At 42.9% G+C, this 54,250-nt stretch overlaps 2 protein-coding genes across 5 annotated transcripts; both read right to left on the minus strand.

Annotated features, from left to right (window-relative positions):
- Window positions 1–1,665: 1,665 nt before the first annotated feature.
- kif2c (kinesin family member 2C) lies at window positions 1,666–9,111 on the minus strand. 4 transcript variants are annotated; one of them, XM_058630789.1, is made up of 23 exons: window positions 8,999–9,111; window positions 8,733–8,810; window positions 8,547–8,641; window positions 8,001–8,105; window positions 7,668–7,716; window positions 7,548–7,583; window positions 6,905–7,027; window positions 6,518–6,640; window positions 6,226–6,323; window positions 6,005–6,097; window positions 5,862–5,916; window positions 5,488–5,650; window positions 5,085–5,175; window positions 4,928–4,991; window positions 4,730–4,821; window positions 4,492–4,634; window positions 3,393–3,606; window positions 3,103–3,213; window positions 2,946–3,013; window positions 2,751–2,829; window positions 2,586–2,666; window positions 2,373–2,466; window positions 1,666–1,995 (listed from the first exon to the last, which is right to left on the minus strand). In XM_058630789.1, exons 2-23 carry the CDS (start codon window positions 8,791–8,793, stop codon window positions 1,934–1,936), a joined length of 2,100 nt encoding a protein of 699 aa, XP_058486772.1. In that variant the 5' UTR covers window positions 8,794–8,810; window positions 8,999–9,111; the 3' UTR covers window positions 1,666–1,933. The 4 variants fall into 4 exon arrangements, with proteins under 4 accessions (XP_058486772.1, XP_058485990.1, XP_058487614.1 ...); XM_058630007.1 differs by lacking the exon at window positions 8,999–9,111 and having other exon boundaries at window positions 8,733–8,979; XM_058631631.1 differs by lacking the exons at window positions 7,548–7,583; window positions 8,999–9,111 and having other exon boundaries at window positions 8,733–8,978.
- Window positions 9,112–21,562: 12,451 nt separating this feature from the next.
- ptch2 (patched 2) lies at window positions 21,563–49,154 on the minus strand. The gene is made up of 23 exons (XM_058631525.1): window positions 48,521–49,154; window positions 46,938–47,130; window positions 38,467–38,656; window positions 38,300–38,369; window positions 38,114–38,205; window positions 35,735–35,843; window positions 35,515–35,601; window positions 35,282–35,403; window positions 34,196–34,343; window positions 33,161–33,292; window positions 32,910–33,065; window positions 32,694–32,786; window positions 32,474–32,599; window positions 31,211–31,592; window positions 30,596–31,117; window positions 29,935–30,077; window positions 29,619–29,799; window positions 29,254–29,534; window positions 27,798–27,935; window positions 27,176–27,318; window positions 24,199–24,604; window positions 23,531–24,080; window positions 21,563–23,384 (listed from the first exon to the last, which is right to left on the minus strand). Exons 1-23 carry the CDS (start codon window positions 48,665–48,667, stop codon window positions 23,350–23,352), a joined length of 4,446 nt encoding a protein of 1,481 aa, XP_058487508.1. The 5' UTR covers window positions 48,668–49,154; the 3' UTR covers window positions 21,563–23,349.
- Window positions 49,155–54,250: the final 5,096 nt, after the last annotated feature.

Consider the following 54,250-nt stretch of genomic DNA (forward strand, 5'->3'; position numbering starts at 1 on the left):
AGTGACATTAATTATTCACAAATTTCACAGAAAGTACATTTCTGTGTTCATAAAAGTCAACACGAGTATTTATTCTTCTCTTTTCCTGTCGCACACCGGGATAAAAGTCTCTTGTCAACAAGTGTCTATGAGATACGCGTGTGTAAATAAAGTTTCAATAAAAGAAGACGTTATCACGTTAGTAAACGTCATCACGTTAGTAAACGTCATCACGTTTCAGACGCAGTCTCTTGAGAGCCAATCAGAGTGTCGTGTAGTTTGAAGGGGCGTTTCGTTGAGTGAAGGGGCGTTTCGTTGAGTGAAGGGGCGTTTCGTTGAGTAAAGGGGCGTTTCGTTGAGTGGTCTGCGGGTCTGCAGCTGGACCTACTTGGAGCGGTGGTGGGTTTATCGGTTAATCTGTACTTGCCTGTGGTTGGTCCTTCGTTTTGCTCTTTGTCTAATCTTAGACTGTGAACACAACTGGCACCACTTTTATCGCCACCTATTGGTCTGACTGTTCAACTGCAATGGTTGTTAATCAGAAAACTGAATTCTGATGGCGTATCAAAACAGAGTTAATTAATTTATTACTGTATTCATTTAGAATACGATTATTGCACATTGAAGAACATCAACGTGTAAATTTGACAGATTGTTGCCAGCGGCTAATTTACATGCTCTTTCAAGCCAGGTTGATATGAGGAGAGGAGCCCACTGGTGGGGGATAGGAGGTATTGCAGGTGGGCCTCAGACTGGACTATAATAATTTTTCTATTTACCAAATAATTTGTTCTGTGGGTGTTAAAATGAATGTTAAAATCTATTAAAATATGTCTACTTCAACACATTGTCTCAATTAATTGTCACATTTCAAAACAGGTTACCAGTTTATCTGCAGCATGATATCCAATTGCTTTTCTCATCATTTTTAATAATTTCTACTGGTTTTAAAGTGTATAGGCAATGAATGTATGTTCATTTTTTAAATAAAATTTTGGGCTTCTCAGTTTTATGCCCTTATTTTTTTTTTGCTTTCGGTTTCTCCCTCGTCTCCGTCACCATACTGGATGATCTGCATTTTTGATTTGGCAGATTTTTTACGTCGGATATCCTTTCAGATGCAACCCTCCCATTTATCTGGGCACTGTGAGTACACTGGATGCCATGGCTGGGGTCAATTCAGTGTCAAATTAACAATGAGCAGTGGAGATTGGGTGTACAAGGTAACAAGGTATACAAATATCAATACTGAGATTATAATTGTACATTGAAAATTTCCATGTGTTTTCCTACATTTATAATGAAGAAAAAGTTGTATTATTATATGGCTTAAGTTGAGGGCATGCAGTATGGAGGACCACAAGAGTCACAAGTAGTAACATCTTTAATTAATAATTACTTTTACAGTAATAATATACATTAATACATTGATTTAGTCATTTAGTCAGTATTTCAATGTTTTATATTTTGATGGACAATTAAGAGAAACTGAAAGATTTATAAATAACAAATCAATTCAAATTACAAAAGAATCAAATAAAACCTTGTATATTGTTTAAAAATACATGATTATAGTGCAAGATATTATATATGTTTTGTATCATTTTAAAACTAACATTTGGAAGTACAGAATTAATGTGTTTTTGTAGACTACATATTAGACAAAAACTATTATCCAGATGATGGTAAAGTGTTTCAGCAAGGCCTTTAATATGTCACAGACACTCAGGTTGGCTTTGTAAAAGTGACAAATCCGAAACAACCAATCAGAAAGAAAGATGATCAGTTAAACTGGAACCTCATCCACACAAACTACACAACATGTAGTATTTAACAAATTAGTGTTTGAATATATTTTATTTAATACAGTGGTCAATACAATAAAACTGATGAAGAAAACAAAAATGCGTTAAACAAACTTTGCTCGTCTTGATGGGTTTATATGGGGCACATCTCAGTGTTTCAGCCTCGCCTTTCTCTCCTGATCCACAGCAGACTGCAAAGCTACGACACCGTCTGTGAATGACACATAAAACAGAGTTAATGCATGTAAAGCAAATGCATCCACCCACTGGCTCTTTATGAAAAGTAGCTTAGTTTGTCCTAATGCTGGCCGACAAGATTTATTTTGTCTCCTCTGAGTCAGCGTGTAGTTCACTACAGTAAAGTGTAGAATATGGTTTGCTGTAGTAAATATATTTTCATAACTTTTTAAGTGAAAACTCCAGTAGGACAATATAATATGGTTAAGTCTTATTACAAAATACAATACTTTACATGGCAGTTACCCATTTAGACTCTTGTTGTAATGAGTTCAATATCAGAAAATACATATTACTGGCCATGTAAACATGTAATATATAACAACCCAAAACTCAGTGATGTGTACAAACCGAATAATTTCTGTGAATGATCCACCAGGTCGGGAAGTCCTGTCTCAATGTTGTATGAGGTTTGCTCCATTGCCTTAATGAGATCTTTTGCCCTCTAAAAAAATAAAAATAAAAATAAAAATAAGAATGTATTGTTAAATGTTAAAAGACATTTCTTTAAAACACCATCATGAGAACTTGTATGCAATAAAGACAAGATAAAAGAAAAACTACCTGGAGCTCTGCATAAACTTTCTCCTCCAGATTTGACACTTGGGAAATGGCTTCATAAACACCACCATCAACAACAGACTCCTACAACATAGAAAGGATGAGCATCAACATTTAGCAAGTTGAACACAGAACATCAATACCAGTTTTGATCTTAAATAAGCTGACCTCATCCGAGGAGCTACTTAAGGGCTCTTGCACTTTAGCTGCGTCACCGGCTTTGGAGTTCCCGTTCAGTTCCTTCACTCTGCAGGGGAGAAAGGTATTTTGAGCTTCATTTCCCCAGATATTAGACTCTTTCTCAAAATCTAATAGTTATTTCTGTAACAGTAATAAAAAAGAAATGAATAGTCAAATGTATACCGGTCAGCATAACGTAGGGTGTTCATTGTGTATTCACAGGAGCCCATGCCTGGAGACACCATGGCAATCTATAGTTTAAGAAAAATACATCAAAACAATATGACTTTTTTGTGCTGTTTTGGTGAGTATTTGCATCATCCACTGTAATGTGATGTACCATGCAGGTCCTGGACTTTTCTCCAATGAAGGAATCCCTGAGAACCTTGGTCAAAGTGCTCATCCGGAAAGGGATGTGATCGCTGTTTTTCCCCAGAGATCGAATGCACTCCTACAGGACACACACACACGCATCTTTTTAAGTACTGTGCTCGGCATTTCATCCTTATTTTTGGTTACAGTTTGACATTTTTCTGAAGAGTGCGAGAGGGACAAGGACTTCTAATGTTACAGCCACAGAACAGACTTCTCTTTCTGGTGTGTACATGCTCACATCATTCAGCAGTTTACCTTGAGCGCCAGCAGGCTGCGGTTGATCTCTGCCGTCTCAACCAAAGTGCTGCGGTCGTTGCTGCTGACATCCGTGCCACGCTCGTTGCCGGCCAAATCCACCAATGAGAATTTCCCGTACAGAGTGGTAGCACGGTCATTGCGTCGTAGCACGATCTGGAGGATGGCGTGAGAGCGGGATGAGTTGGCATTGGCTGAGGTCTGACCTGATGTCCTGAAAAAAACATTGAAAAGGGAAGCAGTCAGTGTTAATGGTCTATATTTTTAGGGGATGTATTTTATGTTATAGTATGGTAACTACTTGACTCAGATTTGAAGGTGATATATGCAATAACTGTATTATATTAAGACATAAAATGACTATGATGCTTCAGAGAGCCACTATATTCACAATAGGGATGAGAATTAATCACGATAATGTAGCAACCAAGTAAAGTAACCAAAAAGTACAAGAAAAATTACAATAATCCCATTGGAATAAAATAAAACTCACCATAGGACTGATAATCATTTTGTTTAAGTCAGAGACTATAACACCGTGGTAATTTTTTTTAAGCCGAAAAACTCCCACAGCTGATTTGATGCGCTTTGTTGGAGGGAATAACTCTTCCTCTGCCATACTTTAACAATGGGGAACGGCTCTATTCTGCAACTTGCACGGAACAAAACAAAGCAACACAAGCGGTAACACGCGGTTGTTGTGTAACTTTGTTTTCGTTCCATTTGAGCTTCGCTGAACTACCTAGTTCCAGTAGGCATATACTTTTCTGAGCAAACGTTACGATTAATATACTGTAGCGTTTAATACCGTGATTATATATCAAATAATTGTGACATCCCTAATTCACAATCATGTGAGAATTCCCTGGTGTCGCTCTCACGCAGACACACTTTTGCATTCAACCTCAGTGGGACAGTTACGTATATGTGCATGAATAGTGTTACACAAGGGTAAGAGGAATGCATTTGTTCATATTTTACATGAATAACCTTGAAAATACTGATGTGAACTCGTTAAAAGCATTTTTAAAAAAGGGAGAAGCTGAAAGAAGATATTTTCATTTTAGGTTGAGTACATATATTCTTCTTGCATAAGTACCTGCATGCACTGCCCGTCTGTATCATCCGTATGACGTCTTCTGCTGAGGTCACATAGACCTCCTCAAGGCCCACCACCTGGATCTCCTGTCGGTCATCCTCCAGAACACGCAGCTTGGACTTCTTGTTTAACAGGTCATACACCTAAGTCAAAAAGTAAATTTCGATTATAAACAAATAACATAAATGAGCCGTTTTCACATTAAATTTGCTCTCGGAGGAAGTCAAATTTTTCTTACTTTGCCGTTGTATATTTCAAAAAAGCTGACGTAAGCAGAGAGGTCCAGGTTAGTATACCGTCTGTGGTCAAGGTAGGTGAAAACATCGTGGGCTAAAAGGGAAAGAGTTTGGTAAGTTAAAATATAACACATATCCCTAATTAGGGAGACTATTACAAGTGACAAGTGTCAAGATCAGTAATAATAGTAAGTACCTACCTGCCAATGCATAGATCCCTTTGGCACTGTTCTGCTGCTTCCCTGTAAAATCACCTCCCATTGTCTAGAGAAGATACCAAACAAGGAAAATGGCATTGGCAACAAAATGAATACATTTTTCTCATCTAAACAAAGGTTAAATCAAGCAGAGACTTACGTGAGTTTTACCACTTCCTGTCTGGCCATAAGCAAAACATGTTGCCATGCATCCATCGAAAACGGACTGCACAAGGGGTTTGGCAGTGTACCTAAAAGGGGTAAAAAAAGAAGAAGAAAGAAAATTGATCAGAATCAAAGAATAATAAAGAAATTCCACCCAAAAAAAACAAGCATGCTGACGATATTTGACAAAATTAGGCTATACAATCTTAGTTGGATTTAGGAGTACCAACAATATCCAAATGATCATTTTAAGTCATGATTATAATAACGCTTTTAAATCAAGCTCTCTAATAGGGAAATGTGGCTAGGGTCACACTTTCTCATCTAATGCAGTTAAAAACCTATTAGATCTAAATTGTCCCATTTCCCAAATGCAAAAAGACAAATGAGGTTATTACTTGTAGACCAGGTCATTGGTGGTGGTCTCATCGAAAGAGTAGTCAAAGTGAAAGACTTGGTTCTCCAAGTACTTGGTGAGGTCCACCTTCTGTTTTGGCTCATGTACCAGCAGTGTGCCTTTCCCAGGTACAGACACCACATCGATCTCCTTCTTATTCATTTCTGGAATACACAGGCAGGTCAAAGTCTACAAAACAGCATAGCACAGCATATTTGACCTTTTTGGGAAAGACTGTTCTAATAATTAATTGTCTATCTTTAATGACACAGCCTACACAAGGCCCGAGATTACATCAAGCCTACAGAGAAAGCATGGGATATGCAGTAAATTTTAAGAAATTTGTGTACAATACATGCTCCATGTTTACCTTACCTTGCTTGTTAAGAGGCCGCTTGCGAACACACACACAAATCCTGTGAGCTTCAATCTGTAAAAACACAGGCTGTGCTGTAAGTACAGGCTTTAAATAGCACACCAGCATACATCCTCATACGCGCCACAAAGTCAAAATGTACCCGTTCTGTAGTTGATATCGGGGTGATTTCCAGAGTCTCTCTGAAATCTTGGATCATTTCGTAGAACTTTTGGTTTGGACGAGCCTCACCGAACTTAAAATTAAAACAAAAACAATGTCAGTGAAACATAACAGAATGAACTCACAAAATTCAAATAAGTTAAAAACAATTTCCATTTTGATAAATACTGTAATAGAATGAATATCTTTCATTATTATTACCTTTCCTCTCTTGGTCTGCATTTCAGGAGGCTTTATCACACAAGACTGCCTTTTGTTGCCTTTGTTTAGCTCTTGAGTAGAAACAGATTTCCTCCTGCCTGAAATGCATGAAGATAAAACCAATTTTATTGATTTTATAATCATCTTATTGCCTCCATTATTATACCCTACAATACAACTCAAATTGCAGTACAGGAGTGGGGCAGATACAGATAAATTATCAAGGACCTCACTCTCTGTAGAAGGTATATAGCTTTATGCATGTTATATTAGCGTATAATGCACGACTGACCTTTGACTGTAGGAGGAGGAGCCATCCGCTCAGGTTCGTCGTTTTCCTTTATGGCCTCACGGACTAAAGCCAGCGACTGTGCTACCTTGGTCTCGTTCCGTTTACGCTGCTGATTAGAATTCACTACGTAAAACAGAAAAAAATGCATTGGAGTTTATGTAGATGATAAATATCACAAAACAAAGACAGCACTAAACATAAAGTTGCACATTTCAGACAATACCTGAAAATCTACTCAAAACACGTTGCTTACACCTTGCAGTAACACTGGACTGTCTACATTGCAGATATACTGTACATAATATACATCATAGGCAAGACATGCTTTGAAATGTTAATGATAAAAGGACACTTTTCGTCACAATTCATGTTTGTTGGAGAACCAACCAGAGTTTGTGAGGACTGATGGTGTGGGGGGCTCAGAGTGGACGGTCGCTAGGCTTTCTTGAGAAGCCACGACTGGTGCTGGCACCTGAAACATACACGTCTGCCTGGCTTGAGACCTGACAACTGAAAACAAGACAATTCCACGTCAAACAGCGGCAACAAAATCAGTGCTAATTTCTAAAAGCAGGTATTATTTAGCATTAGGTTAAAAACCCTGCACAAAAACATAACAAACAGTTGAAGAGAGCGTGGTGTGACAAAAAGTGAAAGGTTCTAATAAAAATCAGTGTAAATTGACAAACACTTTGGAACAAATGCAGTACCCTTGTTAACAGTGATGACACAGAGCACTCCTTTTATTCCTCCATGTCCAGTGCATGATTGTTTATTCAGCCCACAGACATTAGTGCAACACAGACAGAAACAGACAGTGCCATCATGTGCCCAGAATCAGTAGATTTCCATCCCTGTGCCATTAATCGAAGAAATAGGGAAGAGCATAATGTGCAACCATTGGTCTGAGCAGAGTTCAGCTTTTCCCAGGATTGTGAATTTATGGACTTACTCGTCAATCCCTTTATTAAAAGGAATGATTTGAAAATACTAATTTGCACAGAGAGAGGAGCATGCATGTCTTGCCAACCTGACTCTTCAGCCTTGGTGACAGCTGGAGCAGAGGCTTTTGAAAGAAAACAGGCTTTTAAGTATCAGAATACTGATCATGGAAGTCTTGCATACGAAACAGCCATATTCATTTACATACAGGAGGGAGGGGCAGGGATCCTGGATGAGCGCAGTCGACCTTCATACTTCTGTAGAAGAGACATGACACAATGCACCATGGTGTTATCATGCAGCAGGTATTGATTATTAAAAGCCACTCTACAGCTTTAACCCTTCTCTATTAATAGCTAACATAAGTTGTATCCATGTTTCTGGAACAAGATGTTGAATAAAATGACATTTTTCTTTCATGCATGCTTGCTGTATCAAAGCAAAATGTAAGCTATAACATTCAGTCACTTTGTGAATTATTGAGAGACGGGGTTACTTTCATTTTATTTCATATTCCCTGCTATGTGGGAAAATAAGTTACCTTTTCTGCAGGGGCAGGGACAGGGGTCTCAGCAGCTTTGTTGGTGGCAGTGTTTACATGATCCACAAGCTCTGGATTGAGTGCACACAACTCAGTCAATTCAACCTAAAATCCAAGAACACCACTTAGATTAGACGCCAGGGTGCTTCAAACACACATTACATTCAATAGACAAGACACACTTACCAGCCACATTGTGAGGTCTACTGTTCAACTGCTTGGTGACATTAATATCAAATCAGCCAATCATATGGCAGCAACATAATGCATTTAGGCATGTAAACATGGTCAGGATCTCGAACCAAGCATCTCAAAGTATTTTAAGAAATTGCTAACTGGCAGGCATTTTTACACAGCCATCTCATACATAGAAAAGTCTGGAAAAGATCAAATAACCAGTGAGGGCTGCAACAGCAGAAGACCACACCAGGCAGGTGCAACTCCTGACACTTTAGTCAGGCTTATCTGTACCGAATAAAGTGGGCAGTGATTGTATTTCCCTTCCTTTAGGTTTCGTGTTTTTCATTTCTTAATGAAGTCACTGACCTCCTTCCCACGGCAGATATTCCTCTCGTGCCACTCCACCATAACCGTGGACTTGCCGCTGTCAACCGCTTTAACGGTCGCGAGATGCACTCGACCTGTTTCACACACGCAAACAAATGTCACGTCACTACTTAACAACAAAGCTATACTTAGCTTCCGTGTGTTAGCGTAAAAACACAAGCTCACCGTCGCTCCGGCTGATTTGTACAGAAAGTCCAACAAGAAGTCTGGACAGGGTGGTCTCCATTTTCACTTTGGTCGTTGCTGTAATGAAAATCCAGGTATCATTAACGTTTTCTTAGCGAGCTGACTCGCGCTCCACCCAACGAGTGTGCTCGCTTTTAACACCACCCTTTACTTTATTAACTTAAACAAAGAGTATTTAAGCGTTCATCTATATATCTCCGATTTAAATAAAAATAAAAATAAAAGACGCAGTCAATGTGACTTACCAAAATCAACACAAACGCCGCCCAATATTTAAACCTGCACCATTTCCGGGCGTTTAAGATTCTGATTGGACGTCGTGATGACATCCTCTGCGCATGTCTTCTTCTACGGCGTGGTCACAGGAAACGCAATCTGACGTTATACTGCCACCGCCCGAATCATTGAGGAATTACTGCATAAAAAAATTAAAATAATAATAATTAAAAACACCAGATGCACCCGTTATCATCGTGAAGTTACTTATTTAATTTACAAAAAGAGGATGAAACATGTTATGAGCACAATATCTGTTGCACTGTTTACTTACACTGCTTGTTAATTTCTAAAGAAGATGATGATGAAGGATTGTCCTTGAAAAACAGAAGAATCAGAAAGACAGGTTTTCCCAAAAGGTGACTACACCTGTGATATTACACTGAGCTACAGTATGCAGCTATCAAAAGTGTAATTACCCTCTGTAAATAGAATGCCTTGAGCACTAACAGTGCATACAGTCCATGGATGTAGGTGGAATCTGCATTACAAAACCCTTTTTGAATTTATTTCAGTACAATCAAAGTCACTATTAAATATGTTTTCCATAGGAATCCAGACATTTCTAAACATCACTCTCATCACAAAATCACTGCTGACTAATATTAAGGATTTGGAGATGGATGATATGCTGTTTTATGAGAGAAATGTGTCAAATATTGGGTCATTTTATATGTTTGGACTGTAATTTATTTAGCAAATAATTGCGTCAGATTTTACTTTTACTCTGCACCAAAAGAAATGTATTATTGTAAATAATGGCACATTTCAATATAAAGTTCAGCAGTGACAAGAAAGTATTTATCCAGTGTCCATGACTACATTTCTAACTTCAGACAATGGGAGCGCTGTTTCCCTCTTCTAGTCTAAAGCTGTGCGTCAAATTCTGCTTAATGCTGATCCATTTAGCCTACAGCATTTCATCCATTTTGTCCACAGGAATCCCGTGTTTGTCCACATGCTCCCTCTCCCCCCTCACCCCCTGCAAACCAGGCACAACAATTTAGTCCCCCATGACATCAACATTCAGGGACAGCTGGAGAATGACCCATAATGCAGTTCAGCCTTGCCCTCAGCGTGGGAGGCTTCTCAGTTTCCCTCTTTTCTTTTTTGCCCCATAGCTTCCCCACTCCCTCGTATTCCACACCCTCTTTGTCTCCAAGCCATCTAACTACACACAAGCTGGACTCATGTATACACATTCCCCACAAGCGAACGCTGATACGTGACAAATCAAGGGTCTAATAAACAGCTTGTGCCGGACAATCCCCCCCACCCCCCACCACCACCACCAAAGGATGAAAAATAAACAGATTCTCGTCAGTTGGCCCGGCCAGACCATTTGGTGGGTCTGTCTGTCGATGACTGGGTGGCCCAAGGCTGCTCGGTGTGAGGCCTGGGATGGAGCCACAACTGTTTCCTGTGAGCAGCCCAACCCCCAGAACCTCTCCATAACTGGCTTAGTGGGTGGTATTCCCCTCCTCCTGCCTTTCCTCTCTTCCCCCAAACTCCTTCACTCTTCTTGCCTCCGCCTGAAACACTCCTCTCCCCTTCATTGCTTTTCTACTCCAGGCACACCTCGCTTCCAGTCGGTCAGTCCAGCCATTCCCACAGCCTCAGTCCTTTCTCTGTGGCTGTGAGAGGACAGGATGAGTTAAAACAAGTTTTTAAACTTTTGTCCCGCTGCATTAAAAAAAAAGAAGAAGTTCTTTGTCCATGTGCTGACTTCATGTTTTCGTGCACATGTGTCTGCTCACTGATGGATGTCATCAGCTGTCATCACTTACTTGACTGACTGTAAAACACTGTTATGAAGCGGTAATCTCTGCCCGAGAACATGGACAGAAAACATTTGATCTGATCGTTAGGATACACAAGATATAACATATTTAACATACACATTTTCTTCCCTTTAACAAAATCACAATGAAATCTATTTTAATTTTCAATTCAATTCATTTCTGTTTTGAATTATAGACTACATGGCAAAAGAGGAAGCAGTGGGTAAAGCATCTATCCTTTAATGCTGCCAAGACACTTTGAACCTCTGTTAATTATGTATATACATATATATATATATATATATATATATACACACACTACAACCTATTATATAATATGTGTTAGAGCAGTAACTGCTGCTTCATCCCCTCATTTATTTCGATATAGATCATTTGTTAAGAGTTTGCAATCATTACTCCAACAGTGGGGAATTGTGCAGTTGATGTCAGCTTGAGAGAAAACCACTTCAAAGTTGCTGCGTCTCTCGAATGGGTTTTCCCTCACCCACATTATGTGCAAGCAAATATACAAACATCTCTCTAACATATTTGTTTGCTCATGCAAAAAAAAAGGGGGGAGGTCAATGAAGTTTGCTGTTTTTAATCCAGACGTGCACTCGTCATGGTCTCTCTGTGCAGACAATTGAGTCACGGTAGAGACACAGAAGCAGCTTGATGGGCTGGTTTCTCTGTCTGGAGAGTTGGTAATGATGCTGCTGGTTGATTTTTACAAAGGAAGGGGGGGGGGGGGGGGGGGGGGGGTGTATCTGTTGGCCCTGAACCTGTTTAACTGCTCTGTTTTTTTCCATCTGTCCAAAAGCATATTTTCTCAGTGTAAAGAAAATTGGCAGAGGCCATGGCTCTATTCCCCTATACAGACTAAATAAACACACATGGATACAGTACGTGAGCTGAGCACACTCACAAACCACCCAGGAAGGTTGACACACTACGAGTGCGGCAACGAGAGGAACAATGTAGATGAAAAGCTGAGACAAACATGTCTCTCCTGTGACTTTCTTTGAGTTGTAATTAGAGTTAATAAATACGTTTTTTTAATTTATATTTTTTGGTATACAATAGTGTTATTATTTACAGGTCTAAAAAAGAGGATCATACATAATATATTGGGAAAAGGCTCATCATCTCAACTGCAGGAGCAAAACAGCCACTACTCACAGTGATACTGTAATAAATATCAATATAAATCAATTGATTGGGAAGATTACAACATATATGTTGTAGAGCTAGGAAGATACATTTTTTTAGTGTACACATACTTGTAATGAAACCCCATTCTTTACCACTGTCTGTGTTGCACTATATTATATGACCAGGAGAGGGCAATATAGCTACAAAGGGAACAACCACTTAAAACAGGACTTGGACACTAATAAGACAACTTGACATGAGTCAGTATTAGCAGAAACTTTCTCTTTGAAGCAAACTTTTCTATAGTGGCAACCAATAGATGGTCTGGTTTGATTTATTGTTATGTAAGTGAACATAGTGTGTGTTCGTCTTAGTTACAGCAGGGAATTTAAACTTCTTTAGCCAACGAGCCAAACTGAGCAAATGCTGAGTGAGCCTGAAACGTTTCCTCATTAATGCATATTAGTATTCTTGGCATGCGGGGAGCCACTAAAACATGCCAGCAGTGACCCATTTTGGTTCCCGCTCCATCATTTAAGAAAAGCTGCCATATAGACCAATCTGTCCTCTTCAAAAACAGCATTTCAAGCAGTGAAATGGGTCAGTAAGCAGTTTATTCACCTCTGAGCTCTGCCACATGTGCCAACAGCCACCTTTGCCCAGCTGGCAAATTGTATTTGTTTCTCCAGCTATAATTTTGTTTATTTATTTGGCCACTGCAGTAAAGAGTGGTCAGAGAAGTACACACAGCTGCAGTTACACTACGGGAAAGGCTCGTCTGTCCACAGGCCGAGTACATCTGCAGTACTACATCCCTCCACTAATAGCAATTAACTGTGTCGGACTATTTTAATGGTTGAGATTAATAGTATCACTTCACAGAGACAAAGGACACTGTTTTTGATGTGTCATACAGTCTTGTTTAAAGTATAAGTACAAGTATAGTACAACTTGGTGGAAGTTGAAGTCACTTTTTATGATATTACTTCCGTAAAAGTCTGAAAGTGTGTGACATTTACCGTATCAAAAGTAATTTTCTGATACAAAATGTACTTAAGTTTTAAGCACTAAAAGTAATAGGGTGGTAGTGCGAGTTGTCTTTCAACTGGAAGGTTGTGAGTTCAATTCCTGGCTCTGCTAGTCTAAATGTGTCCATGAGCAAGACACATGTTGAAGTGTGTGAATGGCTGAATGGCAAAACTGTAGTGTAAAGCAGCTCATTAAGACTAGAAAAGCTCTATAAATATAGACCATTACCAACTCTTCTTCTGATTTGATTTGGTATTAACAAGTAACAAAGATAGTTAGAGGAAATGTAGTGGGGTAAAAGTAAATATAAATAATGGAGTAAAGTACAAATACGTGAATGTTGTACAAAAGTAATTGTACTTTTTTACATTACAACACTGGTTTCACATCAGGTTCAAGTTAAATATTCAATTAAACCATAATCAAGGATCATTCTACATCAAAAAAAATCTCATCTGCATTTTGTGTAACATTGTTGCGCCTCCACACTGACCCTGTGTCTGTGTAACCATTTATATCACCATTGGTGGTAAGTTATTATTGAACTTTCTCATACGGTGTAGGTGGCTTTGAATATCCACGTGTCTGTGTGTGGTCCTTTGGAAATGTAAATGTGACTGTTTGTTTAACAAAGTTAACACAGACTCTATGAACACATCACATTGAATAAGTCACAACATTTGAATGTCAGTGTGGTCCCAGTGTTGGCAGGACTGTTTCACCCTGAGGTGATAGCTATAAGCATCATTATATCACCATAGAGAGAGCAGAGAAGGCTACTAATCTGCAAAAACATGTAGACGGCAAATTAACTTCATTTAAATCTAAAGTACATCTGAAAAACCCCCATCTGAAACAAAGTTTAACCCATGACTGTGAACTTAGCCCATAAATTCTATTCTTGAACTCAATCAGATTCTTTGTACGAGGCCATAAAGATTGAGATACAGCAGGCCTTCACGCAGGCTCTTAAAGGCAACACCAATCAAAACCACAGACCGTTAATAGCATAGAAATGTGTCAGTGTGCTTTTGAAATTAATCCTTCAAACCCACAAGTGTTTCTCCTTTTTACAGGACTCAACAGAGAAGGCATATGTCTGCTTGCAGAATGCAGGGTACAACATGTGGACTCAAAGATCTCAAAGAAAAACTATACCTACACTCAAAGTTTTATAGCCTGCCCCAAAAAACCACAGCAATGGGAAACACTGCAAAAAAAAAAATCCTACTTATCGAGTTGTTTTAGTCTATTATGGAGCAGCAAATAATATTATTAACATACTTTCTCATGCAAAGAAAATAGACCTCTCCATAAACTGACTAATTTAGCTTGAATTAGTTTAGCCTGCACTGATAATTAACTGTGTAATTTTACTTTGCACATTTTCTGATAAAAAGCCTTTGGTTCCTTTAAAGGAAATGTGTTTGTTAGAGCCATTTGTAAAATGCTTAATTGAAGCAAACAATAACTGCCATCAGCTCTGGTTTCTGACTGGTTAAATGGTGAAATGATAATAATATGCTCTACTAATCTACTATCATATGTTTTTCCACTTTGAAATAAAAAAAGTATTGGCTGTTATATCGTTATGTAGGTTTTTTTTTGTTTGTTTTGTTTTGTTTTGCAAAGAACTTGCTTATTTCAACCAATTGAATAACTCTTACCTTCCCCTCCCCCTCCAAGTGTTCAGTAAAATATATGATGGCCTTCAAGTACACGTAAAAACATAAAGTACCCTTTAAAGAGCCATTCTGGGCTACTGCAGAAATGTCACGTAAGGAATACAGAAGGGGCTCATTCTAATCATATAAAAATGATGATAAAACACAATAATTATGATCATTAATGGATCCCATCCCACCCTTAATCCTAATGGAGGTAGCAACAGCCAGAAAAATAGGACCATGACCATGATTGTTAAAAAAAAACCCCAAAAAAACCTTTTACCTATCAATTAAATTTTTATAAACAAAAATCACAGAAAAAAAGGAACCACAGAAGTGGCCACACTGTGAGTTCTGAAGTGCGGTAAAGAAACACCACAGCAAACACTTTGCCTTTTCATCACAGAATGCCACCGTCATTAAAGACAAGTGATTGCAAGTATCGTGCACACATCCCCACATTTACCTCACAGCTACGTGGTCGCTCCAGTACAGTAGACCTACATGTATAGACGGGTATATGCATTGCTTTATGAAAAGTTGAACGTTTTAGATAACATTTCCCACATCACGAATGACATCCCACCCTCATAATACACTGTGATTCGCTACCGAGATTGTCGCTCTATCGTCAGTGTGCCACAAATGTTTTCAATACCATTGTTTGCTTTTTCCATTGCACAGACATAATTTGGCAGAACCTGAGACAAACAATATAGAAAAAAAAGAAAGAAAGAAAAAAGCCACACTCGTGGATGTTGTCAATTATAGTTTATCCTCTGGTTTGCCTAACTTGCTGTATAGAGAAATGCTCTGGCTTATTGCTCCAACCCTCCCCTCCTCTTCGTCCTCCTCCTCCTCCTTCTCTTCACCACATGAAATGGCTGTCTGTGCCAGCCTGGTGCTGAACCTTCATTAGCTTTTACTACCGCACTTGGATGTGTTTAGCTTTGCTCTCTTTCTTTCATTCTGTGTGTGTGTGTGTGTGTGTGTGTGTGTGTCTCTCTCTCTCTCTCTCCGTGTGTGTGTGTGTGTGTGTGTACGTCTCACCCTCAGTAAGTGTCTGTGTCTGCATATGCTTAATTGCCAACCCCCGCCCTCTCTTTGGAGCACCCCTCAATGCCATGCCACCATATCATTACACTGTGGCTGCAATTTAAACTTCAGTCACACACACACACACACACCAAAAGACTGGCTGACTACACAGAGGAGACAGTGGGGTACTGTCGAGCTGCTGCAGCCCATTTATCCTCTGATAGATTGGAGTTTCCCCCCATTGAAATGCACATGTACAAAGAGAGTGATGTCGAGAGAAAAAAAAAAAAAGAACATGAAAATACATAGTGAAAAAAAAAAGAAATGAAATACCAGAGAGCAACTTTGCATCACAACTGATCCACAACTACGTCTGGTGTTCAAACTGTTATTGTTTGAACTAAACAAACCACTTATAAACACAAGGCCCCAGCCTTACGAGGCTCATATTTAGACCCTTCTGTAAACAGCGAAGCACAGAATGAATCAATTAAAAGAGCATTACGCTGGTTCCTGTTTATTTAAAACATGTTTACACTATACGGGCCCTCCCGCCTGTCTGCATGATTGCCTGGAACTTCGTATTCCTCCCCCTCCTGCCACCTCTCAATAAGCCAGGTCACAGCCAAGGTATATCAAACACACACACACAGAGCATAGATTACAAACACATTTGTTACGTTAAGGAATGTTTGCAGTAAATATTGATCTCGTTCTTCCTGTGTTTCTACATGTGATGATTAGACAAAATCAGTCGGCGTAACAATCTGCAGCAGCGGTTAATCACGGCGCAGGAACAAATACATGAGGAATACACAACGGAAACCAAATTATTGCACTTCATAAATGTGTCAAAAAAAAAAAATAGTTGATGGAAAGAGTTTGTAACCGTGCCACAACAATATTAAAAAGTGTGGTCATGAAGCTGGGATTAAGTGAGGGCGTGTCACAACCATTAGCTGTAGTGAGAGGTCAATGACAGAAAGACTGGGTGAGCAACCAGAACAGTCACAGTCTTTGACTCAAACAAAACAATGTTTTGGTATTGTTGATCCATAATTCAGTTATCACCTTTTAGCATAAAGTAAAGTCTTTTTACAGCCACACAATTACATCGAAAAGGTTAAATTGAAAGGGTTACACCAGTCAGATTACAGGGCAGTTTAGAGAGTGACAGGAGACTAGCTGAGAGAATAAGGAAGGGCTCTTTTTGGTTGTTGTATGAATTCCTAACAACTGCCTATGCTGTCATGTGTGTGTAAAATGTGCATCAGTATCAGAAGAGAGTTTCAGAAATGAAGACATTGTAATGAGTCAGGGAAGGACCCAAACGCAGTACACGGAGGCAGGCAGACAGTTGGTAATGACGTTTATTTAACCCAGAAAGTCTTTCACCAGGGAGATGACAGGTCCAGAGCAGTAGTGATGTGACGTTCCGTCTCGAGGCTTCGAAGCGTGTGCCGAGTAGGGGAGGGGGCGTTTCCGCGATGCGCGTATCGAGGCTTGCTTCATTTAGGGGAGGAGCCAAAAATGATGACGTCCGAAGCCTCGCTGCCCGGCTGTACCACGTGATTACTTCGTGAAGTGGTTCAGATTTAGCGCGAGGTTTTACAGCTATATAGACCCCTATATAGGCTCCATTCAAAATGTGGGTTTTTGAAGGAGAGTTGCGGTCAGTTGAGAGTTTGGATAGTTTGGAGAGTTTGGATACTAGAGTTTGGACAGCGTTTATATAGTTTGGAGATAGTTTGGAGAGTTTGGATACTAGAGTTTGGACAGCGTTTATATAGTTTGGAGATAGTTTGGAGAGTTTAGGGAGAGATAGAGATTTAGGAGAGGGAGGAGAGTAGGATAGGTGATATAGGATGGAGCCAGCGAGGCTCATCATTGTCCAAGTTTCACAAGCATAATCTGTGCCCTTTTCCTAGTTCCACAAGCACTTTCACTGTCCTCTGCCTGATTACACCCATGCCATTTTCAGAAAAACATTGCACAACCTGCCATATTATGATATTACCATTTTGGGAAGACTTACACACACAGAATACATTCAAAAAATTTATTAAACACATATGTACAGAAATGATTTGGTCATACATTTTTTGTAATTCATAGTCATTTCTAACAGACACAAAAATTCAATTCATCACACATTATGTGGTTCAGATACAGCTGCCTGTGATTATACACTTGGCCAGTAGGTGGTTTCGTGTGCACATGAAGCTTCGAGAAATGAACCCTTTCTCGAACCAATTGGCTCAAGTGGTTCAATGCCTCATGAGGCTTCATCTCACCATCACTACAGAGCAGGAACAAGCAGGCAGAAGTCAGGCAGGGAGCAGGCAGAATCCGTTGTCGAGGGCAGAAGGCAGAGTAGATCACCAGGGTAGAGACAGAGCAGGCAGGTCGGGGACAGGCAGGGTCAGTACCGGGGAATCAGTCAGAAAAATACAGGAGAGACTAGTACTGTCTCTCTGTACTGGCGACATAGAACATTCTGGCAGTGACTGCATGGTGGAGAGGAGTATATATAGTGGGCTGATTAGTGATCTGGTGCAGCTGCTGTGAACAGGTGAGTGGAGTTGAGCTGATGAGGAGGGAGTGTCTGAAGGTGATGAGAAGGAGGGGCTGGTGGGCTGGGGTGAAATGAGATGACTGAGAGAGAAGATCATGAATACTGCTTACTGCAGCTTTAATTCATCCTTTAGCAGTTTTTTTTTTAAACTTTATTAATCCCCTTAGGGAAATTATGAATGAATGAATGAATGAATGAATGAAAGCCACAACTACAAAAAAATAAAACTATAGTAAACTATCAGCACTATCTGTCATTTTTTTGGGTAGCTGTAAGAGAGTTAAACAGTTGAAACATTAAGCATTAATTGTGGAAGTGAAGAGACACAATCCCAATTGCCCCGGATTTATGTGGTGGTATGTCACCCTGAACGTCTGCTTTCTTACTGGCTTTACAAGTAATTCCCCCATTCTTCTCTTCTCTGCTGTGTTTAGCGTAAAAAGTACAAACACATACACCACCCCCTGCTTCACACATACAAACACAGGTCCATGCAGCTATACTTCTTGGGACACTATGTTGACTTCCATTCATTAATGCCTAACCTTTACCTCACCCTATGCATTCCCTAGCCCCTTACCCTAACCCTAATGTAGACCCAATTCTAAACCTAACCCTAAAACCAAGTCTTAACCATCAAAAAGCCCCTTTAAGGGGTGACAGAACATGAGAAGCAGCCAAAATAAAATGTCCTCACTCCCTAAGTTTTTTTTTGGTCCTCACAAAGATACCCATACAAATACACACACACGTTTTTTAACTAATCAGCCCTATTGAATTCCAGCAACAATAGCCGCTCATCCTTGGGCCACCCAAGCAGTGCACAAACACACACACACACACACACCACCAGCTTCACCAGATCACGAGTTCCCTCTTTTGTTCCTTCGTTGTGTTTTCTTTTCCTCCATTGATCTCACCTTCTCACACAGGTCAGGAGTTGGCGCTGGGGGATCGTGTTATCTGGACAATCAGCTGGTATCTGAACACACACACACACACACCCTTATCATTGTTCTTGACTCTGCCATGTATGCATGTGTTAATCATTGATTTTTGTTTGTTGGTTTGATTGTTTCACAACCTCAAAGCGACAGAGACGTTGAAGAATCTGTCGTCGAAAAGGATCAGGAAATGTCAAACGCAATCACATGGAAACAAGCACCGTATCTCACAGCTGTTTCTTAAAATCTTAAAACACACTGAATCAAATCACTACTTTTATTTCTTGGCTATAGTGTATAGTGAAGTCATCGTTGCGCTGCATGAGACAGAATAAGAGCAGAGGAGAGCTATGAATGCCATGATACCCAAATATATACATATATACATATATATATATATATATATATATATATATACATATATATTTTTTTATATATATTTTTATATATACGTGTATATATATATTTTTATATATATATATAAATATATAAATCGGGAAAAGGTTTTGTGAAATGGGAAACTGTTTCATTTATGAAATAAGGTGATCACTGTGAGAAATGTAAAAATGTAGACAGCGTATTACACGTGCTTGTGATGTGAAATGTCTCATACTCACTCAGTATCTAAATAATCAGAGTCATTTATTGTGTGTTTCCTGAATGGAAAATACACGTTCCTTATTGGTAACTTCTCAAGTGCTTCTTTGCTCATCGCTGCAATTATCAGACTGAGCAGTTGTTTACCTGATTCCTACTAAATGCATGCTGGGAGAGGCTCCACTCCTGCTAGGCAGCGTGTTTTCATGGTCTTGTCAGTGAGCTGAAACATTAAATACAACATGTGCTCCTAGAATGACAAACACTCTGGGGCAAATTTGTTCTCATTTATCTCCAACTTTGAAATGAAGTCAATCTGGCCAGCATTGTTTATTGGCCTTTGCATGCATGTGTGTGCATGTGTGTGCATGTGTGTGCATGTGTGTGTGTGTGTGTGTGTGACTGTATATGAAGTTTGGTTTAGAAGTGGACTAGCATGACAGTAACTTCAAAAGGCTGAGGTATCAGATTCAGACGTGGACTGCTTTGCTTGAGCTGACAAACGAGGAGCCGTTGTGTGGAAAGCGTAGGAATTTACAGGCATCTACCTTTCATCTACACAGGTGGGCCTTTGTATGTGTGTGTGTGTGTGCGTGCATGGTTGTATACTTGTCGCCTGGGTTCTGAAGAATGTGCAATGCTTATCAGTATATTGTATGAGTGTGCGTACATGCGTGCGTGTGTGCGTGCGCACCCACACGAGCACAGTGGCAGAAATTTAGACAGACAAGTCACAACAGTGATCCGGAGAGCCAGTGATCCCAGGCACTTTCCAGGTGCTGCACGGCTCCAGTTCAGTGCTTCTTGACATTAAATCATTGTTCATGAAGTGGAAATGTTTTAACAAAAGCGCAGAGTCAACCGCACACCACTGTAAAAACACATTCTCACAAACAGTCACTGATGTGACAACACTAACCATTCTATCGTGTATCCATGTTTGTTTGTTGTGTGGATTAAGAGCTGTTGTTGACTTTGTGTTATTGCACAATGGAACGAACACGAACAGGGAGCTTTTACAGCAACTCCCCATGAGCCTAAACAACAACTTCCATCAGTTGTTGTTCAGGCCTCGTTTAGCCTTTTGTGAAGTATTATAAAATCAATCATTAGTATTGTTATTATTGTTGTTCTTCAAGGTTGAGTGTGTTTGAGTGGCTGTCAAGTGAATAACAGGAAAACTGACTATTTCATTTCAATCATTCATAATAAATCTGTGAAGTTCAAAGGTCAAGGCAAACATAGAAGTATGCTGATGAGTTTGTCATGCTGTTTGATGACCGAGCAGTCCATCTCAAGAGCTAACGAAACACCAAACACAGTATTTTGGCTTATTTGTGACACTTGTTGAAACTCGGCAGAATTGCACACTATCACGCACACGCACACAAAAGACTGGCAGAAACCACAGAGACACTTTTTCATTCAATTTATTTTGTTAGTTAAATTTCTATAGCAGGTGAGGGAACATAACGGTCACACAAGGGTTTTTCTTGAGCATAGATTTTCAGAAGTCACAGTGTTTTAGACGTGGACAAGAACATCAAACAATGACAATGAAGGAGGACGGGCCGACAGAGGAAACTTAAAAAACAAGGTGTAACAGTGACACATTCCTTCACACCTTCTCCTTCACGGTCCTCCAACCCTTTCCCACCTTTTTTTCCATGAAGAAAAAGAAATGGCCTCTGCACTGAAGTGTTTTCCACCTCCTCCCTCCCTCCCTCCCTCCCTCCCATCGTCTTCCCCCAACCAAAAAATTTCAAACAAAACAAAAACAAACTCGGCAACAAATAGATATATTTATATATAATATATATTTACTCTTTAAAAATATAACTTCAGTCTAAATACTAACATCTGTACAAACTACAAAAATAAAATTTTAATATAAATAATTTATATGGCATGACATTAACATTTCTTTTAAATCAACTACAAACTAATGCAGGATCCCCCCCCTCAACTCCTCCACTCCACTGTCTGACAGACACCTCCTGGCTGTCTATGGTCTGATGGAACGGTAAATGGTGCTTTGTCCGTTATGCTTAATTATTCACAACTGCACAGTAGCTGCTTGACTCTTCTCTCTCTTCCATATTTACAGAAGAAAACAAAGCTGCCTCACAAAAAAGAAAAAAAAAATGATTGGCAAAGTTTTTCCCTGCAATTAAACCTGGCAGTGATGAGACCAATACTGAACAACAACAGAAACTTAAATTAAAGATGATTGTAAAAAATAACGTGGCATATATGAGGTTTTGTAATGACAAAAAAAAAGAGAGCGAGGCATCAGAAAGTGAGTTGGAGCAGGCCAAAGCATTAGAATGACCGTGTTTGCAAAGGGCTACAAAAAAACATGCGGCCCCACAGCACCCAAGTGAAAAGAGAAAGCAGAAAACAAAATTAAATAAAAATCACTCCCTTTGCATTGGATTTTAGAATTCCCTTTCAAACACACAATTCAAGGAAATGAACGAACACCTCTCGCACAAAGGTGAACTTCAACCACTGGAGAGCTTACGAAAAACTGCAATATGAGGAAAATAAATCTTATCACAGCTCCTTCAAGTAGTTCAAAACTGCAGAAAACATTAAGGCAAAGATTCACCGTTGACTATGACAAACGTGATCCCGCGTGATCACATTCAAATGATCCTCAAATACGACACATCAGCCTACTGCTGCTTCTTGGGAACATTATACTGAGATCTGTGGTGAAGGCACAATGGTTATCAGCTGTGCAATTCTCTGTTCTTATTACAATGTAATAAAAACACCTACACCTACGAATGAGAGTGTGAGCGTGTGTCAGATGGGGAATATCTCATTTTATAGCATTGGGTGTGAGGGTCTAAGGATAGAGAGAGTAAGAGACTGTAAAGCCCTTTGAGGCAAACTGTGTTTGTGATGTTGGGCTGTATAAATAAAACGGACTTGACTTGGCAATAATGTGTACAAAATAACTACGTATACTGACTTAAGCAAGAGGGAGAAGAAGGGGGTACTGCATTTTAAGGCAAAAATCACTTTTTCTGAAGTGTAGCAGCAAAAAAAAAAAAAAACCCCACCAACAAACAAAACAAATAGAAATAAAACACTGACCATGTGTTCAATAACCTAATATCTTATTAACATCTCACTTTCTGTGGATACTTTTTACATATAGCACATTCCTTATTCTATACACTGTGGGAGGGGGAAATCAACTGCCCCACAAAGAAAAATAATTTTTTACATCTGATGTTTTACACAAGAGTATACCCAAGTTATACAGTACTCTTTTAAATAGCTTCCCTCTTCTTTCTTTTTTTTTTTTTAGTAATAAAATATATACTCAGATTTATATAATTCTTAAAACCAAGTCCATTTCTTTTTCTTAATATGTCCTTGAAATAAAATCCTCTCCATTTTGTGTGAAGTCTATGTACAGACAAGAGTTCAAGACACCGTGCAGCGGTCAAGGTGCTCAGGGAAGCAGCCAGAGGTTTGAAGAGAGAAGACACAGTGTGTGTGTGTGTGTGTGTGTGAGAGAGTCTAGCAGTCTTTGGCTACCTGGATCCTCAACCCACCTGCAGCAGAAACACAGAAATGAGAGAAAAGAGTTTAGACATTGCTTAACACACGGCGATACATTCAAGCATCTCATTGAAAAAAAACCCAACACCAATTTGTGGATGTGAGGATTTAAACTCGGGATAAGCTGAGATTCACTCACCATGTGTCTTGCTGAGCTGACGCTGTGTCTGGCACTGTGTTTCTTCCAAGTCCTGGATCTCGATAGAGTTTCTCTTACATGAAGAAAAGTTTGTTTTGTCACCACAAGTCCTCTTAGCAGCCTCGAAACAGTCCGACTCACTGTCAGTGTCAAAACCTTCATGCATGTAGCCTTGGAATGCCGACCCCGGCAAGTTCGGATGCACGGCCACTGTCACAGAGGCAGTGGCCGTCACCATGGTAACAGGACCGCCAGTTGCACATTGCTGCGACGGCAGTGTAGAGTTGCTATTGTTATAGCTTGGCCCTTTAGTCCTGTTTGGCTGCGGCCCTCTGCCGTTCTGGAGCCTGGGGCCACTTTGACAAGTCCTCCCAGGGAAGTGAGCTTTGTCACTGGGTAAATGTTGTCTCTGCTGATGCTGCTCCCTCTTGTTTCCATCCCAGCACGTCACCTGGGAGCTGAGAGGTGACTGGGCATTGTACGAAGATTCATTCGACGGTTCTATCCTGACGCTTGTGCCTGTCGCATTTTCTTTGAATGGCTTCACCACCTACAACAAACAGATTTGTCACAATTAGCTTTGAGGGAAAAAAAAGACACATGAATGTGAAGATGATCACTTCATCATAGAGGAGAGGCTCCTGTCTTTTCTGTGTGGTCATGCATACCGTGAGCTTGGGGAAGCTGGGGTTCTTGCTGGCTTCCAGCAGTATGTGAGATGTAGCAGGTGGAACGCTGGCGTGAGGTGCGATGTATGCGCTGCGGTCGCAGTATTTATAATCCTCATCCCCAATCCCTGACGTGGTGGTCATCTCGGAGTAATACTCGGAGTCTGATGACTCAGAGAACGCTTGTTGGCGGGATGACCGCGGGTTGTGGTGGCCTGTGTAGTAGCCATGGTGAGTCATCGGCGGGGGAAGTGGGGGCTCAGGGGAAGGTGTTGGCAGACGGCTGGCATTGTCGACTGGAGTGACTTCAGCTGGAGGCCCCGTCATGGAGAGGAGGACTGGCAGGAGAACTAAGCCATTCAGCATCCCCAACACAGTCAGGATTACTAACACGGCAAAGAAATACCTGGAAGAAAGAGAGATGAACGGCGGTCAGTTTGAACCTGAATTACAGGGTATGAGAGAACACCACTTTCTGATTAGTTATAAGTCAAGTTCGGGCACTTCCAAGGCAAACAAGCATGTGTGTACAGATACCCATAGTGACACAGATCCATCTTATTTAAAATTCTGAGGATTTCATTGATAATTATGACAAATAAGAAAGGGAGAGCACGTGTTGTGCTGGTTTGTATGGACAAGTGCACACACCTCAGGGGAAGAGGTCAAGGAAAGCCCTACATTTGTGTATCAAAGTCAAAGGGGCGGCCAACTACAACGTGCTTTGGTGCCTCCACCGCTGTTGTTACATGACATTCTCTCACTTGATTTTTTTTACACTCACACTGAATGCATATATGTGCGTCTTTTTGTGTGTGCGTGCATCTCAGAAGAGCTCTGAGGAGGCCAGGGGTGGAGGCAGACCACAAGAAAGAGCTTCCCAAGAAAATTAGAGAGGAGTCCACTTAAAGACTAACAGAAAGCAGAAAAAGAGAGACACTGTGATGCAAACCACCAGCCAGACTTAAAGAGGTAAAAGGAAAAGGGAGGAAAAACGTGATTGATGGAATGAAGTCGAAAAAGAAAAGACAGCGATAATAACTGCAGAGTGTCCTGGAAACATGCTTCTTTCTCCACTGAATAAACTACGGGTACAGTTTTACTACTACTTGACAAAGGACACACTCTCCCTCTGACATGTTTCTTTTCTCTCCTCCGATAAGAATAATAGCACACATGCTCACCAGTTTTTTCAGATGAAACACTTGAGGGAGACATTTTTAAATATCTTGTCGTCTGCTCAAGCCATGACTGCCTTTAAACCACAAACAGATATTGAACTGGCGCACTTCATCATATTAGCGCTCAGCCACAAGAAATTACAAACAGGTCGTCTTTCGAGGATTTGTTTTAGCGCTCTTCATTATTTTTTTGCTTCAAACTGCATTTTTAGTTCTTTACGTGGTAAAAAAAAATATAAGAAAAAAAATAAATAAGAAAAGCGAGACTTTGGTGGGACCTCCAACAGCGTCTCACTGTTAGGAATTCTGTTGTTTATTTAAACAGTAATCTTTTCCATTCGTTGTCAGGGCCTGGGGAGTCATGTGTGTACGTATGTGTGTGTGTGTGTGAGAGAAAGAGAGTGTTTACATGCCTGCACATATGTGCATTTTTCCGTGTGTGTGAATACTTGCTGTGTAAGTGTGTGTGTGAGAGAGAGGGGGCTCTGAGCAGAGCTGAATTAGACTTGTTGTTTATTCAGTGCATTACAAGGCCAGGAGATGTTTACAATGGTATATTTATGCTGCTCCCCAGCTAGTCAGCTCTGGCTTGCCCCATTCACCCGACCACAGTGACAGCTACAGCTAAACAAGACCTCCAACAGAGATACCAGACCCCTTTCTCTCACCCCCATCAGCTGAAAATGACCTCTGTCACAACCATGGAAGGAAAGAAGAAAACAACTTTCTGAACATGTCGTCCCATAATCGCAACCCAGCGTCCTCTTAGTTCCCTTAAATTCTCTGCACTCTGTACATAATTACGCCTTTTTATTTCTCCTTCCCAATGTGGAGGACCCATCTACCCACCCACCAGGACCTCATATCCTTGCATGGAAGCCACCCTCAGAGTACATTTCCTCCTCGCTCTGCTTCTCCCTGTGTTTCTGCAGAAAACTGTGCTTTTTTATGTCATGGAGGCCTTTTGCAGTCTGTGAGCTCAAGGTTGTGGTTTCGGTTTTTAGGCCGAGACCACATTCGGCTGAAAAACATTGAGCTATTTGCCTTTTTTTCCACTCTGACCATGAAACAGTGCTAGAAAACACACGCACAAACACGCTCACACACACACTCACACACACACACACACGGGTATGGTGTCTGTTGGTGGGCTTCACACCAATTGACTGGCTGACCAGTTCAAATTTAGCTGAACTTTTTATTACAGCACCTAACATGGCCGGAGAGAATGCCACACGGATGACGGGAATTTTTACTGATTCCCTCGTGTGTGTTTGTGTCTGCGTGAAAGAATGAGTGAGAACGAGTGAGCGAGTGAAGGAGGGCGAGAGAGAGAGAGAGACACCACCCAGTGGGCAGAAGAACACTTCCATGTTTACGAGCAGCTGCTACACACCCTTGATGTTTTCCCCATTTGTTGTGCTCTGAGGCTGAATGTGAAGATGGATGTGTGTGTGCCCAGAGTGACAGAACCAGGTGCATGTTTGTCACTAAATGTGTGTGTGTGTGTGTGTGTGTGTGTGAAAAAGTGGTATTACATTTCCACCTGCATGCACCCATGACCCCCCACTGGTCCTCCTCTTGTCTTTGAGTGAGGCTATGGACAACTGGCTCCATGCACACAAACACAAACAAACACACACACACACACACAAACACCAGAGTCATAACACACCAAAACGCGGCTTGTTAACGTAACATATGGGCTGAGGAGGATTCAGACCCCAAGAGTCAAAGTGGCCACAGCTTGTCAGATGCATACATACAAAGATGTGCATACACACACAGCATCTCACCTCAATATGAAGTCAAACTCTGATCCAGCCAGCATGAGCACACCAAGCAGTGTGGAGATCCCTCCATCAACCACCGGGGCAAACATGTGCTCCAGAGCCACTGCCGAGCGCTTGTTCCTGTTGCCAATTGCTGTCAGGAAGCCCTGCAGCAAAGAGGGAGGCGGGGGGAGAGAAATGAGTTGGAAATCTTGCCGATCACACAAAAGTTGTGCTTGCGGCGAAGCTTGGCATGCTTCAGAATTCCTGCCTTTGGTTTTGTTGGGGATCACTATGTTGCACTACAAGACTAAACTGTGCTAGAGAGCTGCCAGCATCAACCAGGAAGCCAAACGCTTCCTAGTAAATCTTTGATCACACTTATTTTACCTTATTCATTTTTTATTTTTTTTTAAATGCACTCTTACAATTCCTTGTACAGGCAAATTACATGCAACAAATATTTGTAACGTGTTATCCGAGGTTAAATGTAATTATTCTCTGGCATTTGCCAATCAGTGCCGTTGTCATTTGTAAATGTTTTGTTTTACAGTAAATACTTGGTAACCAAACCAGAGACTACTGCTTTTGAAATAGGTCTTGAACTGTAAGTGCTCTGTCACTCCATGAGAGTGTGCTGACTCACCAGTGCAACGTGAACAGTGAACTCCACTCCGATGCCCACAGAGGCGATCAGGATGACCACAGGGATGGCACTCAGCTTGATGCCAATCAGGCCCATGATGCCAAACAACTCCACCGTCATCATGGCCAAAATAAACACCTGAAAAGAGGACAGGGGATCAGTGAGCTGTTTTTTTTTGTACATGAGAAACGGCAGGCCGCTGAAGAGACAATTAAAAACAAATAAAGGCATACAAACAAGAAATGAATGTCGCCCCCACCAATCCTTACATTGTGGTTGAAATAAATGTATGCCCATCAGTCTCTTTGAAGAGAAGGAAAAAAACAAAACTTTTTTTTTTTTACAAGAATTCTTATTTTTACTGTTTCCGACATCAGAGTGTTTCACTTTCCTAATGTCTGAATAGTAAATGTGCGGTGTTACAGTAAACCGCAGTACAAACGGATCAACAACAGATCTGAGAAAACAAGGAGGAGAAAACAGTTCCCGGGCCAAATGGGGGCTTTTGATCCAGGCGGGAACTATGAGCTGGGGCATGGTTAAATTGGAAATGATAAAAGCCGTTTTACTGCTCGACCACATACGGGCCCGGGTGAAACCTTCACTGGCGGTCCGGCGCTTGGAAACCACGCACGCCTGTAGCTGTGCCTCGCTCTGTGTCTCAAGAAGAATGGGGTGTGTTGCTGTCTCTATCAGAGCTGCTGAGGATTGCTACTTAAATTTAACACATTCCAACTGAAACTGGCACTGTTGTTGTGCTACACTGCAGCCCCCCCACTGGCCAGCGATGTGTGGATCTGTGCAAGTGTGTGAGTCTGGGGGGCCCTGGAGGACCACCGGTGCCACCAGCTTGTATGTGAAATGCTTTACAAACACTGCGCACACACACACACACACAATCTCTTTCTCTCCTATCTCTCTCTCTTTCCCTAAATCTGAATTTCTCTGTGTGTGCGTGTCTCTTTCTCTCTCTCAATCACACACACACACACACACACACACACACACACATCACTGATGGATGGGTTTAGCAGGCCAAGGTCGCAACTGGGCAGATCTGTCCTGTCCCCAAGTCTCTCCCTCTCCCTCTGACAAAAGCTGAGGGAGTTGGAACTAGAGGCTTCGGCAGGGCAAAGCCTTTCTCGCTCCTTTGCATTTCCTTTTTCTAAGGCTGGCCCAGTCTCCATTAGAATGACAAAGGTCCCCATGTGTGTGCGTGAGTGTGTGTACGCAGGAGCTCTCCACAGAGAAAAAGGGGCCCCCTAGACAGTGTTATTGAGCTGAGCTGAAAAGGGTGAGAAGAAAGTGAGAGGAAGAGGAGCGGGAGAAAGGGGTAATGATGTTGTTGAGGTAAGATGAGAGGGACAAGGTGAGACAGAAACAGGCAAAAAAAGATGATGATGAGGAGGAGGATGACATGATGAAGAGTTTTGGAGAAATCTGACAAATGACTTACAATGATGCCGGCAGTCCAGGGGTTGAGCAGGAGAATTGCACACACCAGGAAGGTGCAGGCCAGAACCACGCTGATGGCCAGCAGGAACCAATGTCTGAGGCCGATGTACTGCTCCCAGAACAGGAAGGGATATCCATTGGGGTAGTTGAACACGCCCTTGCGGCCAAACTCGTCACAGATGGCTCTCACGCTCTCAATAGCCTCGACGAAGTCGCTGGCCTGGCGAAGGCCATTCAGGTAGAAGGGAAACTGGGCAAACTCGAGAGGTTCTGCAGCTGGGACTGTAAGTGAGAACGGGATTTAATTATGATCACATTATATTTTGCTTTCGGGCTGTATCCACGTGTATGAGACGGAAGACTTACTGCGCAGATTCTCTCCTGTCGTGTCATACTTGTCGTGAATCCACTCTCTGGGATGGGGGTAGAAGTTGGCCTGGGAGGCAGCGTAGCCCAGAGGGTCATTACTGACCCACACGGTCAGGTAAATGTAAAACACCTCTGGAGCAATCAGACCCTCGGTATCTACCAGCCGGCGAGACACCAGCTAGAGAAAGAAATGAATGGTCAAAACACTGCTACTTATGTGGTTGCCTCGACAAAGCCACACACCATGTTCTGGAAAGGACATGTGGATTCTGTTTTCAAGATAATCTTTTTTCTTTAAAGCTCTCGGACATACCTGGCTGTAGTTAAAAGGCTCTTTCTTGGAGCCAGTCTGGATGAGGAGCTTGTACGCCAGAGCTCCGTCCTCTGTGCCATTGCGATAGCTGTCAGCTGTAATCCGGCCTGCCTGCCAGTCAGCATCAAAAGCAGCCTGAAGACCTGCGTGTGAGGTAAAACGCAGACTGAAAATAAAACTCTATTATGGGTGTCAGTTATAAATATTATGATTTCTATTATCATAAAATGATGTGTGTGGCAATGTGTTAAGTGGTTTTGACAATATGACATATCACATTTCTTTTTCCTTCTCTCTCTTTTTTTGCTCATCTGGCTCTGATCAACCTGTTAGCTATTACTTCCTCCTGAGTGGGTCTCTGACATGACTGTGCCTGAGGACACACACACACACACACACGTAAAGATAACCTATAACCCCAACCTGTCTACTGCACCAGCCCTAAGCCCAGGTGTGTGGGGGTAAAAGGCCTGACTGAACTCTGAACTTTTACTAACCCTTCGCACATTCTCACCACTGCACACACACACACCCATTCACTCGTGTGTTGGGTAAAAAAGCACACCTGGGAAAACCTCCACCAGATCCTGATATCATTATCAAAACACCTCAGGGAACAAAGTTATTAAATATGACTCATGACAAAGAAACAACAACATACCTCTGAGCCAGTCGTAGAAGTAGTGCAGCCACATGCGGGGCAGTTTGTTGTCGCTGTCTCTGACCACGTATTTGACGGAGTTGAAAGCGTTGTGCAGCTGAATCAGCAGCCGCTGTGACCGGGCATAGTCAAATCCATCCATGGTAACCAGGTACATGTTGTAAAAGGAGAAATATTTGAACTGCGCGTCGATGAAATCGTACTCCTTGGTGTCACGTGGCACAATGTCAGTCAGGTAGAGGCCGTCATGCACCATGGTTGTTCCATACAAGCTGAGGCCCAGGAGGCCCAGAAAGAGGACCACCACCACGGCTTTGCTTTTTGGCTTGAGGAGCAGAGGGGCATATTTGTCTCTGGCAAAGCTGGACAGATTCCAGTGCAGGAAAGGGAGTGGGACGCACTCCTTTCCCGATTTGGACTCCTCCACCTGGGCTAGAAGGTCCCGTGTGGAGCTGGAGGTAGGGGTAAAGAGCTGGGAACCGTAGGGGTCAGGCACTGAGGTGGTGGGGGAAGGTGTGGCAGCTAGAAGAAGATAATACAAGCACCAAATTAGTCTTCTCGTAGATTGTGACAGAATTTGGCTCACAAACAGAAACGTGATATTACTGTGTTTACCTTGAGCTTGGGAAGTTGGGCAGAGGATGATGGAAGGTGGGCTGGTGGAGATCTGTGAGGTAGGCGGTAGAATCGTCACAATATGCTGTCCTGCTGCGTCGCACTGAGTGAACGCCTGCACCGTGGTGGTGATTTGGGTGCTGGTGGTGATTGTGGACCCCGCGGCATACTGGTGCGTCGTCGCTGTCGTCGGCGAGTGCGGCTGCTCCCCGGCATCCGACAGTTCGTGCGGCGAGAGGTGGATGACGCGGTCAGAGCAGGGGCTGTACAAGCAGCAGAGGACATCTAAGCGCTTGTCCTCGCGCCGGTGGAGGTCCAGACTGAGGATGGCGGGGAAGATGAGCAGCACCATGGCGAAGTTAAACACAACCACAATGGCCGCCTGGGGATAGGAATACAGAGAGAAAAACAACGTGAGAAGAGACAGAGAGACAGTATGTGAAATTACAGACACTCTACCATAACTGAGGAGAGTCAGGGCTGCTTCTGCTTCTGCTTTCTTTTTTCTTTTTTTTTTTCAGTCTCTCAGACCACAGCTCAGAAAGTAAAGGAAAGCCATACTCTAAATCACCAGCCAGGAATACTGAGCAAGCCAGGAGGAGGGGGGAGGGTGAGGGAGCGGGAAAAGAAAGAGAGAATGCCATAAAGAAAGAACTAGTAGAGAGAATGGGGGGGGGGGTGTTACGAGTTTGAGCATAACCATCGTCCTTCACCAACACCACCTCCACGTTCACTCCAGCCCCTGAAGCTGACATTCTAACTGGATGTGGTTTCCAGTGCGTACATCTATGTGTGCATATTTGTGTGTGTGCTTGTGTGTTTCAGACCACCCACAGTGAGTAACAGATCAGAGCAAACCGCCTTGAAGGGGCCAGTGATATACTGATCTAGTCCTCCCTCCCTCCCTCCCTCCCTCCCCTCTCTCTCTCTCTCTCTCTCTCTCTCTCTGTGTCTGCCTCATTCTGTCTGTTCATCACTCTTTGCTCTGATTATTCTACATTGCACCTACATGGACACACAAACATACATACATACAATTATGCACATATACAGACACATGCAGACACACACACACACAAAAAAAAGTTGGCCCTGTAGGTGAAATGGCAATAAAAACAGAGAACAAAGGCTTTTGTTGCTCTGTATAAACGTCACCTCTCTTAAGTTATCTCTTTCATTTTCAAAGGAGCCTCGGGCCTCTGGGTGAGTGATTGTGTACATGTGTTTATGTCTGCGCACATGCGTGCAAGGCCGTGTGTTTACCTGCAAAGAGAAAGCTCGCAGGGCCGGGATGGGTACGAGAGCCGCCATACAGAACGCAATCATGTTGTTGATGGAAGTCAGAGCCACACTGGTGCCGGTGCGACGCAAACAGTCTCCTGTCCGATCCTTTAAAACAAACACAGGCACAAATCAGGAGGTGAGAGGAGAGGAGTCAAGAGACAAGGAGAGGAGAATAGCAGAGAGAAAAGCTCTCAGGTACCTTGAATGGGATGCTACCTCCAGCTTCTGTGAAGGAGTGAGCCAACAAAAACATGTCATCCACACCAATCCCTAGAGCTAGGAAGGGAAGCACCTAAGAGGGGAAACACACGAGTGCATAACAAAGGGTGAGAATTGACGTTTGAAGTGTGAGGCATCAAAACCTGCGCTGTTAATAATAACAATATGATTTCTGACATTTTCCTTTGTGTCGTACCTGTGTGGTGGCAGCGTTGAAGGAGAGGCCGAGCAGGGAGCAGAGGCCCAGTCCTGCAGCCACTGACAGGGCCACCAACAGCACCCCAGCCAGGCCCACGGCCCCCTGGGACTTAGCACAGTCCCACCTGAGCATGGTCACACATGCATAGGCGAGCTAGAATGAAGACATTGATATTCATCGTTAAGTCATTTCACAATAAAAGTGAAAGCTTTGTAAATCTGACTTTGTAAATCAGTTAATGTGCTCACCATGAGCAGGTAGCCTCCAGCCACCCTGAGAACGCTGACATCAGAGAAGGATATCATGATGTCATTGAGGGTGGTTGTGGAGAAAGCGTGGATGGATTGGCTGGAGTTAGTTGGAATACTCAGATGGACCACCTGGGAAGAAAGAATTTTTTAAATGTTAAATGTCAAGTAACTAAGTTTCCAAATGGCAGCACTTTATCTTCACCAAATGTAAAATTAAACAAAATACCAAATACACATTTGTATTTAAAAATGTATCCAAAAAAAACGACTGTGTGAATGTGAGTATGAATGAGTAAGTGTGCTTTTCGTGTGCTAGCATTTGTGCGTGTGCGTGACAACTCAGGAGTAATGAGCACAGATGCCAGAGGTTGTAAGGTCAAAGGTGGAAGGGATGGGATAGCAGGGCTCGGCAGGCCACAATCTCCGCTCGGTGCCACGGACGGACCCGAGTCCTCCAGAGCAATTTGCTTGTTAGCATTTCATCCCCGTTCGCTATCTGTAATGGATCTGCTCTTGTTCTTTAATAATATTTCAGGAAGAGGCATGGTGTCTCTCTCTCAGTTTATGTTTTTGGTTTGTTTCCCTTCTTCCATTCCATGTCCCTCAGTGACTTACCTCCCACCCTCCTTACTACCCTCACTGTGGTGGGTGTCAGCTATCACAGCAACAGCTTGTTCCTATAACTAGGGCTCTGACAGAGAGAGATGATTGACCTACCACACACACACACACACACACACACACACTCACACACATACATACATGCATGCATACCTACTGCCCTCCTGTGATTCACTTTACAAGGGAACTGAAGACTGATGGAATTCAGACACTGCAGAATCAGTCCAGTGTTGTGTGTGTGTGTGTGTGTGTGTGTGTGTGTACCAAAGCAAAACAAGCCTGCATAGGGACAAGGAAATCCTCATTTTTCTTATTCTCCCTCTGTTTCCTCACACTAGTCACATAAAAAAAAATCCAGGTTCCCCTAAAAAAAAGGCTTTCCTTTAAATGGAAAAATAATTAAATTCACACCTCCACAAACTTCCTCTGCCAGGATTCCAGGATAGCAGTAGCCTTCTCTTCATTCCAGTTGATGTCATGGATCTCGTAGTCGTCTTTAAAGTGCTCATACAGCTGCTTTGGACTCATCAACAGGAACATGGTTTGGAGAGCCTCCGCACTACAAAGTACACAAATGTAAGCTTAGGACACATCAGAGAGAACTCAACTGCAGCATCCATCACACGGAGCACATTTAAAAGCCATCCTGTTTGATGGTGTAAATGCTTGTGGTATCCCCAAGCCTCTTTCTCAATGGAGAACCCCCCCCGCCCTCAGTGAATAGTTAAAAGCAGGTGTCATCTCTACACGTATTTGTCTGCCTGCCTGTCTGCAATGTAAACAGCCAAAAGCAGGTGTTATCTAGACTCTGTCTGTCAACTGATCTCCAGACTGTGATCCCAGATGTCCTCAGGTTGTCTTGGCACTGGCACAGCAAGCAGCAGCGCTGCTCCAAATATGAGAGAAACGATCATAAATCACGTCCAAGCATATATGCGGTTCTTGCAGATGTGACTGGAATCCTTTTTCAGTCTTCCCTGGGGCCTGTGTGGGTCATGATGTGGGCTCTGATCCAATACTGCCACTCCATTTGCACTGGCCATAAAATTATATCCAGTTGAAGTCTGATACATATATAAATATGTATATATATAAAAATTAACAATGGAGAATGTCTTATTAAGGGACTGTTGCTTTCGGCCTAAGCAAAGTGTCAATGTAAGTTTTGTTTTTCTTCTATTTCTTCTTCCTTGGTCACTTACACAACAAGTATGGGGGGTTTAATGTGTCTGTCAATCATCTTTAATTGGTCTATCCTGGACCAGGGTCATGCAGGAAACTGATCCCTCTTAGTAAAAGGCATTCCTAGCATGTGTCTGTTGGGTTATAGGAGGTTACTCAGATTCCACAGTCAAAGCAGCTCACATGCTGATGGGTGGACTGGCTGCCCGCTCACATGGCGATGATCATAAACCCCCTTATTGGTACATTTTCCAAAAAGACAAGAGCACATTTACAACATATAACACATCCTGACACCGCAGGCTCTGTACACACCTCAGCAGAGTATCCTGGCTGTTTTTGACCAGCCCACCAAGGATCAGCTCCTCCTGCCAGTGCATGAACTTCCGGCTGAAACCATGACAACCACCCTGGAGATGCCTGGCAATGTCAGGACTCTGAATGGTAGGAGGGCAGAACAGACAGACACAAAAAATATGATTAGTGCTTCTGTTTCTCAACATCCTCACGGGGTGGATTGTGTAAATTATGACTGACATTGTGTTTACCTCTTCTTCGTCTTTGTTGGGTGCACTGAGAGGGCAGTCGGGATCTGAGGGGTCGAGACAGGACCTGTTCATGTAGGCATGGCCCACCTACCGAGTTAAGAACAAGGATGTAATTCTCAGGATGGAAAAAAAGGGAGTTCATGTACTGTAGATGAGTAAGCAGTAAGCAAGCAAGTCCTTCAATCAAGTAACTTTGTCATTTTATAGTTCAATGATGTACCTGGGCTTTGTCCAACATCTCCTTAAATCCTTCCAGGGAAGTGAACTGACTCAGTTCCTCCATCAGCTTCACTGGATCTAAATTCATCCACTGGATATCTGGCATCCCCCTGTTGAGCAAAGACACATTTAGGACTGAAAATCCACTGAAGAGTCTGTAAAAGAAGTTCCACCGCGTGTGTTTCTGCCGATGTTAAATCTGCATAGAAAGAGTTGGGGTTTATGTTTCGGTGCCTCGTTGTGCCGCACCGCACAAGAGGCTATAGCTGCAGATACAGGATAAAATAGCGTTTATTATCCTGTTTCACGCTGCCACAATGCACAGGGAAAAGGCAGTGTGGCAGCCCGCTCACTTTCATTCCTCAGTGTCCTGCACCGAGTCATAACAATTACCTCTGCCTCACGAACATCTTGATAAGGAGGGAAGGAAGAGAAAAGGCTGAGTGGCTGGAGGAGAGGAAGGAAAATAGGTGAGGGATGAGAGACAGGAAGGAAGAAGAAGCTGTTTCTGAGCCAAACCTGTGCTCTGTCCTTCCACCTCCTGGGATATACTTATCATGTATAGTGTTTAAAAGGAATCAGGCAGTCAACTCAAGCCGGTGCTGGTGACCCACCACCACCAATAACCCCCCCAGCACCCACCTGCAGGCTCCATGGGGGGGTTTAAGATGTTTGTTCTGAGGTCTGGTATAACATATAGCTATATCTCATGTCCTTAGATCAGTTTGTAGCTAGAATCCCTATTTGGCCAACTGTCTAGTTTTCTCTGTAGTTTAGTTTAATGTAAATCACGAGTATTCAAGTGTGTAGTTTAGCAACCGCTTCATAAAATAGTCCTACATATAGGGACAAAGAGTTTCTCGGCTGTGGATCAGTGTTTGGGTGGCTCAGATCATGTCAGGGCATTTTTGCAGTGATGAAAGTAAGAAAGGACAGAGACAAGGGAAATAAAAGCATCTCAACAGATTTGGGCTCAGTCTCCATCCATTGGTGCTTTCCCTTTCCCACATACCAGGGTCCCCTTTGCTGCTGCTTGCAAAGACACACTCCTTTATCAGCAAGTCTTTGCTTGAGTGAACCAGGCCTAGGCTCTTTTGTTTTTTCATAGATTGCTGCTCTTTGTTCTCCCAAATTCTCACTCTTCCTCATTCTCTTTCCCAATCTGCCCAACTCCCTCTTTCCCTTTCTCTCTCCCCATCTCACTCTTTTTTTTTTTTTTTTTGCATTTAAAACTGGAGCTGAAGTGAATCCGAAGACACTTATCTCAGTGACCACAATTTCCCCTCAGCTCCGTGTGAAAAACAAGTAAAAAACAAAAAAAAAAATAACAGCAGATGTCGGGGCACTAAGTATAATTTACAGGAATACTTGGAGGACATGTGAATCATCAAAGGAGCGCTCCTCTCGCTCTGTCGCTGTGCTTCCACAAAAGCCAACTGGGAGATGCAAAGAATGGGAAACTTGTTTGTTTCTGAACTTGCTGGCTTGTCATGCAACACACTGCTGTCAGCTCAAGACAGAAATATAAACAAATAATCTGTTTGCAACGGAACATCTGCTATGATCTAAACTATCTTTTATAAACCAAGGACTCGATTGAAATATCACTGTTGAAGATGAAAAAAAGAAGAAAAAAAAACTCTTTCAGTGACTCAATTTCTCAGGAACACTTTGTAACCAAAAAAAGGGAGAAGGGGGAAAAAAAAAAACACAATCCACAAATGCCCAAATACGCCCAGTCTCCACTGTTAACTGTCTTGTAGCCTCTCTCCGTCTTTCTCGGGGGACTTGAGACTTGAATGCTGCCCATTTTATTTGTTGGACAACTTGGGAGCTGGGAGCCCAGGGCATTACCATGAGAATGCTGAGTGTTAGCCATGAGCTGACAAAGCCGGTCCCCCTCCCTCCTTTTGGGGCCCCTGCACTGATGGACACTCACTCGTAAACTGAAAGAATGCTTACCATTGTCTGACCCAAAGGCCTCCCCTGCTTCCACCACCACCACCACCACTGCCACCGCCTCTCCACCCTCTGTTCTATCAACCCACCATCCAGTTGCTGCTGCAGTCATCTCCTCTCTCTCCATCCCTCCCTCGCTCGCTGAATCTCTCCCTCACTTTCTCTCTTTGAATTTCACAGTCAGGACACCCCTCCCCAGTCCCTCTCTGGGCCTTAAAAGAACTCTATTACTGACCGCTGCTGTCAGTCACAACACCCACTGACACACTACCAAAGCCCAACTGTATGTCTCCATCGAGCATGTGCTAAAAGTTACGGCCTCGTCCAACACCTCCACACGGCAACGCAAGTCAGATGGAAGCAATGACAGAAAACGGGGGCCGGGACTTTCTATGAAATGTTTAATATGCAAAAGACTTACGGTAAGTAGGCGGAGCCTCCCTGTAGTTTGGCCCCTTCCCAAAAACAGTCCAGTGGCGTTATTATCATACAGGGAAATAGTTTGTCAATCATCTGAAAAATCAGGAAAAAGAAATGGATATGAATATAAGCATAAACAAATAGATTGAAATATATATGAGTAATAAAAATAAATCTGTCAACTTACCCTTTCAATCATGACATTTTCTATAATTGGAACTCCTGATTTGTAGCATATTTTATTAAGATCCCATGATCTACAACAACAAAAAAACAACACATTTTTATTTACATCCTTTCACGATCTTGGTACAAGACTTACTCACATAACATAACTGAACACAAACCACTCACTTTCCAAACAGTGACACATGAACCTTGCTGGCAGAGAGGGCGGCTTCCATGTGAACCAGCAAAGCCTCCTGGGTAAGAATATTGGTGCCCTCTTCTTTGGGCGTCTGGATGAGCATCTGTGAGGTAAATACCGACTCCTCTCCCTGCTTCTCCCTGGTGTAGCGAAGCTCCGTAGTTACCCGGCTGCCAGCTGCAAAAACAAAAACATGGAAAATTGAGACTGAATTGACACAAAACTCATAGACGGACGGACGGACAGACAGAGGGATATATTTTTACTGCACATAAGCACACACACTGGGATCATACGACCGAGTGTCTTGCCTGCATACCCGACATATGCACACAGTTACACAAGAACACACATACTGTATATATCGAACCAACGCCCTTGGCCCTTACCAGTGTTGGTTTTGAAGGCACTTCACACAAGCCAGCATCTGGCCAAGAGAAATGAGTAATACAGCTTCTCATTGGCTCGTTCTGTAAACCAGATGTTGCCCTGTTCGGAAAACTAGTCTACTACTGATGCCCCAAAAACCTCCTCTACTGTTCTGCCCAGGAGAAGCGGATATGGGCTAAGACATGAAGGAAAAAATGCATTTCACAACTCGTGTCCACCTTCGAAGGGACGACTGGTGAATGGTGAACGTCAGAAGTGATGCTGAACAGGAGAGGGATAGAAAGAGGATGACATAAACAGAGAGAGGGAGCTACATATATTGTGCTGCGCTGTACACTCCAGCTCCCTAATTACAGAAGGTTGCCCTGAAAAGAGTTTGCCAGCCGGGGGATCTGTGCCTGTGCCAAGTGGACATGAAACATGCCGCGCTGGATCACAGAGGGCCCGTCTGCCCCTCTTGCTGTCCCACTAGATGACAACCCCAGAGAGAAAGCGAGACAGGAAAGGAGGGGGTTAGGGATGGAAACAAGGGGCTACCTACTTCTTAATTGCAACTCTCGTCACTCTTTTACTCACTTACTCAACCCTGGCTTCACCGCTTTTAGCATCTATTTCTCTATACCTTTTATTACAGTCTATAGCTCCTACCTCTCTCTTTCTCTCCCTCTTTCTGTCATGCTCTCTGCACCTCCCCCAGCCTGGAACAGGCTCTTATAATTGATGGGGAGAGAAGAAAAAACAAACTATTCAGCCTACGCCGTGAAAGTGTGAGATCAGGTTAGAACTCTGGGCCTTGGAGATACCCTCCAATATTCCGAGGCTTTGCTTTCAAGGCTTTAATTACCTATGCACGAGGTCGGGAATATTAAGTCACTTTGTTTATTTGCAGTCGTTATTCGCCTCTTTTTTGTTTGAAGTGTCCGGCTCTGTGTATCCCAAAAGAAAATACCTCAAAATTAGGCATTTTTTGGGGGGTGTTTTTGGCACATCTGGTCTAAAACTTTGAGGTCTTTATTTATATGAAGTCTTTATATGATTTATTTATAACGCTTTTATTTTCGAGGGAGCCACAATACAAAGATGCCCACAAAGTGATTTCCTTTAGACTTCGTACTCTTGTGGCTGACTAAATTAAATGAACATTTTTCCTAATTATTGGAGTTTGACTTTTCCTAATCTGACGGGTACATGTACAAAGTGACGAGGCTTCGTGTGAGAACAACCATTGGACCATTTGGTTCCCTTGTGACTTCACAGTTCCCTTGCCAAACAGTTTCTAATCAAAAAAGGCTACTACAAAATGGAACTCTTTCCGTTTGTGGACCTCATTGACATCTGTTAAACCCTTTTTGACATTTTGTATGTTAACCTCTGCAGCGTGGGGTTTTGATCCCAACAGGAACTGGGTGGCTCGGAGAGACTCTGGCTCTGTAATTACAGGCCTCCTGAAGTAAATTATAGCTATTTGTGTCTCGTTCCTCCCATCTGGACCACCCAGGCAGCCAGTCCTCTCTCTTCTCTCCCTCTTTCTCGCCTTCTCTTCTCAACCCCCAGTCCGGCCCCAACCACCCAACTTTGAGCGTCGCAACCACTCTGATCGTTTAAGCTCGGCTCAGCTCAACACTCGCTCCACTTACACTCAGGGATCGTCTCTCATCAAATTTTCTTCCTATTTCCTAGTTCTGCTTCTCCTTTTCCTCCTTCTTTCTCCTTTTCAACTTCTTTCTCTTTGTCACTCTGTTTCAATCCCCCCTACCCTCTGCCTGGGCTCCACACAGCCTTAAAGAGACAGTTCCCGGAAATGTTCCCACCCTGGGAAAAAGAGCGCCTTTGAGTGTGGAGCTTTAACACTTCAGCGGCTGGTAATTTTATTACATGAGCAATTTTCAAACACAAAATATTAATCTGTGTCTGGCGACGCGATCAAAAATGGAAAACATAAATGATCACAACTGCCTAAATCATAGCTACAGTCCTTTCACTGGATGTTTTTGTGAGACTAAATCACCCTCTTAGAGTTTTTTTAGCAAACAACTTGATCGCAACATATGAATTCATTTACTAGCTCCACCACTAAAAGCACTTTCACAACAGTTACGACGTTGGGAAAGTGAAAAGCAAGCAAAAAATGTCATAACAAGCCCTGACATGGTCTCATGGCTGTGGGTGTACAAATATAAAATCTTTGTGTGTGCGTGCGTGTGCGCTAGTGTGCGTGTACTGGTGCCTAACACTGGGCCCTGTCTCCATCAACCTCAGTCATTTCCTCCCCACCTGACCCATTTTATATACAAACATTGAACACCCAGAATTCCCTTACTCTCTGAAATATGTGCGGCTTCTCACATCTGGCTTCTAGGATGAAAACCAAGGCTACGTTCTATTCTATTCTATTCTATCCTATTCTATTCTATTCTATCCTATTCTATTCTATTCTATATTTGTGGTTTACAGGCCTAGTCCCATTTCCAGGCCAGACCAAGGTCAGACCAAGCCACCGTCATAGTTCAGTGTGTGATTAGCTGGATTAGGGGGCCTCTGAAAGGCCCCACGCTGTTCTGGAGGAAGTCCCAAGAAGAAGGCTATAAGTGACTTGTATGCTGCTACCTGCTACATAGTACACTGGAAATTACCTGCTTATGGTTTGCATAGCCTGATACCCCATTAATATTAGAAATGTAATTGTGCTGCCGTCTTCATCAAATGCACTGTGTGTAAGGAATGTGCTACATGAAGACCATGCCATGTCATCAGAGATGAAGGAAACATAGTCAATCGAAACACTGGCTTCATCATTCCCATTTTCTCCCTAGAGGAATTCATTCTCTTGGCCTGGCCACCCTTTTGTCACATGCGGACCAACCAGAATCAGGACTGTGCCCCAGTTTGGGTCCCCAGCCTTGCCCCGTGGAATACCCCTAGCCAGGGCACCCCCAGCAGATGGGCCACACTGCCATACAATCCTTCATTACAGCAGCTACAGACTGAATGCACACTCTTTTTTTTGTCATTGAACCCTTCAATTTCTTTCAGATGTTTCCCAACAAACAGAAGAACGAACTAAAAGAGTTTCTCAGCGTGTAAAACAATGCCAGCGTTGGCTGTGGGAGTGTGAGGCTGGGGGCACGGCAGAGAAGCTGGCACTTGACCTATAGAAATACAATGTATGTGTGAATTTGAGAAAATGATTTGAAAAAACGTATTTAAATGAAGCCGAAAAAAAAAAAAAACAGCAACCACCGCGAGATCACTCCTTAAAAACTGTATCAAAAAGGGGAAAACAACGTGAAAAATCAGCCTCACTTACATTCTATTCAGATGTGCCAGCGGTGTGAGCCACCACACATAAATTTACACCAGGGTTGGCATTTAGGCACTTCTATTTCCATATGTATAGGCTTGCCTCTGCTAATTATGCTAATCATGGGCAGTGTTAGCCACTGTGAAAAATAGTCACATTAGACACTCCACTGACTGCTAATACTGCTTAATGTGTGGTTGAAACATACATTCATCCCAGCCTGAAAGGCAAAATTTTTCCACGTTGCTGGTCTCATTCAAGGCAAGAAATGAATTTATTGAGCCCAAGAACAATTTCTTTTTTTCCCCCTTCCAAGTACCAAGAAAATGTTCAGTTTCTCTCCTTCTCCCTCTCCCTTTACTTTTTATACTTTCACGTTGCAAAGACAGGAGCTAATGGTGCAAGCTCTGAGGTGACTGGTGTTGCTTTATTTCACGTGGACCAAAGACAAAGGTTGCTCCTCAGCGCTGAGAGAAAGGCTGCCACACTATATTGATTGAGTTTTCATTATCCTGCTTTCGGCTTTCAGGATATTGCATTCAGCTTTGAAAGGAGTGTGACAAGTCCAGTGGCCCTTTTCTTTTTTTTTTAATTGAAGCTTTGGCACCAAAACAACTGTATATGTTCCCACTGTAAACATGGCGTACGATGATGATTTTTGTTTTGCAACAGTTGAATTCCCACTCCGAAATACAGATAGTGAACAGTTTGTGTGTATCCTGTATCTTGGAAGCAAAAGCCATGTGTCTGTCATATGCGCATGTATCTATAACTGCTCAATGTGTGTTTATTTATTGAGGGGTGGTCTGACTGTTGGAGAGTGTGTGTGTGTGTGTGTGTGTGTGTGTGTGGGGGGGGGGGGGTTGCTGAGAAAGGAGATGGAATGAGGGAGACTTGGATTGAAGGATGGAGGTGGAAGGGGTGAAATAAACATTTAGAAGTGACCCAGGTTGACTCTGGTCTTGTTTGTTCTCTCTACCAGTGAGGTCCTGGGCCCTGAGCGCTGGGAGTTTATTTATCTAGCTGGGGCACCACCGTGCACTATTCACCTTCAATAATGCCTCATAGAGCTCCCTTTCTGTGTCTGAACTGGGGGCGCTGTGTGCGCTCCGATGAATTATAGCATTTACCTGCTGTGCCGCTCTGAGGGTTGTTTAGAGAAACTGCTCCAAACATCAGAATGCCCACGTGTGCCGTGTTTTTCCCTTCATGAAGATGCATTTGGTGTCTTTTAAATTCGATGTTTCTTATCGAGAGCAAAGACGGCACTCTGCGTGGACGGTGTAGGGCGTGGATCGTAATGCACCCCTTTCCTATCCTCTGTATCGGACATGTGGCCCACAGACTATCTGGACAGGACCTGTCTTACTGCGCTCATATTTGAACAGCTTGAGTCTGTGTACATGTCTGTCACGCTTCACCCAAACTCTGGTAAGAAGGATGAGTTTAGCTAATGAAAAAGTAAACAGCACGACTCTTACATGGAGGCCATTTCTTTCCTCTCCTTCTCAAACAAACTTTTCAAGTTGGCCTTTGTGTGGGGAGAGGACGTCGTACCCTTTAATATCCTTCTTAAAACAACAGTCTAGCTCCTCAGAGATTAGTTTGCCGTTTCTCTATCGTGAAACTAACACAACTGCCATCGACAGTTTGTTTGGGTGAGACAGGCAAAAGCACAAGCGTCAGGTAACCATAAACCCTGTTCCTGCTCCAACCCCCGATGCCTCCTCTCATCCTCCTCGCCTTCCTGCACTTCTTTTTTTACAACCTCTCTCTTTTCTGCCCGTGGACAAAAACAGACTGTGTCGCACGTTGCCGCCTCTCACATTCTCAAGGGTGGGCAGGATAAATAAACAAAGCGTCGACACCACACGAGACATCATAAATGTTTACAGTATGCAAACAGTGTTTTGTCTTGAATGTATAAGGGAAGTTAAGAATTGAAAAAAATGGAGCCGCAGTGCATTCGTTGGGGCTTATTTTCAACCGTTGACGGTGCTAAAACAACACAGCGTGATTGAAGGCATCTCAGGGGGCGATATCTGTCTCAGATTCTCCTCAGTGACTGAGCGGTAAGCCATAAAATGTTCCTTAATCCCCCTGACAGACTAAACACCCTGATTCTGTGGCTTTTATCGTCACCTACACAGGTGTGAGGACTGAAGGCATGATTCACCCGTTTACTTTTCCGTTCCATGTCCTCCTTTGAAATATTCTAGAAAGAAATTTTTTTAAAAGGAAGTTAAAAAAAAAAAATGCTTGTGAGTGCAGATATGCCTTTCATTAAAAGTAACTCTCCCTCACATTGCCTCCCATTCTCTCTGGGTCTCTTCCCTCTACACACACAGACAGCACTGCTGTGCTCGGCTTCACAGTGTTTTGGTCCAGTAGGAGGGAGGAAGCAATTAAAACAGCCCTGGTGGCCTGACTTCACAGAGCAGGCAGACAGACAGGTAGACATATGAACACGCACACACACACACACACACACACAAAGCAAGGCAGACACACAGGCACGCAGTCAGGAAATTCAGGTGGTCGGACCTTATGGCCAGGAAAGCTGAACACACCAGAGGTGGCAAAGATGACAAGTGCATGTGTTGGTGTGAGTTCTGTGGGGGCGACTGCAACGTATGAATATATAATAGGAAGCATATGCCCCCCCTAACACACACACACACACACACACACACACACACAGACAAACACATGCAGAGACGCACAGCTTTCACCATGCTGCTGACAGAGTGTTAACACATAAGGTGTCAATTCACAGCTAGTTTATCACGACCAAAGTGGGATACAAGTGGGAAAAATCGACAAGGAAACTGCTTATGTTATGTCATGTTGCTTTTGACGTTGCGTTTACGTGTACAAAAGCAACCCAGTCAAAAGTCATTCATTCTAAATTTCACGTCTCCTCATCTGAAATCAATCATCCCTCCCTCTTGAGTGTGTCCTCGCTTATGTGCAAAGGTGCATGTGTTTTTCTGTGTGTGCATGTGTGCGTGTGTGTGTGTGTGTGTGTGTGTGAGCGAGAGAACTAACCTCTCCTTGTTACTGAACCACTTTACTCTCCATTGAGGCCCAAGCAGCTTTGTCAATGGGCTATTGGTGGAAACAAGGCAGGCAGAAACTTTAGAAACACAGCCACAGCCTCTTAAAGGGACAGCGATCCTTTTCAGCCCTCCCCGGTTCAAACTCGCTCAGTCCCACAGCAAAACAACTGGCACGCAAACATCTAAACATCTCCTTTAAGGGACGACTACGCCAATTAGCTCAAGAGGTAATCCCGAACCTTTACACTTACCAGAATGTAACCAAACAAAAAAAAGAAGAAGAAGAAGGGGAAATGTAAACACTGATTCACAATCTTCCTTCAACCCCCAGTTTAATAAAGTTTAATGACAACATTTATTTGAAATTGTTGCTTTTAACTTCCCCCTTCCCTGATACTGGAACTTTTTAAAGTCCTGTGCGATTCTAATTACGGCCAGCAACTTGTGACTCCTCCAACACCTCCACGTAGCTCCTGTGGGAGCCGCATGTGCTCTGTCCTCCAGTGACATGGTGGGCTCAAAAACCCTATGGAGTCTGTTTATATTCACCAACTGCTGTGGTGCTTTTAGAGCGTGCAAAACAGGTGGGTAAACTTCAGCTGCATTCACTTATATTTTTTCTTCTTGTGAGGACGAGGAGGAGGAGGAGGGGGAGGAAGAGGAAGGAGGGAGGGGGGGTTTAGGGAGGTGGTGCCTGGTTGCTTGCCTGCCTGTTTGCCTCTTGTTGAATGGAATCCAAGAATAGTTAGGGACCACACAGGGAGCTGAGGGGGGGGAGGGGTCAGAACCCTCAAAGATGGCTAACCATTCACACAGTCCATCTGCTGCAGGGATCAGCCCCAGCACTGAAAGCCTGGGGGTTTAAAAGGAATTTGGCCAGTGTGAAAAACCAAATAAAGCTGCTTCTGCTCCCGAAAATGCACAGATAACCTAAACCTAAAAAATGTGCTGCAAGAAAATGTCAACTCAACAGAGTCATACACACACACACACACACACACACAGTCTTCTTCATAAAGAAGACACAAGATATGTTTGTGTCTGTCTGACACTGGAATGCAGCCGTGTCAGAGATGTGTTTGGGTTTCTGGGTGAGAACTGTGACTTATTCAGAAATGGACAGACGTGAGTAAACAATGACAAGTTTCAAGGACACACAGCGATCCTTTTGTGAACTAATGCATCGACTTGCTTCTGTGTGTGTGTGTGTGTTACGTCTGTTTCGACAAAGCAACATAAATCTGTTTTGTGTTAGGGATCTGTTTTTTATTTGTTAAGGAGTTGTGATGGTGTGAGAAATAATGTGTGTGATAACCATTTCCAAGCAGCCAAAGATTAAAAAAATCCCCTCGCATCAGCCTCGACCTCCTATGTAAAAATTGTCGTTTGTTTTTCTCAGCCTGACAAGCAGTCACCGAGCACCCAGTGCCCTCCCATGGCACTGACATGACACTAACACCACCACCCTGCGTTTTCTATATTGTCATTCAAACTCGTGTATCAGTAAAAGTCAGTAAAGATCCACCTATGATCCAAAGGCCCCTGAATGCAGCACTCTGTGATGACACATTTCAGGGAGAAGCTGTCCCACAACGAGACACATATGATACACACACAACGGACAGCACATGTGATGCATTTGTGTCACTGCGTCACACAAACATCTCGGCACAAAACGCGGCACATTGGAAAGATCTCTGACACTCACCTTCCACCCATAGCTTCTCGATGTCCGTTTCGATGGCTGCGACTCGGAGTCCCACAGACAGAGCCCCAAATACTAAGAGTCCAATAAAGAGGACCTTCCCACAGTGTCTCTGGATGTGGCAGCCCAGTGTGAACAGGAGGGCCTGGAACCTCGCCCGGATCCACAGTGGAGCTTTCTGACCTACTGCCTTACCCTGGATGTTGAGGGAAGAATAGGGTGATACAATGAGATTATTATTATTATTATTATTATTATGTTACCTCATATAAATAACACTTCACAGCTGTTTTATAGATTTGTATCTCAAACATTGTGTGTAGTGGACAGATTGTAGACAACATGGAGAGCACAGTGACAGGCTTCTTCTGTGTTCTACGGTGAAACATTTCAGGTGCTGACTAACCACAGATTTGACTGCCAGTGTTCTCCCCATGCACCCCAACTTATAGTTCAGATCCAGGACTTGTTAGATGATTTGAACTCCACAGCTACGGCGAGGATTTGTACAAGTATTAATCATATATGCCGAACAAGTTCCTCTTAGCGTCAATCCAGAGAAAACCTAATGTTACTCATCGTCAAACTTCTGCTCCAGTCTGAAAAACGTGTCACTATTTATTAAATATATTAAAACAAGCTCATTTTTAGTGATCTAGTTTTAATCTGCACTGCCTTTAAAAAGACACTAGGCTGTTAGTGACTTCTTAAATGTAAGGCCTTGTCTATTATGAACTAACACAGATAAGCAGACAAGGCTATAGTTTTAGTAGACACCTTTTCCTTTGTAATACTCTCCATTTGTACATATTCCCTCTATAATCTCAACTATCTGTTTGCAACTGTGCTGCAAGTGTCACTGCTGCACAAGGCATTGCACTGGTGTTGTGCTTTCTCACAGCAGAGCTGAAACACGTCCAAGCATCCGGGCGGTCCAAAGATGCTTTGTCAGATCAAACTCAATCAGTGAATTCCTTCACAGGACCCACCACATTTCCAAACAGACCCCGGGCCAGTGCGCACGGCACGGCTCTCCGCTGCCTGCACAGAGCCAACAAAACACGCACAACACCGCAGAGGGACACGGGAACAAACCAAGCTCTCCCAGTCAGTCGCGACAAAACAAATTGACTGATTAAAAGGCTAAATTAAAGAGCACCAGTGTGAACATGCCGACGAGTGTCTAGGTGGCTCACGGAGTGTCATTAAAGATCAGCTCTCTATCGGATAAGGTTTTGTCCTGGTGATACATAGTTTTCCTCTCTAGCCTGGGAGACAGTTCCTTCACTTTTGGTCCATATATTAACAGTTCAGACTCATCTAAACTCTGCCCTCTCCCTGTGGGACCTGTGCTGGTCCCCGGCGGACTCCAGCCCGGGAGCTGCTGCTTCAGCCTGGGCTGCTTTTCCACATGCGCCTTCAACCCTCGGCGATTAGATAATGGCAAAATCAGAAGCTGCGTCTGGAGATGTTTCATTCACATTTCCCGACTGAATGGACGCTGCTTCCCTCCACACTGAGCCTGAGCCCCCCCAACCCCGATAGATAAATAGACTAAAACGATGTTATTGAACTCATATCATCACCTTTGAGATCTGTTTAAGTGCGAAAGCAGCGTGGCAGTAGCTGGGTCTGCGGAGGAGGTCTGGGTGCGCAGGCGGCTGGGAGCGCGTATAACTCGGGGGTAAATCTCCAAAGACGCCGGCCCCCGGGACCCCGTGATCCGAGGCCATAGTCCAAAGAGGGTGAGCGCGGCGCGGAGCGAAGCGACAAAGAATCGGTGCGAGTTCAGTAAAAGCGACAGTAATAATCCAACATAGAAGATGAGCGCATCCAGCACCGCCGGCGACAAGTCTGCAGGAGAAGGGTTTCTAGTCTTCCCTGGAGCCAAACAAGTCTCGAAACTCCATCCCAACATTATGCGCCGAAATCCGTAAAGATCCTTCAGTCTTCATTCGTCCCGACAGTTTATGAAACGACGTCTCAGCGAGTTGTAGTAGTAGTAGTAGTAGTAGTAGTAGTAGCCTGTGTCTGAGCCGTCCGTGTCAAGTCTAACTCCGATCCTGTAGCGGTCACATTTGGAGAAGTTCGCCTCTCGCCAAATCCTGAAAAGGGAGGTTTGATGGAAAAGTGCTCCGGCTCTCATTGGCCAAGGAAGAGGCAAATTACTTTGCAAACATCGCCTATTATTAGCTGCTAAGCAACAGCTCACCAAAGTGGAGAGAGAGGGGGACCACCCAGGCTGCTGCTGCCTGGGCTGGAGGGAGGGAAGAGGAGGAGGAGGTGCAGGGAGGGAGGGAGGGAGGGAGGGAGGGAGTGGAGGAGGAGGAGGAGGGGGGGAGAGAGGAACTCTTTCAATAAACTCTGCACAGCCGCGCACGCACGCACGCACGCACGCACAGCTGCGCGCGCACACTCACACGCGCGCACACACCAGCTTGCCGCTTGTGCGCGCTTCACTTGCTCTGTGAACATTATTCCCAGCGGCCTGACTCTACAGATTGCGAGGCTCGCGATCACACATGCCATCTATTGATATCACAGCGACATGCACGCACGCTATTTTCTTTTTCTTTTTTCTGCTTTTCTGTTCCATCAGTGCAGCACCATCAGCAACAGAAAGAAAGAAAGAAAGACAGAAAGACAGAAAGAAAGAATGAAAGAACGCAATAAAGTAAGAAAGTAAGAAATAATGAAAGAAAGAAAGAAAGAAAATAAGGAAGAAAGTAAGAAAGAAAGAATGAAAGAAAGAAAGAATGAAAAAAATAAGAAAGAAAGAAAGAAAGAATGAAAGAAAGAATGAAAGAAAGAAAGAAAGTAAGAAAGAAAGAAAGAAAGAAAGAAAGAAAGAAAATAAGGAAGAAAGTAAGAAAGAAAGAAAGAAAGAAAGAAAGAATGAAAGTAAGAAAGAAAGAAAGAAAGAAAGAAAGAAAGAAAGAAAGAAAGAAACTAAACTTTTCACCTCCTTTCTATGTGAAAAAGACAGATCTTTCATGTTTGATGAGGTTTGGAACTCATTTGTCACAGAAACACTCCAAAGAATTTGAAACCACATTTGCAGTAACTGCAGGCAAAAGTGTTGTGTCTGCATTAAGGTTTATTTACTTCTTTATTCATGTTTGCACCAACAATATGAATTTTATTATCTGCTGAACAAATTCCTACAGCTTCAGGCCAGAGTTAAAAAAAACCAAACAAGAAAAGAAATTCCCCTTGTTGAAAAGTATTCATCTTTGAATGTTTATTCTCTGACATTTTAAACTTGTATGTGAATGAAGTTTGTTAGTTGGTGTTTTTTTATTTCAACACAATCATTTGGTAACATGTTTAAGCTATGTTAAGTATTTGTAGTGAGTGGAGGCAGAGGTATTGACGGGAAAAAATTTACTTTAAAAAAAATTAAATTTAAAGAAGAATCGAATAGAACTCAAAATCGAGTAGAACTCTTTTATATGACATCTTGAGTTTTTTGGGGGGTATTTCATACATTTTTAGACTTATAAAAGATTTATGTATGCATGTATGGTTACCTCTTTGTGGAAGGATACAGTATTTTCGAGTTAAAACTGATTTAAGAACACTTTTTAAGCCGTGTCAAGTATGTGCAGAGACTGGAGGCAGAAAGAAGTGTTGTGTGCGCATGAAGGTGTTTTAGCACCGACAGCTGTAACCTCACCTCTTGTGTCCCAAAAGCTTCTAAAAGTAGGTTTGACACGTTGGAAAATACAACCTTGTGTCCCTGTTAAAATCCCCATGAATAGATCACAGCAGTTATTTCAAACATGCATCTTTCAGTGTGACACCCTTATATCTCTGACAAGAAAGACTTTTGGAAAGCGTCCATTTCCTGCCATGCATGGTTTCATGAGATCAGAGGGAAGTTCAACCAATAATGATGGAAGGAATGACGCAGAGAAAGAAAGAAAGAAAGAAAGAAAGAAAGAAAGTTACGCTGAGATTGTTAACTCATCACTAAAAAAACGAGGTTAAGAGAGTCTTGGTGGTTTGCTAATGTAAGCCCCCATTGGCCCCACTCGTGACAGAATGGGGGTGAAGAACAAACACTTTATGTGATTACACAATCATTCCCTGCCTGCACAGTAACTGGCGCTGCTGCTGCTGCTGCTGTGTGGAACATTTGTCAGGTGGCCAGTGGTAACTTGAGGGTCTTTGGGGCGACTGTAAAACAGTCTGACGCTGAGAGGAGGCAGTTTGATTGTACGTGTCAGGGTTACAGGCTCACTGTGTCTGTGGCGACACCACGATAGGTGCAGGTCAAATCCGCGTCTCGTCCTGTTGTTGAGCTGTGACGTCCATCGTCACTGGTGTCAAACATACGGCACAAGGGTCCAATCTGGCCCGCGGGATCAATCTAAAATACTATCTTTTTCAGGTCCAGATACCTGTGGCTGAATATGTTGTGCCTTTGTAGATCATCTGTGATCTGTAAGAGGTTGTGATGCACGTGTGTAAATGGTTCACTTACTAAGATACTTCATTACATTTAAAACATGTGGAGTTTCTTGTTGTTTACAGGTTATTATGCTATTGTTTTACTGGTCCGACCCACTTGGCTGTGTATGTGGCGTCTGAATTATAATGAATTTGACACCCCTGGTCTGACATGATGAACTTGGGACGCAAACACAGCAACAATTCTATCTATTGAATCTATAATAATTGATGGGTAACTGTGTGTATGATGTTCTCGGTTCATTTTGTCGTGTATAGTCATTTAACCAAACAACTAGTAGATGCACTTTTCACTGATATCCATGAAGGTTGAATAGCAGTCAGTGTCTCCCCATAATAGACGAGGACATCACATCTCTGTCTATTCTTTTCCTCGTTTGCCCCGTGACACTTCGTCAGTGTGTGACTGTGCATCTGCAGCTGCTTCATCAAACTGAAGTGCATTAGTGAACACATGAACAATAAAGAATCACGAACAGCAGAGGATTCAGAGGGTTAGTATTAGTAAATACGCTGGAGCATAAAATTCTTCTGTCACTGACAAACTTTAGTCAAACACTATTAGCAGCTTACTCACATGTACCAGATACTCACAGCTATACCAGCTCAGCATCACAATAGATTTAGATAGAATAGAATTACTAATAATTATTGAAATACATCAAAATCTTTCCAGAGTCTTGTTATAACAGGATTCGATCTGCTTCAGGATTGTATAGGATGAGAGGACTCTCTGCAGATTCGCAGTGATATACCTACACGCTGACGAGGGCAACCGCACACACACACACACACGCTCGTGTTTCCGTCTGGGGTGGAACCGTCTGCCGGTCAGTAGTACCACTTTGCTGGAATTGCGTAGGGTTTGCCGGGACTGGGTTGGGTCGGGCTGAGTGTTGGAGGGAAACAGGCAGCTGGAAATGGGAGCTTATGTGGAATGTTAGGAATTGGGTTGTGTGGTAGGGGCCCCCCTCAAGCCTAACAAACTCAGGGAGGTCCGAGGCCTGGTCTGGAGGCCTTGGATAAATAAACTGTCTGAGATGACCATGCGCTGTGCAGATATCTGCCATCACACCACCCTGGCTTTCAAACACAAATTGCCCAGGCCCTCTCTCCCTCCTTCCCCTCTCTCCACGTCCTGTGTCCCACATGGTCCCTCTCTCTCCCTCCCTCCCTCCCTCCCTCCATCCATCCATCCGCTCCTCTCTCTTCGTTCTTGTTCCATCTTCTCGACAATTTACCTCCTCTGCACCAATGTTCACGTCTTCTCAACACCTTCACCTTTCCGCCTACTTCAGCTGCTAATCTGACGACTGCTCTTCCTTTTAACGTCCCGTCCCCCCCCCCCCCCCCCCCACCATCTCCATTCCTCCTTTTCATCTCTCCCCACTGACTTCATCCTTCCAACTGTTCATCCATGCATGCATGGCTGACTGTCTGTCCAGGGTTCTGTATGTGCTATAGGCAGAGCTATGGAACCGCGCTGGCACTCAGCCGTCTCAAAACAGCCGAGACGCCCGAGGACCAGGCGCAGAAAGTGTTTATTTATCAAAGAGAGATAATGTGAGACTATAGCCACAACTGAACGTTCTTCTCTTTTTCCAACAAGGAATGAAGTAAAGGCGCAGAGGGATCATATGCAGTATGTCTTAAAATGTTTTAAAGGAGCGACCATTGAACATCCTCATCATTTAGAACACGTAGGACAATTGAGGTGAGGTAAAGAATTCATTTAACCATTACAGACGTTATGGAATAAGTTGTTATCCGTGCATCAGGGGAGCCTAAGGAAACTGGACATAAAAAAGAGATAGAAGAGTGGTGATACAGGAAAAGATAGCACACAAAAAAATGTTGACTTTTATAAGTCTTTTTTTTAAAAACATGTAGGGACTAAATAGTTAAGTGAAGCATTTACATGAAACCACAAGGAATTCAAATCTATCTATGTAACGCTGCAGTCATTTCATTTTGTTTGTTCAAGATCTGAAAACTGAAAAACACTTCCTTGTAGCACCAGGTCTGGATCAAAAAAAAAATCCCAGAACTTCAGAAACAAACTTGTTTTAGTTTCGAAAAGAAATCTGACATCAATAATCTGTGGTTGCACGGGTAAATTCCCCAATAAACTGCATCACGAGCTCATTTGACAAAACACTTGAAACTCTGTGATCTATCCGATCGAAGACAATCGTTATTAAATATCAATGTAATGTTAACCCTCCGGGGGCAAAAGTCCAAAACAAAAAGGTTTAACTCTGCTGTGAAGAAAATGGCTTTCTTGAAATTATACACTAATAAGGGAAATTTCCACTCACCCAAGTCGCACAAATCGCACAAAACCACTTAAAACGTGAACCGAGACAATCACAAACACATTCTGGGTCAAATCTTACCCAGAGAAACGAATTATTTTCAGAACAACCAAACAGAATATTTGGCCATGCATGGGCTGACTGTTTAGAAAAATAAAGCAGTTAAATAACAATAATCATTGCACTTGGTGACGACGGCTATAATAAATAAACGCCATGCTGTAAATTATGAAAAAAAAGAAAGAAAAAAAAAGGCCTGTGTACTTTGTGTCGTAAAAGATTTGCACTTTAAAAGTTCACAAAGCCGTCTCACATGTAGCTGGAAAAACCCATGAGGCACTTGCACGCTTTTTACACGTCTATAATTACACAGGTTTCCAAGATATCAGTGAAAAGTTGCCCGGTAGCTGCATTGAGCACCTCTGTCAGTCCCAGAGCAGAGTGGAAGCTGCCACCCACAGTCTCACACAAGATTAATTATGATAATGCATTTCTTTAGCCCTTTGTCACTTTAATGAATGGTTGCCT

This window comes from Solea solea, chromosome 1, assembly GCF_958295425.1.
Source record: "Solea solea chromosome 1, fSolSol10.1, whole genome shotgun sequence".
NCBI lineage: Eukaryota > Metazoa > Chordata > Actinopteri > Pleuronectiformes > Soleidae > Solea > Solea solea.

Coding starts and splice junctions, on each gene's coding strand:
- kif2c (XM_058630789.1), bottom strand. CDS start 8,793: ATGGAGACCACCCTGTCCAGACTTCTTGTTGGACTTTCTGTACAAATC. Junction 6,641..6,904: donor ATCAGTCCTCACAAACTCTG/GTTGGTTCTCCA, acceptor TGTTTTACGTAG/TGAATTCTAATCAGCAGCGT. Junction 5,917..6,004: donor CGATATCAACTACAGAACGG/GTACATTTTGAC, acceptor GTGTTTTTACAG/ATTGAAGCTCACAGGATTTG.
- ptch2 (XM_058631525.1), bottom strand. CDS start 48,667: ATGGCCTCGGATCACGGGGTCCCGGGGGCCGGCGTCTTTGGAGATTTA. Junction 47,131..48,520: donor CACTTAAACAGATCTCAAAG/GTGATGATATGA, acceptor CTCAACATCCAG/GGTAAGGCAGTAGGTCAGAA. Junction 32,600..32,693: donor GAGGTAGCATCCCATTCAAG/GTACCTGAGAGC, acceptor TTTGTTTTAAAG/GATCGGACAGGAGACTGTTT.